Genomic DNA, 72089 nt, shown 5'->3' on the forward strand with positions numbered 1-72089 from the left:
TCTATTTTTGAATATGTGTTTCAAGCGTTACATTACACTGAAATTAGGTCTGTCACTCTGTCACAAGGATGGTGTCATCAGTGATGTCATGAGTGATGTCACTGACCATGTCATGAGTGATGTAATATGTGACGTCATCAGCAGTGCATTACAGGCGCGCAAGTTATAGTGAGTCCAACTAACTATAACGTGGGAATTTCAATGGTTTTATGTCAGTAAAATTTCCAGCTAACTATAAATGGTGTGAAATCTATGGTTTTGTCAGTGAATTTAATAGGTTTTTTAAATGCTAATTCCTAACTATAACTGGTGTGAAACCTATGGTTTTTTTAGTGAATTTCAAAGGTTTTTTAAATGCTAATTCCTAACTATAACTGGTGTGAAACCTATGGTTTTTTCAGTGAATTTCAAAGGTTTTTTTAATGCTAATTCCTAACTATATAAGACCTGAAAGCCCACCAGGAATCTCCAGTATGCGCCAGGGGACTGCATTGCAGAGAGGTGTAATGAAGCCACAACCCTTTTTACACCTCTCTGCAACGCAGCCCCCGTGCATGTTTGAAGAGGGGGAACTAATTCCCCTTGCATACTGGGGGCCCCTGGGGGCCAATTAGCCCACCTGGAACCTCCAGTATGCGCCAGGGGCTGCATTGCAGAGGTGTAATGAGACTATGCCCCTTGTTACACCTCTCTGCAACGCAGCCCACTGCCGCGTTTGCAGAGGGGGAACTAATTCCCCTTGCATACTGGGGGTCCCTGGGGTCAACTGGTCCACCAGGAGCCTCCAGTATGCGCGAGGGAGCTGCATTGCAGAGAAGTGTAATGAGGCCACACCCTTGTTACACCTCTCTGCAATGCAGGCCACTGGCGCGTTTGTAGAGGGGGGACTAATTCCCCTTGCATACTGGGGGTCCCTGGATCATATCTGCCCAAACACCGATATTCCGAACGATTGTAAATTACTTTTACTACTCTCTACTACTCACTCTACTATTCACTCTACTACTCTCTACTACTCACTCTCTGCTACTCTCTCTACTGCTCTCTACTACTCTCTACTACTCACTCTCTACTCTCTATTACTCACTCTCTACTCTCTACCTCTCTACCTCTCTCTTCTTCTCTCTCTACTAATCTCTACCTCTCTACCGCTACCTCTCTACCTCTCTACCTCTACACCTCTACCTCTCTACCTCTCTCTACACGCACACATATACACATATATGCATATATATATATATGCATATGCATTTATATATATGTATGTGTATGTATAAAAAAAACAACAAAACATTTTTTTTTTAAACAGCTACTTTTAAAACTGTCATTCTTTTTCCCCATGGTACGCTCCCCGGTACGCTTACCGGTGCGCGTACCGGGCGCTCACCCCGCGAAAATCAAAATAAAAAAACATTTTTTTTTTGCTCCGTGGGGCCCTTTTATGGCCCCCACATCAAACCTAGGGGGTCAAGGGGGGTCTACTCTGCCCCCTTATGGTCATTTCCCTCTTTGTTTTGGCCACCTCTCGTGTCTCGATCCTACCGAGACACAAGATGGCGGCCGCTCCGGACTGTTTAGAATGTTTACAGACACCCCAGAGCCAATCAGCTTTCTGCGCGCAAGTCGCGGTAAGCGCCCGGTGCGCGTACCGGTGCGCTTACCGGAGCGCTGCTATAGATATATATATTTTTTTGAACCTTAATTACTCAAAATCCACTGGAGCACATATCTTGAGACATAGCAAAGGCACATCGGGCTACCAGTCCCTACAATTTTGCCAAGTTTGGTGGAAATCCATTCAGCCGTTCGGGCTAAAAGTGAAATCGACCGCCCTATGGAAATTAACATGGGGAAAACGCGTTTTGGGACCCCCCTTTTATCTCGGCCCCCGCTTGACGAATCCCCCCCAAACTTTCAGGGAAGGACCGGAACGCCGCGAGGCCATTTTGAGGAAATTTTCAGGCAGATTCGTCAACCGGCGCCAAAGTTATTCCAAATAGAATTTTCAGATTTAACATTGAAAAAAATCCTAACTATAACTACCTACTGGCGACCGCCAGTAGGTAATATATATATATATATATATATATATATATATATATATATATATATATATATATATTAATAACTTTCAATCCCCGGCTCTCACCAAGAACGCCATAACCCCGCCACCAACAACGGCGGCCCGAGCAGTACATTGCAGGCGCGCAAGTTATAGTGAGTCCAACTAACTATAACGTGGGAATTTCAATTGTTTTATGTCAGTAAAATTTCCAGCTAACTATAACTGGTGAATTTAATAGGTTTTTTAAATGCTAATTCCTAACTATAACTGGTGTGAAACCTATGGTTTTTTCAGTGAATTTCATAGGTTTTTTAAATGCTAATTCCTAACTATATATAGGGCCTCAAACCTATGTTTTTTTCAGTGAATTTCAAAGTTTTTTTAATAGCAAATTTCTAATGCTATCAAATATAATATTTTTTATAATTAATCCTATATTGTATATTTATGTAATACTATTTTTTATATGTAATGTATATATATATATATATTTTTTTTTTTTTGCCCTGGAGCGCTCCCGGTGCGCGTACCAGTGAACCTCCCGTTAGCGCTATTGCCGCGAACTAAAACATCATCGTGACGTATCGCGTAGCCGCGTCCGCGTGATACGCATGGCGTAAGCGCACCCGGAAGCACCAGAGCGCATACGATCGCGCTACGTAAGCGCCCCGGGGCGCGTAGCGTAAGCGTGTCGGGTCATGTGACCTAAAAATAACACTTTTTATTGGTTCAGGACAGTTTTGTTTTCCAAATGATGAAAGCCCCCATCTTTTTTCCTCATTCTCACTTTGTACTTTGAGTCAAGAAGACCTGTTTGCACACCTATTTGTACCTTTTTGAACTGAGAAATGGCTACAGTAGCAGCAGCAGCAGGAGCATCTCAACCACCACCACCACCACCACAAGGACCACCATAACACCACAGTGGTGGAGATGAAGAAGAGGAGGAGGAGGAGGAGAGGCGGTTCCTGCCTGAAGATACTACCCCCTATAAGCCAAAGGAGCACATTGTCTGGGAGTTTTTTAAAATCCAAAGGGGCCTCAAGAAAGTTAATGCGCCAAAGGTTACTTGTCTGATCTGTGGCACTGTACTTTCCAGGGGGAACCCTGCCAAAAAGTATTCTTTTGGCAACAACACCATGATTCGCCACATGGAACGCCAGCACCCAAACAACTATGCTGCGGCAGTGGTCAAAGAACTGACCAGAAACCCTCCCCAATTTTCTCCAAGCACCTCCCAAAGTAAAAAACCCACTCCATCGGGTCCAGAGACAAGGGAGATGGTCCCAAACATCCAAACCCAGTTTGGTGATTTTAAAATAGTTTGAAAATTTTGCGGGACTACAATATGCTATGGAGAGCTAAGTATTAAACTCATCAACCGTGCTGGAGACAACCACAACTGTAAAAAGAAACCTTAATTTTTTCCTGTTTTTTTTGCTCCAGTTGAGCCGTTTACAATTCCCTGTTTTTTGTTTGTCCCCATAAAAATTACAAAAAAAATATAAAATTGTTCATAAAAGCCAAAAAAAGTAAAAAATGTTCCAAAAAACAATTAAAAAAAATATAAAAGAACAAAAAGAATTTAAAAAACTGTTCTTTTTAGAACTACCTCCAATTTATAAAAAAGTGCTACATTTTTAAAAAATCTGTCATTCTTTTTTCCCCATGGTACGCTCCTCGGTACGCTCTGCGGTGCGCGTACCGGGCGCTCCCCCCGCGCAAATCGAAATATATATATTTTTTTTTTTGCCCCGCGGGCCCTTTTATGGCCCCCACATCAAACCTAGGGGGTCAGGGGGGGTCTACCCTGAACCTTTTTGGTCATTTCCCCCTTCGTTTTTGCCACCTCTTGTGTCTCGATCCTAATGAGACACAAGATGGCGGCCGCTCCGGACTGTTTGGAATGTTGACAGACACCCGAGAGCCAATCAGCTTCCCGCTCGCGAACTCGTGTAGCGCGCTGGAGCGCGCCACGGTGCTCGTACCCCCCCCACCCCCTAGCACTGCGGCGGAATTGCCGCCGCAGTGAAGGGGTTAAAGAAAGCCACACGCGTTTCTTCTGTTCGGAGTGGAGCGAAGGCGGTCGCCAGTAGGCAGTTATAGTTAGGATTATTTTTTATAGGAAAACCTCAACATTCTATTGGGAATAACTTTGGCGCAGGTTGAGGAATCTGCCTGAAAATTTTCTCAAATTTGCCTCGCGGCGCTCCGCTCATTCCCTTAAAGTTTGGGGGGGATTCGTCAAGCGGGGGCTGAGATAAAAGGGGGGTCCCAAAACATGTTTTCCCCATGTTAATTTCCATAGGGCGGTCAAACTCACATTTAGCCCGAACGGCCGAATGGATTTCCACCAAACTTGGCAAAATTGTAGGGACTGGTAGCCCGATGTGCCTTTGCTATGTCTCAAGATATGTGCTCCAGTGGATTTTGAGTAATTTAGGTTCAAAAAAATTATATATATCTATAAGCGCACCCCGGTACGCGCACCGAGGTGCGCTCCAGCGCGCTACGCGAGTTCGCGAGTTCACGAGCGGAAAGCTGATTGGCTCTCGGGAGTCTGTCAACATTCCAAACAGTCCGGAGCGGCCGCCATCTTGTGTCTCGGTAGGATCGAGACACAAGAGGTGGCAAAAACAAAGGGGAAATGACTGAAAGGGGGCAGGGTAGACCCCCCCTGACCCCCTAGGTTTGATGTGGGGGCCATAAAAGGGCCCCGCGGGGCAAAAAAAAAAAATTCAATTTGCGCGGGGGGAGCGCCCGGTATGCGCACCGCGGAGCGTACCGGGGAGCGTACCATGGGGAAAAAAGAATGACAGAGTTTTTTAAAAATGTCGCATTTATTTATAAATTGGAGGTAGTTCTAAAAAGAACAGTTTTTTATTCTTTTTGTTTTTTTTATATTTTTTTTATTGTTTTTGGGAATTTTTTTTACTTTTTTTGGCTTTCATGAACAATTTTATATTTTTTTTGTAATTTTTATGGGGACAAACAAAAAACGGAATTGTAAACGGCTCAACTGGAGCAAAAAATAACAGGAAAAAATGAAGGTTTCTTTTTACAGTTGTGTTTGTCTCCAGCACGGTTGATGAGTTTAATACTTTGCTCTCCATAGCAAATTGTAGTCCCTCAAAATTTGCAAACTATTTTAAAATCACCAAACTGGGTTTGGATGTTTGGGACCATCTCCCTTGTCTCTGGACCCGATGGAGTGGGTTGTTTACTTTGGGAGGTGCTTGGAGAAGATTGGGGAGGGTTTCTGGTCAGTTCTTTGACCTCTGCCACAGCATAGTTGTTTGAGTGCCGGCGTTGCATGTGGCGAATCATGGTGTTGTTGCCAAAAGAATACTTTTTGGCAGGGTTCCCCCTGGAAAGTACAGTGCCACAGATCAGACAAGTAACCTTTGGCGCATTAACTTTCTTGAGGCTCCTTGGGATTTTAAAAAACTCCCAGACAATGTGCTCCTTTAGCTTATAGGGTGTAGTATCTTCAGGCAGGAACCGCCTCTCCTCCTCCTCCTCTTCTTCATCTCCACCACTGTGGTGTTGTGGTGGTCCTTGTGGTGGTGGTGGTGGTTGAGATGCTTCTGCTGCTGCTGCTGCTGCTACTGTAGCCATTTCTCAGTACAAAAAGGTACAAATAGGTGTGCACACAGGTCTTCTTGACTCAAAGTACAAAGTGAGAATGAGGAAAAAAGGTGGGGGCTTTCATCATTTGGAAACAGTCCGGAGCGGCCGCCATCTTGTGTCTCGGTAGGATCGAGACACAAAAGGTGGCAAAAACAAAGGGGGAAATGACCAAAAGGGGGCAGGGTAGACCCCCCCTGACTCCCTAGGTTTGATGTGGGGGCCATAAAAGGGCCCCAAGGGGCACAAAAATATATATATATTTTTCGATTTGCGCGGGGGAGCGCCCGGTATGTGCACCGGGGAGCGTACCGGGGAGCGTACCATAAGTAATAAAGAATGACAGATTTTTTTTAAAAATGAAGCATTTTTTTATAAATTAGAGGTAGTTCTAAAAAGAAATGTTTTTTTAATTCTTTTTGTTGTTTTATATTTTTTTTTGTTTTTTTGAACATTTTTGACTTTTTTTGGCTTTATGTACAGTTTTATATTTTTTTTGTAATTTTTATGGGGAGAATCAAAAAACAGGGAGCAAAAAAAATCAGGAAAAAAAAGAAGGTTTTTTCTGCAGATATGGTTATCTCCTGCACGGTTGATTAGGTTTATACTTTTTTCGCCATATGTAATTGTAGTCCCACAGTAGATACAAACAATTTTAAAACATCCAAACTTGGTTTGGATGTTTGGGACCATCTCCCTTGCCTCTGGACCCGATGGAGTGGGTTATTTGCTTGTTGAGGTTCTGGAAGAAGATTGGGGAAGGTTTCTGGACAGTTCTCTCACCTCTGCCGCAGAATAGTTGTTAGGATGCTTGCGTTGCATGTGGCGAATTATGGTGGGAATACCAAAAGAATATTTTTTTGTAGGGTCCTCCTGGAAAGTTCACAGCCACAGATCAGACAAGTCACTTTTGCTGCATTGACTTTCTTCTGGCCTCTTGGAAATTTAAAAAACTCCCACACAATGTGCTCTCTCGGTTTGTAAGGGGGATTGTCTTCAGGAAGGAACGTCCTCTCCTCCTCCTCCTCCTCCTCCTCCTCCTCTTCTTCACCACCAATGTGGTGTTGTGGTGGTCCTTGTGGTGGTGGTGGTGGTGGTGCAGATGCTCCTGCTGCTGCTGCTACTGTAGCCATTTCTCACTGAATGAAAACAGGTCTTCCTCACTCAAAGAACAAAGTGAGAATGAGGAAAAAAGTTGGGGGCTTTCATCATTAGGAAAAAAAAACTGTCCTGAACCAATGAAAAGTGTTATTTTCAGGTCACACGACCAGGGCTTTCATCATTTGGAAACCAAAACTGTCCTGAACCAATAAAAAGTGTTATTTTTAGGTCACATGACCCGACGCGCTTACGCTACGCGCCCAGGGGCGCGTCGCATAAGCGCGTCGGATGGTTACGTAGCGCGATCGTATGCGCTCGAGTGCTTCCGGGTGCGCTTACGCCGTGCGTATCACGCGGACGCGGCTACGCGATACGTCACGATGATGTTTTCGTTCGCGGCAAAAGGGCTAACAGGATGCTCACCGGTACACGCCCTGGGGCGCGCAGCAAGACTGCGCTTACCGGTGCGCTCACCGGGACACGCACCGGGAGCGCTCCAGGGCAAAAAAAACAAAAACATGAACAATATACATTAAAAAAATAGTATTACATAAATATACAATATAGGATTCATTATAAAAAATATTACATTTCATACCTATAGAAATTTGCTATTAAAAAACCTTTGAAGTTCACTGAAAAAAACATAGGTTTGAGGCCCTATATTTAGTTAGGAATTAGCATTTAAAAAACCAATGAAATTCACTGAAAAAAACATAGGTTTCACACCAGTTATAGTTAGGAATTAGCATTTAAAAAACCTATTAAATTCACTGAAAAAACCATAGGTTTCACACCAGTTATAGTTAGCTGGAAATTTTACTGACATAAAACCATTGAAATTCCCACTTTATAGTTAGTTGGACTCACTATAACTTGCGCGCCTGCAATGCACTGCTGATGACGTCACATATTACATCACTCATGATATGGTCAGAGAAAAATCCTAACTTTAAGACTTTCGATATTCACAGAAGGCATTTAGGGGTCCTAAAGTTAGGACTCCTAACTTCTGTGAATACCGAAATGAGTAAGTGCCTTCTGTGAATACCAAAATGAGTAAGTGCCTTTTGTGAATACCAAAACGGTAGTAAGTTTAGGATTTTGTCTTAAGTTAGTTCTGTGAATCTGGCCCAGTGTGTTTTTTCAATGTTTACAGACAACAAGTTATAAAGTGCCGCTGTACGCACCCCTCCTCCTGTATTTTCTCTGTTGTGGATGAGAGAGGTGAGCCACACTTTTCAAGTTACACATTAAAATAATTTTTGATTATATTTGATTCACTCATGTTGCTAGCCGCTTCAGAGATTGCACCCACTCATGTAATGGGCTGGGGTGGAGAGCTTCACATTGCGGTAGTGTAGTGACAGGGCCACTCTGGCATCGAATACTTATGTGTCATATGTTACGCAGACTCTTTGTAAAGACTTTCAATCCTTGTAGAATTGTCTACAAAAAATGACGTCCTACACCTATTCAAGGAAATATGGAGTTGGTTTTGAAACTCCTTTCAGAGGTAATGTTCGACAGCTTACGGATGGCACCTTCTGCGGCAGGGTCAGCAGTATCAGGACATCATCTGCTTTGGATGAAATCTTGGAAGTTGGATCCAGATCAAAGGTTCTTAAAACAAGTTTCAAGGTTTTATTAGAGGTTGAGGGCCTGATCACGATCTTGGCGGATGGGATAATCTGCCACAAATGTGACGGATATCCTGCCTTCCGTTTTATAAATTCCATAGGTTATAATGGAATTGTAATTTGGCGGACGGGATGTACGTCACATTTGTGACGGAGTAACCTTGTCCACCAAGATCATAATTAGGGCTCCCGGTTATATGGTATTTATTTTTTGGCCATTTTCATCTGTATTTATCCATATTTACTTTTTGCTAATTTCATCTGTATTTCTCCATATTTATTTATGGTTTTATGGAAAAATGAAGCAGAAATTAGTATATTTCCACATTTATTTAACTGGTAAATATGCACTCATACTTGAATGCCGACCATGTTTCAATGCTGTAAACACCTGAAAAAGATAAATCAATGCACTTAAAAGGAAATATGCAAATTTCAAAATCAACCTTGTCCATATATACTTCTGTTACAGCCTCTTTAAGTCTTAGGCCTGTCAGACAGTATTTAGAATTACTCAAAAAGCAACCCAATTTCCGTTTTTATCCACACTTAAAAATAAATACAGACAAGAAAATAGATGTTTTTTGTCTGTATTGATCTGTAAGAATCAGTAAAAACGGAAAACAGGGAGCCTTAATCATAATCAGTCCTTTAGATCTTACAATACGATCCACATTATTCAAAATTAAATCAATTTATACAACTTTAAAAAGAACAAAAAAAAGGATACATTTTACAACATATTAATTTCATTAACTGTGCGATTTATCATCTCCATTGCGGCTTTAGCTGTTGAAATGCTGTCTTTTTTAAAAAGTGTTTTTAAAAATCTCTGTTGATACATTTTGAAAGCAGGACAGGCAAATATAACATGTTCAATGGTCTGTATATCATTATAACATAAGATGCATATTCTCTCCTCCCAAACTGCATTCTGCCATCCGTCACATGTTGTTACCTGTAAACATTTCAGCCTTCATAACAATATGCATCTTTGCACCCTATGTTCCAGGTTCCAATTCAAAAACACTTGAGGGACGGCTGCCTGACATGATTGAATAAAACAATGGAAACAAGATTTTGCTCTATATATTTCTATATCATTTTCCATGAAGCAATTTTTATGGTTGGGTTTAAATGATTTTAAGGTGAAAATAGATCATACCATGGATAGCTAATCTAGTCAAAGAAAAAGGCTTAAGTGCAGTTAAAATATTAGTTAAAAATGACCAAGCCTTTGTAGTACGAATGAAACATTCCGAAGCCATAAGAATCCTTAACGACTTTTCTTTAGCATGTAGTATACAATAGTACCATTGTAAAATAACCGCTAGTACTCTTATAAAGGGCTTGCCAATCCTAATTCTAACATTAGGGCTTCTATTGAGACCATAGAAATTGAAAGTGCAAATGGTGCAAAGAATCTTCTCCTTCACCCTATGCATAAAGTGCCATTGATTGATGTATATTGTCTGTATAGCGTATACAAGAGTTGGTGAAATCTTCATTTTATATACTGTTAAGAGATTATTAAAGTGACAGTGGCCTGTTGCTACGGAAAGTGCTTTTCATTCGTTTCCATGGGAAAACACATATGTGCAATATGTTAGCTGTCAGTCACGTTTGTCAGTATATTTCTTCCTAGATAAGGGTAAGATTTTACTACTTCTATGGTAGAATTATTATGTGACCACTTATACTTTATATTAATCCGACACCCCTTTGGGCAAAATCTCATGACCTTAGTTTTATTTATATTCATCTTCAGGAACTGAGCATCTGAATAAGATGACAACGTTTTAAGATATTTTAGAAGACCTGTCGGAGTCAGGTCTAGAAGGACAAATTTGTCTGCATTAAGAAGCGTACCTAAAGGATAAGAGCCTACTTTTGGGGCATCACCTGCTACCTTATTTAACATATCGGCAAGATCTGCCATATATAATGAAAAAAGGAGGGGCACCAAGAGGCATCCCTGTTTCAAGCCATTTCTGATAGGGATTTATTTCTGATAGGGATTTTTGGAATCATACATCGCCTACCTCAAACAATATGACACCAGATGGTGGTGTGAAGAGCAATGATGAGTTTTAGGAGACCCCCCCCCCCCTCGGCATTCCAGTGGCACTAAAAATCCTCCAAAGGGTCTGCCTGTCTGCGTGATCAAAAGCAGCTGAGTGATCAATATAGGCCACATAGACAGGCATCCCTCTCTGTTTCACATATGTCTCCAGTATACAATGTATTACAGTTATATTATCCTGAGTCGAGTGACCGGCTCTAAACTCTACCTGCTCCAGTGGTATAATCCTTAATACAAAAATTACCCTTTACTGGCCCTAAACAATCTTGGTTTTGAGTTAGATGAAATGGTGTGAAAGGGGCAGAACAGAAGAATATTCTCTAACCCTATAAGCTGTTTTCTGGAAACAAGTCATTTATCCAAAAAAAAGGGAATCAGAACTTTGAAGACAAAGGTCTTTTTTGGGGACAGGGCTGTGGTTGAGGGTGTGTTTGGTAACACGTTCTGAACTACCACTCCACAAGGACAAGAACAAAATCAAAATTCACAACATGGAAGTGGGGGTAAGATTACAACAGTTGTTCAATTCTGGAAGCAATGAATAACAAACTTGTGGGTCTTGAACGTAATCAGAAAGGGATACTACACTCCTTTCACACAGAGATCTCACACGGGGCATTTCGTACCTACACCCTTGCCATGAGAAGAATCAAAAAGGCAGGCAACGCTGGTGGGAGTTCAAGCTTTTCTAGAAAAGGACAATATCAGTTGTTTCAGAGTACAGGAAAGAAATGGGGTTTTACTCAGTTCTATTCCTATTACCGAAAGCAGACGAGAGACTGTCCGGTCTTGAACCTAGAAGCACTAGACAAGTTTATACTCATAAAATCCTTCAAAATGATTTCACTCCAAAACAACATTCCTTGATCTTGAAAGGGAACTTTATGGCAACGCTGGATTTCAGGATGCCATTTTTCATGTCCTAATTAATGCGTACAGCCAACAGCTCTTTACTGCAGGAAGAGAACAGCATAATTTCCAAACTCAGTCATTTGGGTTGCAACATCATCAAGGGTCTTCACAAAGGTATTGGCAGCAGAAGTAGAGCACAGGAACTTACAAAGAATTAATATCTTTCCACACCTTGACGATTGGTTATGTGCTTCCTCATTTTGTTTAGGAGCAAACTAATATGGAAGTGGTGACAGAGTGCTAGAGGAGTTGGGCTTCTTCCTAAGCCTCCAGAAGTCCCATCTGCATCTGGCACAACTCAAGCTACTCATCGGTGCCCAGTTTGACACCCAACAGAGTCACATATTTCAACCTCAGAAAATAACAGAATAACAGAGATCCAATACAAACTATTGTACTTATTCAGTCAATCCACGGTGGCTGCAAGGACTTGGTTAAAAGTTCAGGGGTTGATGGCAGAGCCACCAGGTGGTAACTTTGGGCAAGCTACCATGTGAGACCTCTAGTAAATCATATCCTGCAATGCTGGTCTCTAAGTTCCCAAGATTATCGACACCAGGTCCCAGTTACACCCCAGATACAGCAACATTTTAATTGGTGGTTGAAAAGCAACAATCAATCAGCAGATGTTCTGCTACTCTTTCAGCCACCACCCCTCCAGTTCCCAGAGTTGCTGTTAGTTAAGTATCATCATATCAGGCTAACAGCTTGGAGACTGAGAGGACAGGGTAGGAGAGCATGAACTGCACCACATAGGTAGACCTGGATATCCAAGTATCAAGGAGCCTTCCATGTGAGCATCAAACAAACATATTTGGGGTTCATCTCAAAAGTGGTGCTCTTCTCATGCCCTAGACCCTATGTCATTAGATTCCTTTCTAGCATTAGAGTTTTTTGGGGATGGTTTCTTGCAGGGCTTATCTTCATCTACCCAGTCATCCCAGATGGGTGCCATTCAGGCTCTTAAAATAGGGATGAATGGTCGAAGGTGTACCCACTCGTCTTTAGACGTTTACAAAGCTATAAAGCTAAGAAACTAGCGATTCCAGCTCCTAGGCCCACATAGATGTCTCAATAGTGTTAAGGGGTCTTCAACAGACACTTTGGAAAGAGGCTGGGTAAATTGGGCGTGTTAGTGAAATCCTACTGTTACCTCAGGAGATTATTTCCCGATCAGATCGTTCTCAGGTTGGATCCAAAGTGTATAATAAAGATCCCTAAGGCCTTCCATACATCTCAGGAGATTTTTCTCCCATTTCTGCAGTTGGGCACATATTTGCCAGTTCCTTCATTTTTAGATGGCAGAAGAGGCCTTACAATATATTCAGATTGTGCTAAGGATTTTAGATTATCAAGTGGTATGTTTGTTTCTTATGGGGCATGGAACAAAGGTAAAAAAGTAACAACTCAGACTATTAGTAGATAGATTCACCAAGCAATATCTCAATTTCAATCTCATAAGGCAATGGGAGAGAAAACTCACTCTAGTGTCCAGTGTAGTTTAACTACATGAATTGCTGCATCTTGGGCGGGGCAGGGGAACTCTTCCTTCAAGATATATGTAGGGCGGCTGCCTGGTCATGGCATGAAGACTTTGTACAGCGTTACAAGTTGGAATTTTCAAGTTACGCAGATTGTAATTTTCACACTAAAGTATTGTTGTTAGTAATCAAGTAATTTTTGATTAAATGAATGTCAATTAACATCGCTTGTTTGTCCGTGCAAGTGCTTAAACTTGGGAAATGCTCACTTATTAAGTACAGGGATGAAGAGGACTAGATGAGGGGGTAATGAAACAATTACTTTACAGTGATCTTCATTACCCCGATTCGTGGTACTCCTCGTCCCAGTACACAAATTGTAGACCTCCCAAAAATTGGACTTCTCTACATGAGGAGAGATGTTGGAGGGGTTCTTTATAGCGCTGCGTGTTATCTATAAACATAGAGAAAGCACACAATGAGCTGGATCTTTGATCCTGTAGCATGGGAGTCTCTGTCTGAAGGGAAGACGCCTCTCAGAGTAAGTCCCAAAAAGAGGAGGACCACAAATCGGTCTAATGAAAGTATGTAATTGTTTCATTAAAGCGCTTAACATACAGCAACGCAAAGGATTATTATATTCTGGCATACTGTGAGTACTGTCAATTTTATAGTTTAGGAATTAACTGGAAAAAAATTCAAAAATAGGATAGAGGTAACATACAATATGAATGGAACACAGCTTAATTCTGGCTCATTGGGAACATCTGCATCTTCAGCAAGCACTTGAATGAAAGGACGTTTGGTAATGTTCATAGTAAAGGTGGGAAGGCGTTCCAGAAGATTATTGCAGCAACAAATAAAAGGGCGTTTCAGTGATTAACTAAGAGTTTTGAATGCAGGGTGTTTCCAACTCTAAAGTGTCTTTACTTTTGAAGCCCAACAACACATCGAATAAGGTTAGTACAGCTCACCGGATATAGTCGATTTATGACTTTGCCTAACTTTCAATCAATTAGAAGTGTTTATTTTGAGACCATTCTGAACCAGTCACAAATGGCGGAGTAACTCACATCTATATTGGCTGCTCTGTGATGGTGAATATCACTGTTTGCCCTGCAAAAGGTAGGCGGGGCAGTGGGGCACCAGAAACCCTACTATGGGATTTCCACATCCGGTTGTATCCTACGACACCGCCATTCCTAGTATTTTCCAACTATTTTCCCGTCTGCGGGTCCGTGTCCTGGAAACGGGGGATCTATCAGTGGTCCGCACCCACAATCCCTCATCCCCCCTTAAACAGCCAGGCACGCAGTCAAACGTCTACCTTTTGAAGTGTTCACACGGATAAGGCATTCTTTATAACTGTGTAAAACGAAGCTCAGGAAATACATCCTGACTGAAGTCTTTCGAGAATTATTAATCACACTGCCTACCTCGGAAACAGAGCCACGTCCTTGATGAATGGGATTTTCTTTAAGGAAATAAAATGGAAACAAGTGAATCTTAAATTATGCGCAGCTCAGCGGTGATGGATGTTAATGCCTGTTCCTGTGCTTCTCGGATAAATTAAGCTGTTGAAAAAGCATTTAACACAGGCTAAATAACCAAAATGGATATGAAATACTACAGTTAATGCATCGTTAAATAATCTGGAGCAACTCAACTGATTTATTAAGGTAATATGGTTGTTCCCTCTGTGTTTAAAAGGGTGGGATGATGGTTTGTACCACAAGAGTGTGCTTACAAAAAAAGTTATTGCAACATTAGTTATTTTCACTGCTATGTAAACTTATCCTCACAGTGTAGATCGACATCAGGTAAAGTCAAGGCTCCTGGTGCTCAGGGGATGAGTTATCAGTAGAGCAGCAGGTGCAGGGGTACCTGGACCCTGAGCTGTCAGGGCCTCCTGGCACCCCAATTTTGACTTTATTTTACTAGCAAATTACTATGGTGGTAGCGGAGTGCCAGCTTTCTCTCTTGCATTGGGGCTTGGGGTACCCTTGCTATGCCATTGCTGGCTCTTGGTGGTTATTCTGGTAATTGCCAGATATGTAAAATGTTGAGGCACTAGGGCCCCATGCACTAATAAGAAGTATGCATACACAGTTACATGGTTTCTGGATCTGGCCCAGGGCATGTGCGCCCGCCCCCTTTTATTAGCAGGGTTGCAAGTCCTGTGACACCTGTGATGGATGTTGTGTGGGATGGTAGTGTAATCCAGCCCTCGATGCATGGCTAGTACAAACCAACGTCTCGGAACACTAAACAGTGACCAGCTGGTCATTGCATCTCTCCCAAACTTTATTAAAAATGGAAGAGCAAGTCCAACCTATGGGAGAGAACGAAACAACAACCGAAAACTCCACAGAGTCTATTCATCTGCTTTCCGGACAGGATGAGTGTACAATTGCAGATGTGAGCATCAGTACTAATTGCCACAGCTCAGCATTGCACTGTAGATCCTGTACTTCCTGGACTCAATGCGTGGAAGTCTATATCCAATGTTTATGACACGGTTTACTGTGAAATTGCATGTGGAGCAATAGTGAAGTCTATGGATGTTATGTTTTCAAAAAACATCCTGGCTCCATGAACATCAAGCCTCCTATGACGGATTACATCCTGGTCCTTGTTGACAAGTCTTCCTCAGATGCCGCAGTGCTTCAAATTGCCTGATGGTGGAGTCATTTCTGACTTCCTTCTCTCACCAGGATTCCCCTCCGATACCAGGATTCCCCTCTCACGGGAATCCCATGAGGTCCTCTTCACCAGGCTTCCACGGTACGGTGTTGGGGTGGAGTTTGCCGTGTCGCTCCAATGCCATACTATAGGCCCCTGGAGGAATCGCTATGAGTTCCACCTTCAATTCACTCGATCTGCTTTGAGGGTGGTTGTTTCCAGATCAGATTACTCCTGCCATCTAGACTCTGGTGCACCAGCATTGACAGGACAGTATTTGGAGGAACCAGCTTCCGACAATACATCTTCTTGCTTCCTGGGACCTGCAGGGGGAGCTGCTGCAGACGCCTTTCTAATGTTGGGATTTTATCTCTTACCAGTAATCCCTGAGGCCCTTGTCCATGGATTGCCATGATCTGGTGTGAATTGGTTGGATCCTCTTCTAGACGCCATGACCAAGGTCACTCAGTACGTCCGAGCAGGACCACAATCCAGTCTCATGTGCAACCCCAAAGGTGGATGGTACAAATGGTCCAGCTTGCTCTCTTCCACTGGCTTCAGATTTTCTTAGTGTAACTGAAGGCTACTAGGCAGGCAGCCTCTTATGGTGTCAGAGACACACCACTGACCTCTGGGTGTTACACAGGTACAGTTCTTCACACAAGATGTCCAACAGCCCCCGATTTATTCTTGGAGATGCACTTGAACTCAACAATGCTCACAGTATGTGGTATGCCAGGTGTCTATCACACAATCCTCTTTTCTTTTTTATTTGGACTCCTTATGAAGGGGTCCCATGCCACACTTCTTCATTTTCCTCTTCTTTCACTTCACGATGCGGTCTGGTCCCATCTTGTCTTACTTTTCTTCTTTTCTGACCAAGCCTCTCCATGTGACCTGCACATTGGTCTCCCAGGCCATCTCCTACCCCTAGGACAATGCTTACTCCTCGTCCAGGGACCAGACCTCTTGTAGTGACCTTCCCCATTTCATGACCTCTCCTAGGTTTTCTTCCTGTGACTTCTCACAAGTCTTCTTCACCGACCTCTCACACGTCATCTTCTCCGACCTCTCGCAGGTCATCTTCTCCGAACTCTTGCAGGTCATCTTCTCCAACTTCTCACTGGTCACCTTCTCTGACCTCTCACAGGTCTCCCTTCTGTCCTCTTGTAGGTCTTTTTTACATCCTCTCGCAGGTCTCTTCTCAGGCCTCTCGCAGGTCTCTTCTTCAACCTCTCGCAGGTCACTTCTCTTGAGGATGCACTCCTTGCCCATCAAGGCTGTGCCGACATGGCACTCTCTTCTGCCTCCTCTCAGATAAGCTTTGCAGGGTCTGTCACACGCTGTGACAACAAGGGCCGTCTTCCTCGCAGGACTTTCACTCTTTGGCTCATGCCCATACTATGAGCTTCTCTGGTTTATTCTTTGGTGCACTTCTGTCTTTGCACCCTCTGTCCTCGATGCTCTAAGTCTGGCACCTCGAGCGCGCAGTCTTTTCTCTTGCAGTGGTGTAGCTCAGCACTTCTTGTGGGGAGCAGGTCTCTCAGTACTGGGGTTTACAGCCTCTCCCAGACGGTTCACGCCCCTGGGGCTGTTACCTCTTCATTTCTGGGCCCCAGTGTGCCTCTTCGTGCTGCAGGCCATTTCCTCTGTCCCCAGGGGTACTCACCTACTGCAGTGACCAGCCATGGCCACAAGGCATCACCACAGTGTCTTCAGAGCCCACCAACAGCTTGTCATGGCAGGGGCATCTGTAGCCACCCTGGGGCTCTTTTGCTCCACGATGTGCACATTTTCCCTCCCCCTTCCAACACTTGTTATCCACCAGGGCAGGTGGCTCTCTCTTTCTCTATACACTGCTGTGCTCTACTTGCTTCCAGTGCAGAGCACTTCCAGTCACTCTCTCTCATCCTGTTAATAGTCAGGGCCTTGCCGTGCTCTTGTGTGCTTCTACATAACTTCTATAGTACTGCACAGAGCTGCACCTCCTTCCCCATTATCAGTAGGCCCGGCAATCTTCCCTGTGTCCATGTACACAGTTGCCCTTTTATATTTCCTTTACTGGCGCAGTACAGCCGAATGGCTACTAGGATGCTCTTCCACTTTAGTTCTCAACCCCGGCAGCTTCCTAACGCTGAGGGCCTCGTGCAACATGACCAGAGCCAGTACACCTGTGGGTCAGACCACGCTGTGCTCCTCTCACCTGTGGCAAACAGCAGCGCATCCTGTCTCAGTTCACCACACAGCTCCAAGGAAGACCAGTCCTTTTTCAAAGGCTAACAGCTCGTCACCCTATCCTTCTCAAGCCAACGGCCGAGCTCCGGTACTTGGCTGTGTACCTTCTCTAGCTGGAACCACAGAGGGTCTTACTGGAGGATGCCTTCCAGGTTCCACAGTGCTAGGCAGGAGACAGTAATTGGGGCAACACTTTCTTGACGGGTGACCAAACTCTTCTGAATATATTTGGTTCTGTAAATTGGGCAGCTCCTCTATGTTACTCCGGTTGACTTGGTCTGCCACTTCTCACACCCCTCATTGTTCTCCCTCATGCGGTGCTTTCCCCCATTCAGGGAATTATACCCGCTGCTGCAGCATTAGGACAATGCATCATTGGCCACACCGAGGCTTACTTCTACTATGCCAGCTTGTGTACCCATCACTGTCCGAATGCCAGCCTTCTCTACGGCAGCCTCCTCGATCCTGCTGGCTGGCAATTGGCAGGATCACTCCACTTGATCTAGGGGCATGATGCTCGCATGGGAAACAGCTGTGTGCCTTTCACACTACTTTCACAGCTTGCATGACACCTACGGGGCTCACCTTATGCCCGATGGTCAGAGGACGCTTCGCTTGATCTGCAGCAGCCTCACTGAGGTTGCAGTCAAGACAGCAGGACCTTAGGCCATCTCCCTCTTTCTTCCTCTCTTCAGGGAACACCACTTGTCAGTGTTCCAGTGCTGGCTCACTGTATCCAGCTGCTGAAGGGCCATGCACAGGCGGGCACCATTCTCCTCACTCACCTATTGCAGCTTGTTGGCAGGGGGCCGTGGATACTGGCTGTGGAGTCTCTAGGCCGCATGCGCATGGTAGTATTGGCGCGGCGGCAGGAAGGAGACTCGGGACACCAGATTCAGTTGACCGCGTGGTCCGGACTAACTCTGGCGGCCACGCCCCCTTTATTAAATATGCGAGCGCGTGACGTCACGCACTCGTGTATGCGCACCCTCTGGTGCGCGGCTAACTAGACCGCTAACCGCAGTCATGAACATTACATTCCTTTTAACCTTTATTAAAACAAAAGGTATATTCAAAAATCACTATCAATCAGAGTAAAAGAAAAACACTGGGCCATCCGGCCGGTTACCAGTCTGATGAATAAGTCGTTTGTGATCAGCTCACCGCAAAGTCCGCTAGCTGGGAAGACGGGGCCGGGTTTCTTCTCAGCCCGTACGTATCCTGCTGCTTCTCCCCGGGAGGGTGCCCTCCGTGGTGTCCCAAGAGGGGATCCTCGGGCACTCCAGGGATCGTCCGGGGACCGGGGACTGCTGACTCTGGGGGTTTCAGTGATCGAGGGGCTCGCTGCCAGGTCTTCGCCCTGAGCCTCGTTTTCCCCTCCTCCTGGGCTGCTCGGTCCTTCAGGCTGGCTGGATGCTTCTTTTTCGGGTTCTTGCTCTTGGGGGCTTGTGGAACTTGGGTGAGCCTTTTTGAAAAAGGAGATGTTGCGTGTAACCGTTTCCATCCCTCGTTGAGCCGTCACCATAGTGCCTATGCGGCGCATGACCGTCCACCGTCGGGGCTCAAATGGGAGTTGGAACTTGCTCCCCGGATACCTGTCCTTCACATAGACAAGGTCTTTTTCTTGGATTGTCGGTTCTTTGGCCCTTCGCCGAAAACTGGGATAGTTATTGGACCGAGTCCTGTTAGACAAAGTTTTCCGTGGATCTACTTTGGTCGGAGCCCAGTTGGGATGGCTAGGGAGAGTGTCTCTGACTATCCGCCCCATTGCAGAGGGACCTGGGGCTGCTTCCGTCATGCAATGTGGTGTGAGCCGATACTCCCTCAGGAAGGTGTAGATTGCTCACTCCAGGGGAGCCTCTTCTGCATGGGCGATTCTGATGACTTTATTCAGTGTGCGCATGAACCTCTCTACTTCCCCGTTGGCTTGAGGCCATCGGGTGGTCACCTTTCTGTGATGGATTCCCCAATCCCTGAGGTATTCTGCGAATTCCTGCCCTTGAAACGGTGGTCCATTGTCCGTCTTGACACTCTCGAAGATGCCATGCGTGGCTATGGTCTTCTCAAATTTTTGCGATGACCTCCTTCGCCGTGAGTGTTGCTACGACCTCCACCTCGGGGTATTTGGTGAAATCATCTATTATGACAAGTACGTATCTTCCATCTGGGAGATGTCCAAAGTCCATGCTGACACGCTCCCATGGTCTCTGCGGGTTGTCTTCTGTGAGGACTGGGGCCGGACGTTCGGGTTGTCCCGCGGCCTGGCACCATTGGCATTCCTTGACCGTCTGTTCCACTCTGGTGTCCATGTCCGGGAACCACACCTTGGCCCGGAGCCTGCTCTTGGTCGTTACTATGCCCTGGTGTCCGCGGTGTGCTAGCTCGACTGCTTGCTGGGTCAGGCTTTCAGGCATCACAATCCGTGGTCCTCTCAGTAAGCACCCCTGGCTGTCAACAGACAGTTCCTCTTTAATTCTCAGGAATGTCTCCAGGGCGCTTCTTGCTTGCGGTGTCCTTTTGTTCATCGATGCTTGGACGATTCTCCAGTCGTTGGCTTATAGTGCACTTATCACCAGCTGGAGTACTTCATTGTTCCGGGTTGCCCCAACGATCATTTCCAGGCTCATCAGTAAGGGTCTTGATCTTTCCAGCATGACTTTCATGTATTCTTCGGTCTCCTCTACGTCCTCTTTTTCCACGTTGGTGGCCGCTGTGGGATGTCTGGAGAGATAGTCTGCTGGGTTTGTCGCGCCCGGTTTGTACTCCACTTGGTAGTCATATTCTTGCAGTTGGAGGATCCATTTTTCTATTCGGGGCGGCGGTTTGGACACCGACCATCTGAAGAGCGGGATCAGAGGCTTGTGGTCTGTCGATACTGTGAACGGGTGCCGTACACATAGACGTGGAAGTGTCTGCAGGCCCAATGGATCGCAATCGCTTCTCTCTCTATCTGGGAGTACCTTTGTTCGGTCTCAGTTGAAGACCGACTGGCATAGGCGATGGGTGCCCAATCATCTTCTCCTTGGCATTGTGTCAGCACGGCTCCCAGGCCGTAAGGGCTGGCTTCCACGGCTATGTTGGTTGGCTTCGCCGGGTCAAAGTACGACAGGGTTTTGTCTGACGACAATGCTGCTTTGGTGTCCCGGAACGCCGTCTCCTGTTCTTCGCCCCACTGCCAGGGGGTGGTGGATTTAGTGAATTCTTGGAGATGCCTGGTGAGGTTTGACAAGTCCGGGATGAATCTCCCACAGAATTTCACCATTCCTAGGAAGCTTCTCACTTCCGATATGTTGGAGGGAGCGGGGGCTTCCTGTACATCTCTCACCTTGTCCGGGTCGGGGGCTATTCCTTGATCCGAGAAGGTGTAACCGAAGAAGCTGATCTTGTTTTGGAGAAATTGGCACTTCTCACGATGCAGGGTCAGGTCAGAGTCCTTGATTCTCCGTAGCACGCCTCTCAACCTTTGGTGATGTTCTTCGATCGAGTTTGCATATATGAGCAGATCATCGCTGACATTCAGGACTCCCGGGAGTCCACTCAGAACCTACCGGATAGTATTCTGGAAGACTTCCGTGGCACTGGAGATGCCGAAATGGAGGCGTCGGTAGCGTCTGAGGCCCACGTGGGTGGAGATAGTGGTTATGTATCGGGAGTCTGGATGGAGAGGCAGCTGGTGATAGCCCGATCAAAGATCCATCTTGGAGAACCACCTTGCTCCATTTAGTTCTCCTAAAATGTCATCGATTGTGGGGGTCAGGTGTCTTTCTCTCTTGACCGCCGCATTGGGTAGGCGCATATCCACACAGATGCGGACCTGGCCAGGTTGCTTGGGCTTGCGCGCCACCACGATTGGGGACACCCATGGGGTAGGCCCACTGACTTTTTCAATGATGCCCTGTCCCTCAAGGGCTTCTAGTTCTTCCTCGACCTTCTTTCTGAGGTGGAAGGCTATCCTCAGGTGTCTGAGGGCGACAGGTTGGATCGACGGATCAATGTGGAGTGACACCTCCTTCCCCTTGAGGCATTCAATGCCTCCGAACGTGTCTTCGAACTGTTCCAGTATCGTGTCTAGCTCTTGTTCCAGTACGGCCATTGCGAACGATATCAGCCTGAGTTCTTCTGCTGCCTGCCCACTAATGAGCATGTCACTGCTTTCTTTGGTGACGTAGATGGTCGTCGGGACTTTCCGGTCTTGATGCGGTAGCTCTGTTTGGAAGCAACCGATCAGGGGGATCCGTGTCTTCTGCCCATATGCAAACACCCGGATTCTGGCTTCGTGCACACTCGGTTTGCTCCACAGCTGGTTATATACATTCGCTGCCATGAGTTCAATGGAGTCTCCGGTGTCAATTGTAGCTCTTACTTCCTGCTGGTATATTCTTATGCAACACTTCGGGAGCCGCCTCTTCTTTCTCTGCGGCTGGTCGATGGCGAACACGTAGTGGACCGGGTAGTTATCAAGTTTGATGAGTAGCACCCTTGTATAATTTGGCCTTGTATCTCCTCTTGCTCGTCGCGAAAACCACAGGTGCTGGCCAGGTCTTTAAGCCTGCCGTGGAATGCGTCAAGCGATTCCTCAGCCTCCTGTTTGGTTTGCCGGAAGATGAATCTTTCATAATCTTTGCTTGCCATTGGTTCAAAATGTGCTTTGAGCGGGATGAGGAGTGTGATGTAGGTCTTTGGCGTCGCTTCCACTAGGGTCTTGTAAATCCTGTGGATGTCTTTCCCTCCCAGGTGTAAGAGTAGCGCTCTGCGGCGTTCCCTTGCCGTGCCTGCCCCCTCAAAGTATATCTGCTGGCGATCTGTCCAGTCCTTCCAACGTGGCGCTAGGGATGCCGGGGCGCCGTCCACCACAAATGGCTCGATGGCGGGAATGGACGCCATATTGGCACGTGGCGCAGTCTGGCTTGTGGCCTGGGTCAACCTTGTCTAGTGGTGTCGCCGCTCTGGCCGGTTGCGGCTCAGACTTTGTCCTGCCCTGTTGCTGGGCTCCTTGCGCTGTGCGTGTGCTGCCTGGCTTGCTTGTCTGGGGCCTTGCAACCCGGCACTGACCTTCTTCCGTAGTTGCGCGTGGGCCACAGGCGACTGCCAGTAGATGCGGCTGCACTGGAGAGACCGCGTGTTCACCCTCTTCTCCTGCGACGGGGCTTCAGCTAAGCCACGTGGGGGCACACCACGCAGTCGGTGACCCAGCCTTCCAGTGAGGCATCAGCGGGAGCCAGCGCGCGTGGCTGCTGCTGTCTGCCGGCTTCCTGCTCAGGGCGGGTTGCTCTTTTAGGGCCTGCCACTCTGACAGGGCCCGATAATCGCCGTGCGCTCCCTCAACATTGGAGCGCAGCAGAGACGCAGTGAACCGGGGCACTGCATGGGTCCTCAGACCCTCGTCACCAGTGTGGAGTCTCTAGGCCGCATGCGCATGGTAGCATTGCCGCGGCGGCAGGAAGGAGACTCGAGACACCAGATTCAGTTGACCGCGTGGTCCGGACTAACTCCGCCGGCCACGCCCCCTTTATTAAATATGCACGCGCGTGAGGTCACACGCTCGCGTATGCGCACCCTCTGGTCATGAACATTACACTGGCTACACTCCCCCACGCCAAACTTCAGAGCATTTGCACACTCACATGTGCGGCTCACCCACACATCACCAATGTAAAGTGTTGGGGCCCTAGGCCCTCATGCACTAATAAGAATGACGCATACACAGTTACATGTATCTGGATCTGGCCCAGGGCACGTGTACTCGGCCCCTTTTATCAACAGGGTCACATGTCCTGCGACCCCTGTCATGGATGGGTGTGGGGTGCTAGTGTAGGCAAGTCCTTCGAGATTGGCTGGTAAAAAACAACATTTAGGAACACCAGAACAGAGACCAGCTGACCACTGCATCATACACATAGTTGTTTGGCACCTTAGCCCTTTCTTCCCATTTTATTGTAATTCTCTGCAGTGGCATAGCATAGCACGATGAGGCAGTGGCGGCTCCTCGAGAAAGCGCTGGAGGGCAGTGGGGCGGGGTGGGGGAGGGGCAGGGTGGGGGGTAGGTAACTCCAGAATTGGGCCGAACGGAGTTGAGTAAAGAAAGAAAGAAATAAAATGAATTACATTGCGCGCTGCATCGCCGATTGGCGTTGCAGCGCGCACAATGTAATTCGTTTTGTTTATGTATTTATTTACTCAACTTTGTTTGGCCAAATTCCGGCATTTACTACCCCCACCATGTCCCTCCCCCGCATCACCGCCTGCAGTACTTCCTCGAGGAGCCGCCACTGCGATGAGGCCCCCTGCAAATTTTGATGAAGGGGCCTTAAAGTTCACTTGATGGTAAACAGACATAATATTGATTCCAAAATATCGTTTGGACAAAATATCGAGTAAAAAATATAGACTAGCCAAAATATCGACCAGACATAATATAGACTACAAAAATATCGAGTAATATCGATATTAATAGACAAAATATCGAATCAAAAATATAGACTAGACATAATATCGACTAGATAGAATATAGACAAAAAAAAATCGAAAATAAGGTAGTTATTAATAATTTTTAATAATTGTGTAATATAAATCTGTAGCGGGTTGTGGGTTTATAGGGGAATAGGGTGGGAAGTAATTTAATTATAATTAATTAATTATGTAAATTAATAATAATTGTTAATTAATTATTAAGTGGTAAATAATTAAAATATAATTGGTAAATAATAATAATTAATTAATAATTAATTTTTAGTAAATTATTTACTGTAGCGGGTTGTGGGTTTATAGGGGAATAGGGTGGGAAGTAATTGTATTATAATTAATTAATTATGTAAATTAATAATAATTGTTAATTCATTATTAATAGGTGATTAATTTAAATATAATTGGTCATTAATTATAAATATTTAATTGATAAATAATTAATATTTAGTAAAATATTTTCTGTAGCGGGTTGTGGGTTTATAGGGGGATAGGGTGGGAAGTAATTTAATAATAATTAATTAATTATGTTAATTAATAATAATTGTTAAATAAATATTAATTGGTAATTAATTAAAATATAATTGGTAATTAATTTTAAATATTTAAATCATAAATATTTAATATTTAGTAAATTATTTTCTGTAGTGGGTTGTGAGTTTATAGGGGATAGGCTGGGAAGTAATTTAATAATAATTAATTAATTATGTAAATTAATTAAAATAGTTAATTGTTAATTAATAGTCATTTTAACTCCTACGCTATCCAGCGCTTTCTCTACTATTGCACCCACTGGAGTGGGAATAGTAATTTTAACCCCTACGCTATCCAACGCTTTCCCTACTGTTGCACCCACTGGAGTGGGAATAGTAATTTTTACCCCTACGCTATCCAACGCTTTCCCTACTGTTGCTCCCACTGGAGTGGGAATAGTAATTTTAACCCTTATGCTGTCCAATGTTTTCCCTACTGTTGCACCCACTGGAGTGGGAATAGTAATTTTAATCCCTCCGCTATCCAATGTTTTCCCTACTGTTGCACTCTTTGGAGTGGGAATAGTAATTTTTACCTCTACGCTATCCAGTGCTTTCCCTACTGTTACACTCAGTGGAGTGGGAATAGTAATTTTAACCCCTCCGCTATCCAATGTTTTCCCTACTGTTGCACGCTTTGGAGTGGGAATAGTAATTTTTACCTCTACGCTATCCAGCGCTTTCCCTACTGTTACACTCACTGGAGTGGGAATAGTAATTTTTACCCCTACGCTATCCAGCGCTTTCTCTACTGTTGCACCCACTGGAGTGGAAATAGTAATTTTAACCCCTACGCTATCCAACACTTTCCCTACTGTTGCACCCACTGGAGTGGGAATAGTAATTTTTACCCCTACGCTATCCAGCGCTTTCCCTACTGTTGCACCCACTGGAGTGGGAATAGTAATTTTTACCCCTACGCTATCCAACGATTTCCCTACTGTTGCACCCACTGGAGTGGGAATAGTAATTTTTACCCCTACGCTATCCAACGTTTTCCCTACTGTTGCACCCACTGGAGTGGGAATAGTAATTTTTACCCCTACGCTATCCAGCGTTTTTCTACTGTTGAATTCACTATAGTTGTTACAATAAATTTTAACCATTTTGCTATGCTACGGTAAAAATATTATATATGTTTAGTTAATAATATGTATTTATATATATATATATATTCATTATTTTTGTTATTTTTTTGTAATTTACATTAATTATTTATTAATATTACATTTATTTAATCATTTTAACCAAATTTATATTAAATATGTTTATTATTATATTAGTTTTAACTTAATTTAAAGACATAAAAAAACGATATTTTGACAGTCTATATTATTTACAGTCGATATTTTAGAGTCGATATTTTTGTACTTAACTGTATAAAGATAGAAACTCGATATTTTGTCCCTCGATATTTTCTCATCGATATTTTTGCAAGTCGATATTAATGGGCTCGATATTATTTCAGTGATCCCACTTGATTTGACCGACTGAGACACAAAGGTTTTGGCTACAGGGGCCACATAAAGGATGCACCTCCTTACTGCAAGAAAGTACGTACAACTCTGGTTCACCCACCATGGTTTTAAAGCAGATGCACGCAAAGGAAAAGACAAGGCAAAACTCTGTCAAGCAAAGAAATATTAAACGCTGTCATAGAATTGCATTGTCAACAACTGTGTTCTAGTTAAAATGTATTGAAATATTATTAGAAGTATTACTTTGTGTAAACGGCACTAGCCATCAACAAGACATTGGCTACGCAAGCAACATTTTTAAGACATCTTTTCAAAGAACAATACTACTCCACAGGACAGAAAACCAAACTATTGACCAATGTAATGTAAATGCTCCTGAATCCTGTCTTGACTCCTGTCCTTGCTGAGAGCTCTGCTGTTTTCTACCTAGGGTCACCCTTCACAAACACATTCATAGGTACATGCATAAAGTATTTAATTTGCCTTAGATGAGGCAAATTTGAAAATGGGAACGAACATTTAGATTAGATCAGCCATTCAGATGGTTTAAAATCTGGACATTAGCTACTGTTACTGACACCATTCTAAGATTTCTGAGGCTACAATGGATAATATATAGAATGAAAACAAAATATGTGAGTCAACAAATCTAGGCACTTAGGGATTGATTCTCAAACCACACTTTGTAGTATGTTTCATAGGGCTACAAAAGGTATTACAAATTGTACTACAAAATGTACCTTTTGCCTACACTTATATGTGCGGCGTTCTCCACCCCAACAGCAGAGTCTCCACATGTGTGGACGATAAATGAAAAACAACACAGTTCCTATGATGAGAAAACAAAAATACAATGTGTTTGTGTGTGCAGATGATCTCCTGACCAGTGCTCCTCTTTTTAACATCAAGAATATCTGTGCGCTTTACTTTTCATCCCTTTGGACCCGGGAAGAATGCAAAATAGCAGTTTCTGCTTTGCATTCTCTATCCTTACATATTGCTTACCTTAAATCACTGAACAAGGCTGAACTATTATGAATTTGACCTACTATAGTGTTTTGGGAAGCTAGAACAGTTTCTAATTGCAGGAAGCTTTGCTTAAATGATATTGTACACCTGTTAAGCTGTAAAACATTTTGTTTGTGCAGTCCTCCTCTTACAGGGAACCAGGTGACTGTGGAGATTTGTATATCTGCTGCCTGTGTTTTAGTCTCAGGAGGATTCTGGTGACTGCTCTTCTCCTTTGGGCAACACACTTCCTCAACATGTTACAATAAATCTGGATTATGGCATTACCTGAGTAAAGTGTTGTTTTTCTTCCACTGATTTTGGTGCCATGTACTCTGAAGACTAGGCACTGACATTTCAAAGGTTGCAGAGCAGATGATTCTACCCTGAACAACCAAGCGCCCACATCTTGAAAAGTAAAGGGACCTTATAAAAAATGCCCGGTTGGTCCTTTTTGGGGGACTTATCTCTGTCTGCAGGCCCGCTCTCTGTGCCCACCTCCTATGACTACAGGGGCTCAAGCTGCCAGAATAATGGGAAAGAGGGTAAGGGATTATAAGAGTAAGGTGTTTTGTAAATGCAAAGAGTGTTACATGAATATTCATTGAATGAACTGCATATCTTGGTTGGTAAATGCTGTTGTCCTCCCATCCTCCCCAAATCCAGCCAGTAGCCTCTCATGTATTTCAGCAACAGCAAACTTTTCACCATTCTAAAAGTATGCTCTGCATTCTTCTCTATCCCTATATATATATATCCAGAAATCCAGTTCCTATTTGCTTTCATGTTCCGGAATGTGCAGCACAGCTTTTTAAGACTCCCCCTGGGCTTTACTGAGTCATCTTCTCTGTTTTCCCAGATTCTGAAAAAGGATTTAGATAAGACCAATATTTACTAGAGGGTCCTCGCTAATACATTATACAGATGATCTTCTTATCATCTCTCACAGTTTGTGAGGAAGATTCACTGATACAGGTTACAGCATTTGCTCTGAAAGGGCACAAAGCATCTAGAGAGACGCCTCAACATTGCCTGCCAAAATGTCATTATGTGGGACACAATATATCTGGACAGATGGGCATCAGTTTGCCCTTAGCATTCAAGCCATTTTTAAAGTTACCCATTCCACCACAGTCTTCCCACTGACAACATTCCTAGGAATGGCAGATTAGTGTCACCAGTGGATTTTGGGATATGCCTGCCGGATCACTGACATAATATAGAATGCCAAAATATAGACTTACCAAAATATAGTCACCAAAATATAGAATGACAAAATATCGAATTCCTATCTACAAATAGGTAAGTACAAAAATATCAAATCCAAAATATAGTCTGTAAAAAATATACTCAGTCAAAATATCGAATTTTTTTAAATGTCTTAAAAGTAATTTAAAATTAATGAAATAATAAATATAATTAACTAAAACATACTTAAAAATACTCAAATAACCTTAAAATTAAGATATAATTAATTTAAGTTATTAATAAAAAATTTACAATATTTTACCGTAGGATAGCAGGAGGGTAACATTTAATATTACCACTCCAGTGAGTGCAACAGTAGGGAAAGCGTTGGCTAGCATAGGGGTAAAAAATACTATTCCCACTCCAGTGAGTGCCAGTAGGGAAAGCGTTGGATAGCGTAGGGGTAAAAAATACTATTCCCACTCCAGAGTGCAACAGTAGGGAAAGCGTTGGATAGCGCAGGGGTAAAAATTACTATTCCCACTCCAGCGAGTGCAACAGTAGGGAAAGCGTTGGATAGAGTAGGGGTAAAAAATACTATTGCCACTCCAGTGAGTGCAACAGTAGGGAAAGCGTTGGATAGCATAAGGGTAAAAATTACTATTCCCACTCCAGAGAGTGCAACAGTAGGGAAAGCGTTGGATAGCGGGAGGGTAAAAAATACTATTCCCACTCCAGTGAGTGCAACAGTAGGGAAAGCGTTGGATAGCGTAGGGGTAAAAAAGTACTATTCCCACTCCAGAGAGTGCAACAGTAGGGAAAGCGTTGGATAGCGTAGGGGTAAAAATGACTATTCCCACTCTAGAGAGTGCAACAGTAGGGAAAGCGTTGGATAGCGGGAGGGTAAAAATTACTATTCCAACTCCAGAGCGTGCAACAGTAGGGAAAGCGTTGGATAGCGTAGGGGTAAGAATTACTATTCCCACTCCAGAGAGTGCAACAGTAGGGAAAGCGTTGTATATTGGAAGGGTAAAAATTACTATTTCCACTCCAGAGAGTACAACAGTAGGGAAAGCATTGGATAGCGTAGGGGTAAAAATTGCTATTCCCACTCCAGAGAGTGCAACAGTAGGGAAAGCGTTGGATAGCGTAGGGGTAAAAAATACTATTCCCACTCCAGAGAGTGCAACAGTAGGGAAAGCGTTGGATAGCGGGAGTGTGAAAATTACTATTCCCACTCCAGATAGTGCACCAGTAGGGAAAGCTTTGGATAGCGTAGGGGTAAAAATTACTATTCCCACTCCAGAGAGTGCAACAGTAGGGAAAGCGTTGGATAGCGTAGGGGTAAAAAATACTATTCCCACTCCAGAGAGTGCAACAGTAGGGAAAGCGTTGGATAGCGGGAGGGTGAAAATTACTATTCCAACTCCAGTGAGTTTAACAGTAGGGGAAGTAATGATTTAATATATTATTAAAAATAAATTAAATATCAATACCAATAAAACATTAATTGAAATTAATAACCAATTTAATATTATGTAATAATTAATTAGAAATACAACTACATATTAGTTATTAAAAATTAATAACCTATTTATATTTATTTAACAACTAATTAATTTTCAATAACAAAAATTAATTAATAATAAAAATTAATACCAATTAAAAATTAACAGTAAATTAATTATCAAAACACAAAAAGTATTTTTTATATGTAATTAATTACAATTACATTACTTCCCACCCTATTCCCCTATAAACCCACATCCAACTACAGAAAATACATTAATACAATTATCATAATTATCAAATATTTAAATAATACAAAATAATTACCAATTAATAAAAATTAATTGCCAATTAATAGAAATAATTACCAATTAAAAATTAATTAACAATAAATTTAAAATCAATACCAATAAATGAAAAAAATTATTTACTTAATTACAATTAAATTACTTCCCACCCTATTCCCCTATAAACCCACAACCCGCTACAGAAAATAAATTTAGAAAATTAACATAATCAACAATTAATCAATTAATACAAATTAATTGGCAATTAATTAAAATTAATTACCAATTGAAAAATAACAATAAATTCAAAATGAATACCAATAAATAAATGAAAATATTTAATTAATTACAATTAAATTACTTCCCACCCTATTCCCCTATAAGCCCACAACCCGCTACAGAATTAAACTACGCAAACATTAAATAACATAAAATTCATTACTTAAAATACATTAAACATACATTACAAAAATTAATGTACACTTTTCACACATATACTAACATACAATACACTTAAAAAAAATTGATATTATAAAAAAATCGATATATTTAATGCCTATATTGTATACTTCGATATTTTGACTTCTATATTTTGAAAATCGATATTACTTACCTTAAATTCGAAATTTTTAACCACTATATTGTGTCCATTCGATATTTTGTCCATTCTATATTTTTACTTCGCTATTATGTCCATTCTATATTTTGGAATCAATATTATGACTGTTTACCATGCCTGCCTCAAAAAACTTATTTTGATCCTCACTAACCTTCATACAGCTGAATCATTACACTAGACAAAATAGACAGAACAGGTTTTCCCTGCACAAAAGCAAGCTATCATGCTCCAGCTTTAGGTCTCCCTAATTACTCGAAACAAACAGTTTACCTTCTACTGTTACGAGAAAGGTAATTCCGCCTTAGGAGTACTAATTTAGATACATGGTGATTGGCACCACCCAGTAATATTGAACCTGTAGGCTCCAGATCACCACCTTGCCTATCTACTGTGGCCACTGCTGCCATCTTGGTGGAACTCCTTGAGACCATAGTCTGGGTTCAACCCTCATTGTAGGTGACCCAGACACAGTAGTGCCACTTTTACTGACCTTTAAAACCCAAAATGTATCTAATGCCTGACTCGCCCAATATGCGATCCTGTTGTTATCTGCAGGTCACATTACTTTAATTAGATATCTGGTAGAGACCCCTGCATCTCTCTTACATAGCCCCCAGGAAGGTGAGCAGCACGATTGCCTCACCATTACAGCCAACTCGGTGATGCCTCACGACAACCTTAAAAACCTTTCATTGCACAATGCCAACCTGGTCCATTATTTGGTTGCCTCTTGTTTACTCAATGACCGTGGTTTTCTGGTAGCTGTTTACTCAGTAAGTGCCCAGTATGTCATTGAAAGTAACCACTTGCCCACTGTCCACTCTGTTCAGGTGGCTGATATGTAGTGTACCCCTATTTTTCCTCCACGTTTTGTCTACTATTTCCTCAACAAACTGCTGACCTCACCTCTTCAATACTTTTTTTATCACAAAGAACATATATTCTTTCACAACCCAAAGCACAGGGATTGCGCAGAGCAAAATAAAAAAAAAAACAATACTTTAGGGCAAACACAAATCCCCCACTCACCAGGAAATGAAGGAACCCCACCACCTTGTTTTTCTTCTATACATGTAAGTCTAGATTTTAATACTAAATGTAGGAGGAAAAGGGGCAGATACTACTAAAGGGGATGAAATTAGGGAATATTAAGGGAGTTTAGGAAAGATCAGGAAGGGGTTTAGGGAGCGGCATAACCCTTCCAGACAAGAGTGAGCCAGTTGCATTACTCTGAGGGTGGAGACATGTAAATTACTCTTTTGTGTGAGTTTACACATGCTATAGTAACTACTACGTGTAAACTTTCTCTAAAGAGTAACTGAACTTTGTGAATCAGGCCATAAAAGAGGGTGCACCAGGAAGAAAGAGGGGCGGGATAGAGAGAATGGAGTATGGTGACTAGCAGAATGGATATGAGACAAGAGTTGCACAGAATAAGAGAAGCCCAGGGTAGATAGCAGTGATGAGGAAACACAGCAGGGCTGAGGAAAATGGGTGGGTTAAAAAGACAGACCAGAGACTGACAGTAGGGGCAAACATGTGGTGCATGGTGTGGATAAAAGTAGGTAGGAGAGAAAAAGTAAGGCTAAGCTGAGGGAAAGGACTTTTTAAGAGAGTGCAAGACTAGGAGATAAATGAGAGGATGTACGTTGTTACAACGCATGTTGTAACAAGGCATGCCTTTACCACGCATGTCTTACAAACGCAAGTCGTTACAACGACTTGCGTTGGAGGGCGTGCATTTAGGAATCTTATAATTTTATATTCCAACACCAGTTCCCGTAACAGTAGGGAAGGAGTTGGAATATAAAATTGCAAGATTCCTTATCCCACAGCGCCATCCAGCGCAAGTCGTAGTAATGACTTGCGTTGTAATAGCTGCGGGGTAAAGGCACTGCGGTGTAAAAACCGCGTTGTAAACGATGTTCTCCCAAATGAGAGGTAAGGAATGAGGAGTATCAGAAATTGTGGGTCTGGGCAGATACTGCAATTTGATGGACAGTGACTGGGACTGGCAGTTTAAGCAGAATGGAACACCAAGAAGTATGTGAAAAAAGAAATATCTAGTGTTCCACAATTTCTTATCCTTTTTTAAATTTTATTTATTTATGATGACTAGGAGTTTAAGTTATGGAGGGTGCAAACATGTCCATGTGAGATTAAGGGATAATTAAAATGTTGTATTGTGGAGATTCTGGGTTAATAACATACCCTAATTTTTTTCTATGTGGTTATGTGGAGTTTGATCAGATTTGTCATCATATTGTGGTATGATATACTTTTTGGGACCTAGGCTACTGTAGGCTTTCAATGTATTGTGTGATGTATTTTTTACAGTCTGACAGCTTGAGTGCTTGTTTACTATACATATGTTTTATGATTTTTGGTGCTTGTGGGTGGCCTTGCACTCATGACAATTCATTTTAATTTGTCTGCATATGCCTGTTGGTGGCTAGGGTAGGGGTGGCTTCAGCAGTCCAGTCACAATTATCCAGACATTTTCCTTTGACATTCTCCATGCACTTGCCCACCACTTTAATTTAGTTGTATTTGTGTGAGATGTATGATTAATTGTTTTTCTTCAACTATTAAAATTATTTTTCAAAGGATCCCATTTCATTGTACTGTTTGTGTTTGAGGACATTTTTAACAGTTTCTTTTAATTCTTTCCCATTGTTTACATTTTGCTGTGCTGGTAACTGTATTGTTGCTGATTTATTGTACTATGCCCATTTGAAAGGCCCAGTTGCATTTTGGGTGAATATTTGTTCAATTCTTCCCATTCAATCCTGCAAGTCTTTTTTGGAAAAGGGGGAGAAAGGGTCTCCCGCCATGTTCTCTTTGTTTTCCATGCCTCCTTCTTTGCTGGTCGTGCGGAGACAGCCATTTCATGGATGCAGTGTGTGGGTGTGTCATAGGTGGCCATTTTGCCTTTGTTCTTCATGCAGCCTTCCTTGCTGGCCAATGCTATGTGTTGAACCAAAACTTTTTTGTGGAGCCAGTGTGTGTTTCTTGTTGTTAATCATTATTTTTACTTTAAAAATGCATTTTTCTAGGAGCATTGATATTAGATGAAGGCCATATTATTATTGTTCATTTATTTCCCTATTATTTATTTATGCTGCTTGTGGCTGATTGCAGCAGACTATTGTTGTTTTTAATAGCTTATTCGATTTCTGCCTGTGTCCCATATGCTGTGCAGATACCAGACAATATTGTTAATTTATTTAATAAAGTTTTGTCTGCCTCCCAGAGACAACAGGTATTTTATAATAATGTATTCAATTTAGTCTGTCTACCTCTACCTCCCATACAGACCCCATGGAACCTGGAGGGGCATTCACTATTTATTAATTCATGTAAGTGAATTGTCCTGCCCTGCCTACCTCCCTTAGAGGCTCCATGGGCCATGGACGGATTCCAGGTATTTTTTTGTATTAATTCATTTGATTGTTCTCTGCCCTGGACTCCAAAATGGGCACCATGAGACATGGTGGGACACAATGAATTTTTATATCAATTAATTCATCGTTTGCACCCCGACTTCACATAAGGGCTCCATGGACCCTGGTAGGACCAGGCATTTTTAAACTCATTTATTCTATTTTTTCCCCGATCCCACCTCCCATGGGGCCCCATGGCCCGTTGGAGGGGTATCAAGTATTTGTATTTCTATTTAATAAATGTTAATAATATCGTTATAATAATGGTTACTTATGACATGTATTGGATTGACAAGAATTACCAAGTCTCACTATCTTCCTTCTTATAGTTCATTGCCTGCAGCTGAATGAGAGTATGCTTAATGACTGAGGTAGGATGGAGCTGGAAGGAGGATCACCCCTGGGTCAACAACAGCACCACCATAACTACCCCCAAAACCAAAATAGATGTCTCTCAGAACTACAGTGGGTGAGATCACTGAATCTGAAATCCAATTGTACCAGTAGCAAGCAGAATCGTTACAGGAAACTCAACAGCAACCACAGTCAGTTACACCTGATTTTCCAGAGATAGGAGCATAGTTAGCAGTTGATTTTGCTGCTGAGCAAGATGCTGTTGTAACTGCCTAAAAAAGTAAGAGCACTCATCTAACTTTTCCAAGTACCACTTCTGATGATCTTGAAATGGGTTGGTCCTCGACTGAGACCATCCATAAGAAAAAAGGGAAAAGAAAATGTCCTATAGGCCTTGAAAGTGATGAAGCTGATAAACCAGTGATTGTGTTTGTTATGGCACAGAGCAAGAACAGAGCACCTCTTTGCAACCTGCTGTAAGACATGTAGTGCCGCCACCACCGCCACCACCACCACCACCTGTCTACATCTTTTTGATATCCTAAAACCCTGCACCACCGGCATCCCCTCCTACAGACACTGCCCACCCTAGGGAAAGGCCAAAACAACCACCTAGCTCCCTGCATCAAACTCTACAGTCATTAACTCAGCAAGAAATCTTTGATCTCCAATTTGGGACTCCTTTACACTTAGGCAACATGAGGAGCACAGCACAGGTTGCTCACTTTGCCACAAAACATTACATTGTGCTAAGCTCAGGTGGAAATTACAGTACCAAGACCCAACTGGCCCATTTCAAGACTGAACATGCAATTGTGTGAGAAGAGGGACCTCAGAAGCATAGCTGCTTGTAAGAGAGAAGAAGTTGAACTGACAGAAGTTGTTGATAAGAAAGAATATGTTGTCATGCTAAGCAGCCATTAACTATCATTTGTAGTCCACAGCGATCATCCACTGCATCTTGGGCATGGCAAAAGGAAAAGAGCTATAGAGTCACCCCAAAGTAACCTAGCAGCCTACCTGCTACCCATAGATCACCTGGGAATTATCCTCCTAAAGTAAACAATCAAAACGACCGTCTATCAAGATTTTCTTCATCAAAGAGTCGCAGTATACCACAGAACCCATTAAAATGTCCATTTATACAATGGGAAGCTGACCAAATTGTTAGCTCTTAACCTCCTGTATTTTTCTTTAGTGGAAGCAGAGGGGCTTTTGGAATTTATGGAGACCCTCTGTTCAAAATGGAAGGTTCCAAATGGGACCTTATCTACCACTCCAGCTGTGCTAGTGCCACACTGTCCTGTGCTGGAATTAGGTGGTGAGGCAATGAAGGAGAGTGCTGTCCAGTCCATCTACCTAATGACAGACACATGTAACAGTGTACAAGAGACAAGCTACATGAGCATCACTTCACACTGGGTCTCCTTCAAGGGGTTTGAGCCAGGGCCGGACTGGCTACCAGGCATTTTGGCATGCTGCCAAGCTGGGGGCTAAGTTCACTGCGGTGCGGGCTAATTTAGTTGATGGAGACCTGCGTGTGCTTCGAAATAAACAAAGCAAAATGAATTTCGTTCAGCACACGCAGGTCCTCATCAATAAAATCAGCCCCAAGCTTGGCAGCATGCCAAAACGCCCGGTAGCCAGACCGGCCCTGGTTTGAGCCAAGGCTCACCTTTGGTCTCACCATTGAGGATGCTTTTCAATGCGTTCAAAGGTATGCAACAGTTGCAATGTTTTCCCTAGAGAAATCACATGCAGCTGCCAATAACTTGGAAGACATTAATACCAAAAGTTATGAATGGTTTTAATTGAGAGAGTTCAGCATTGATTTGATACTCCTGACAATGGCAAATTTATTGTGAAAGCCATAGCTGATGAAGGATTCTTACTAGTCTATGTTCGGCACATTATTTTAACCTAATTGTGTAGGAGTTCCTCAAAATAGAAAAAACAACATACCAGTCACCTATTTCAGCCATTCTTTCAAAGCTCGCAAGCTGTTGAGAATCATCCAGTGTGCTAATAGAGGCCCTGTAAAAGCCCTCTTGCAGGAAGTGCCAAACCACTGGAATTCTACCATCTAAATGGTGCATAGCCTCTTTGAGCAGTACACGTCTATCAATGATTTCATCTTACAAACAGAGCAGATGCAACAGCCAAAGCCATGATGATGGACGTTAACAATTGGGGTGTAGTGGAGTGCCTGATTTAAGCATTTTGAGATTTTGAGACAGGAAGTCTGTTAGGAGTACAATTCCAAAAGCAAAGAAATATTGCTGTTGTGCATGCTGCAGGTACATTTGCAAAAGGTGGATAATATTCACCAATGGTAATAAAGAAGCATTTCCTTTGATCAACAGTTTAATCTTTCACATAAACACAAATCAAAGGCTGTAAAAAAGAAATTGTGTCCTCTGAAGAGTAAATCTAAGCCACAATATTGAATCCACACTCCAAAAAAGTGCTGGCCACTTTCATTCCTTTTTTCCACAATGGATGTCTCTATTTAATTGAATCATCAGGAAAGTCGATGACCTAGAAGGTAAACAATTACAAAGTCAATGTCACAGCAGAACTGAAGTGTTACCTTCAACCTATGGAGAGGACAGTGGTGGTCCAGAATCCAGAAGAATGTCACAATTACAGAAGCTACACCCACCAGTGGTGCATATGCTACTAATTATACAGCATGAACAACTTAATTTCCAACATTGCCAATGGTTTGATTTATGGATTCAGCAGGACTTAAATGAACTGTGCAGGCAACACAAACATGAGTGTCAACCACAATGGCACTGAGAAGATGTTATCAGACTATTTGGATGACCCAACAGATGTCTACCTGGATCAAGAACCATTGACCTATGGACGTGGGAAAAGGAATGAATGGGCCTAGCACAGCAGTCTGGAAATATAGTATCTAGCATGTCCTGTCACCAGTGTATCTTTGGAGTGCGTATTCAGTGTACTTGGGGTAGCTGTCATGGTGAGAAGAAACAGTCTCCTGCCTCAAGACACGGAGAGAATGATGATGATTAAAATGAATAAACATTTCATACTGATCAATTAAATGGCTCCAGAAGACATAATCAGAGATGAAGAAAGTTCCTCATATGTCACAAGTGTGGCAAGTGTTCATCCTCCGGACAACCTCCATGAATTTGAGGATAGGCCCTACTTTCCAGATTAAAAGAGAATCAATAACACAACAGAAATACCTGGTATAGAAAAAAGAAACAAAAAGTCCCAGAAAACAGGTTTAGTTTTAGATTTGGTGAGCAGCTAATAAAATATACTGAAATTCACCAGTCTGTGCAACACAAATACACAAATATGGAGAATGTAGCCATTTGGCCTTGTCACTGAGTGGTGAGCAGTGACAAAAAAAAGGAAACCAATTAAACTTTATTTACAATTGTAAACTTTGTAGTGCGCAAACAATGGTATATAAGTCAAGAAAGGACACCTCGGAACACATTTTCTGAAAAATAAAACAGGATACCTGCCTCCCATGCCTAACACTGCATTTCCAGGCTCAGCTGTAAGTCAAGATGCAAAGAAGCAAACTGCAAAGCGTATTTATGTTTCTTCCATGGGAAAAAAAGAGAAGCAAGGGCAGGTAGATGAACACCACATTTTGAACACACAACTTGCATCAATGAATGCCAAATAGTAACTCATGCTATGGAAGTGACAGGCTTAGCTCATATAAACTTGGTATTTCTTGCTTGGGTGATCATTTGATTGTGGTTGAATGCTGGAAGTATATCTTTTTTTAGCATTGATTACATTACCTAACTAAGACTAAAAGTCTATTTACCTTCTTGTCTAAGGGTTTGTCTTTTTTCGGAAGAAATACAATTTACAAGTGTCAACAGCAACATGTGCAAGAAGGACCAATGCCTACCTACTTTTGAGAGAAACAAGAGGATTCAAGGAGGCCTACATATGTGGTCTGGAAATGGAAAGGGGTGAGTTATTTGTAATAATTCAGACTAGGGACACGAGTGGCAAATCCTATGTGAATGCCTTTTTTTAATATATATTTTTATTGAGCAGATAGTCAGATAATTAACAAGCGATATGCCTTTAAACCTTGTTGCACAAAAATGAACAGTACCTGTACCACTAATCAAAATCACAACACAGAATTAATCATCAAAAATCTTTAAACAATCATAAAAGCAGTCAAGAGAAGGGGAGAATTCACTAGTGCTTCATTATAAACCTATACTAACTTTTGAAAGTAATTTTGGTCCTCTCTATCTATAACTAAAATATGACAATTTCTCAACAACTCAGAATGGAAAGCACGCATTATAAACTAAGAAAAACAATTCTCGAGTTAAAGTGTCAGTGTGCAGAATGCATTTAAAGACCATTCCAAATAAAATGTCATAGCTCCCCCATTATAGTTGCATCAAGACCTGTAAATTGCACCATGGATGCAAATGAAAAAGCTAAATGTAATTCTCCACAAAAATCTATATTCTGCACCATCTTTGGAAAAGTTAATCTAATCATTTAGTATGAACACATCCAGCCTATTGCACCTAGGAACTTGCCATTAGCTGGGTTGGTCTACGACTATTACATAAAATACTCCTATCAAGCATACTTTAATGTCATTCATAAATCATACAAAAAATAATAGGAGTATTCAAGCAATAAACGTGCTTTGTAGAAGATAGCAGCATTTTTATACAATGAAAGTGCAAGAGTAGTAAAGTGCCTGAAATGAACCCTCCAAAGTGTCATCACAGTTAAAATACTAAGGCGATATTTCATGCTGAAGACATCTGAAAATATTATTGAATAGGGACACTAACAGGAGCATCAATAAAAAATATACATTCCATTCTAATAAAGTTAGCAGCCTCCCCACCCACACAATATACCTGCACCATCCTAAAAATGTATGCTGTATATTTCATTCAGAGATGCTCAAATACCCCAGAGGTTCAGCCTCAAATCTGACCCCTTCTTAGCTATCAACTATAGAATTATGGGGTGCCTAGCTCCTACCATGGACTAGGGCATCCAACAGTGCCCATATCACAATGTATATTTTGTTGTTGCTTACCCCCTATGGCATATGCTTCTTCAAAAGTGCTCTAACCAAATCTTAATCATTGGAACCATAATGGTCCACCGGTATTGTAGTATCAAAGATCTAGCTACTGATGAAGATGTTGCAGTAAAATTGCAGGAGGTTAAACTAGATGCCCCAAAATGAACTAGAGTTGCTTCAGGCTTGATTGCAACTTGAGGACAATCACTCAAAACTTGAAAAACCTCCTCCCAAAATTGAAACAGTTTGGGGCATGAAATAAAATATGTGGCCTATCTCCTTTATCATTTTGAGCACACCTAAAGCACTGATTTGGGATGGAAGGAAACATATGTATGCATTGTTAGAGGAGTATAGTATGCCAACCTCATCGTTAAAAATCCCATTCTCTTGAAGTTAGCTGCTCTGAGAGAATTATAACCTAGCATAGAAATGTGCTCCCATTCTCTGCTTGACACCCGACTTCCAACATCCCGCTCTGTTTTACTCAGATATTCCCCAACCAGAGGAGAGTCCAAATGTTTCCGAAGAGCCCTGTAACAGTTCCCTATCTATGTCAATTGAGCTTTGTGCCATAGTTTTAGCAGAGCCTCAGTAGACTGGCTCATTTCTTGCAACTGGCTAGACATAATTTCTCTACTCTGCACAAAAATATGCTAGAATTTATGCCACTAGGTACCTAGGCATTCTTGGGCTTCCTCCCAGGTTAGAGTTCTACCACCAACATAGAGATCACCCAAAACTTGATATGCTTGGAATTCCACAGCCTACACACATTTTTTGAGATAGGAAGTCCTAGTGCCTGGCAATCCAGCAACCTTAAAAACGGTGGCAAGACGGGACTTGTCTGGCTCTAAAGAAGCTGGTTACAGCCCATTGAATTTCCCCTAGCACCTCGTATCTTATTATTTTTGGCCATCTAAAAACAGGACAATTGCATTCTGACTAGGGGTGGGCAGTGAACTCCGCTCCGCTGGCAGAGCTTGCACAGCTTTCCCCAATCTCCACTCTACTGGGAGCATGATGTTCGGCAAAAACTCCGCTTCCTGCATAGCATAGGGGAGTTTAATACCAGCACCGCTTCCTGTGCACCCTTATTTTACTGTAATGTTTCCACCATTGTCCAATTGATCCAGAGCAGGAGCATGTCTCTGCCTTTTCCCACTTACATAGTATTCATCATGGAGAAAAACACCCACTGATGAATGGTGTGCTTTCTAAGCATTCAATAGATGCATGAATGCCTTTTGCACACATTATTCAAGAGGCCCTCCGGTGTTTAGGAACATTGGATATTTTAGGTATACTTGGCTTCATTTTACTTGTTTGGCTGGTATTAATAGCACACAAACAGAGATGGTTTAAACATGCCATCAGCTGGATGCATGATAGACCTGTCAGTTAATTCACATAATTCATGTGAAGATGACCAATCTCACTAACTACGCTTTTATTTGCTGTATGTAAAGTAGCATCTCGTCCTGACTAGAGAATAATGAAGCTCCACAAGAAAACAGCGGAGGCACGGCTCTTATGCAGCCCTCCCAGAAGTAACTCATGCCCCTTACCCAAAGCACAGCGGAAGCCTGAGGTCAGGGCTCCCACATACCCAGTGCAGGGCAGCATGCCCCCCACACTCTCTGAGGAAAGCCTTGCCCTCTACCTTGAAGGAAACAGTGAAGCTCCAAACCTCACAATGCACACCTGGCTGCTACACACCATGGGGCAACCTCTACCCTTCATCCATAGAGCAGGAGATGAGGAGTGCTGCAAATCTGTTTACATGGGCTAAAGGTGACCAACATTAAACATGGACTTTCCACTAGCTTGTTGTGCAAACATTCAAATTCATACATAATGAAGTGAATTTGGCCAAAATTGAACATAACTATGCAGTGACTTTGAGTGACATGTTGATGAACACAGGGACCCAGCAAATCTCTTTTTATCAGCGCCTCTCCACTCCCTCCCCTGTTCCCACCGCTCTTCCCTTACTCCTGCCCGGGCTTTGTCTCTTCCCGGCTCTCCTTCACTCCCTTCCATCTTGTTGCCCTGCTTTGCGGAGGGCTGGGGCAGACGGGCTGCAAGGGGAAGCAGAAGCTGCTGACTGCACCAGGGGCTGACTAGATGCCTAGACATGAGTTTGGACTGGTGAACCTACTGGAGGCAGCCATGTTCTTGGAATGGCAGGCTCATCAGCAAGCACAACTGGTAAAGAGGGTAGTGTCAGTGGTGGTAGGGATCTGGCTTGGGTGCAGCATCTGTCGACCCTCAGGTCTAGACAGATCCACCCGCATATGCCAGGAATGCAGGCTGCAAGGTTCTGACTGCAGACACTGCAGCAGTGCGCTGGTGAGGTATGCTTATTGCTTTCACTGTGTGTCTCATAAGGGTTCATACTCATTTCTAGGGCAAAGCAGAACTCCATGGAATTCTACAGAGTTTATATGCAACTCAGCGGAATTCCGCATAGTGCAACATCGCAATCTCTGCCCACCCCTACTTCAGTCTCCTGCACCATTATTTCCAAGAAGAAAATATTTAACACAACCAACTGACCATAATGTCCAACGATTCAGCTCGATGGTGCAAGAAAAAGTTAGGCAAGGCCAGCCCATTCTGTTCTTTATTGAGCTGGAGAATTGAATATCTAACCCTCGAGCTTTAACCCTTCCATAGGAACTTGACTATAACAGAGTCTAACTCCTTAAAAACAGCCTTATTAATTTTATCTGCAAGAGTTGCAAATAAAAACAAGAACAGAGGCAAAATGTACATTTTTATTAATGTAACTCTCCCAATTATTGCGAGAGGGAAGAGCAAACATCTAGTCTGGAGACATTTCACCTTTGCCAACATCTTTATATAGTTAATCTTTGTAGGAAACTGGCTCTGTATATACAATACTAAAATGAGGTATAGTGTGCACAGAGTCCAGTGGATCCCCAGAGACTTTACTGAGGCTCAAGTGGATAATACTAATGGTCTCTTTTGTTGTAGTGTGGGTGCGCAGTTATGCTTATCAGAGGGCAGTGCTAAGCATTTGTTGTACACACACAGGCAACAGATGATACACACAGTCAATGACGATATCTGAGACCATCTGTTATTAAAAATAATATTTTTAGTATATTTATTTTATAGAAACAGAGATACTGTGTTGTAGGTACGTACATTTTCCAATAGGATTACTTTTCATGATAAAAAGTGGACAAAGTGCAATATCCAGAAATATAATATTATCCTATGAGAGGAAACACAACCCAAAAAATTGCAGGTAAGCAAATGGCTTAAAATCTTACAGCCTGATTCATCAAGCCGAAATCGGCTCGCAAAAGGTCAGATTCTGAGAATCTGGCCCTTTGCGAGCGCTATTTTTGCATTTGGGATTCAACATCCCAAATCCAAAAATCGGTAATTGCTAATTCGCTAAATTGCGAGGAATTACATTTAAGGAATCTCTATTTGAGATTCCTTAAATGCAATTCATCAACCATTTTTAAATTTCTAATTCGCAATTTCGGGCCGCTATTTACCGAGAGGTCAGACCTCTCGGTAAATAGCAAAAACTTAGAAAAATGCTTTTAAAAGCATTTTTCTACGTTGCATGTTGCACAAACACATGTCCTTTGGACATGTGTGTGCGCAACACCTGTTTCAATTTGCATTTAAGGGGTGCTACAGGGTGTCCTTTGGACACCCCTGGCACCCTTTAAATCGCTATCTTATTTGCGAGTAGCAAATTGCTAATCGCAAATAAGGAATAATCCCCATTCATTCCTATGGGCGGCCTGGTGCAGAGTGGCAACACAGCGTTGGGAGCCCAATGCAAACCAATGGAAAACCTTGGTTTTGGAAAAAGGCTGCAGGCTCGGCCAGTAGACCGGCCGAGAAAACCCTACATATGCACAGGCAAGTTGGGATGCTCTGGAGCACTTGTACACCATCGCTTTATCTCCCCAGGTACCAGGGGCTCTGGGTACAGGTGTGTCCTTTTGAATCAATAATGGATTACCGGGGCAGGTCACGTTAGTGGGGGTTAGTCATGCAGAGGCTCCAGGCGCTGATGTGGAGTCGAGCAGGGGTCAAGCCACAATGGACTTTTGCTCAGAATTGCTGGGGAACCTTTGCTGGACTGGTGGGCCACTTGGACTCAGGCCGTGGGCGTCGCTTGTGGAGGTGGGCCCAGTAGGCAGTTTTACGGTTCTTCAGGGTGGAGCTCTTAGTTTTAAAAGATGGTTTCTTCTGAATAGATCTACTGTCCACTGGAGATTTGGAGTCTTTATGCAAGGCAGGCAGTCCCAGGTTTCTGGAGGTTGCTGGTCTGTGGGACGAGTCATGGGACTTTGAAATGTTTGGAATTCGCAGACAGACTGGCAGGCTGGCACCAAAGCAGTTTCTCGAGTTCCTTATTGTGCAGGGGTCGACTCTTCTTTGCCCTTTTCTTTGTTGGTCATTTGGAATCTGAGGATTAAGGTTTAGTGGTGCCACTAAATACTCAATTTAGGGGTTTTACAGGGATTAGAAGGAAGTAGCCAATGGGCTACTTACCTTTAGGGTGACTCGACCCTTTGTATGTCCACTCCCTTTGGGGAGGGGGCACATCCCTAACCCTATTGGCTAGTCTCCTCCAAACCAATATGGCGGATTTTGGAGAGAGCCGTTCACCTCAGTGCAGGGCAACTTAGGGGTGGTCCTGGCCAAGAGTGGACACTCCTCCTCTGCTTACTAATCTTCCAATCTGACCTGCTGCTAAAAGTGGGACTTGGTCGGGGCGGGCACCTCCACTAGCTGGAGAGGCCCTGGTCAGCATAAAAAAAACATGGGAAGCCTTTGAGGCTCACCGCCTTTCTACGCTGTTCCTGCTTCAGGGTACGTGTGAAGCTCCTCCACCCACAGCAGGCTTTGTTTCTGACCCATGTAAGTTAAAGGATCCCACCTCAGGGGGTCCGAAACATGCCTAGAGGTAGCATGCTGGTGGGCATCAGTCAGGCACAAACTAGCGATTTAGCAGGTTTTCAGAAGGCACCTTTGAGGTACTCTTTGTGTGCATTTCTTAATAAATTGAACACTGGCATCAGTGTGGATTTATTAAGGTGAGAGGTTTGGTGCAAAGCATCTTGGAATTCAGTGAAGCCATCATGGAGCTGTGGAGCTTGTAATGACAAGCTCCCAGCCCATGCACTCAGTATGGATTCACTGTGTACTTATAGGGGCATATGTATGGGAAAGTTGCAGAGTGCGGGTTAAATCCAACATTGCTCCATCACTTTAGAAATGCAGGGATGCGCCATATTTATTTTCGGTGGGATCAGCAGATCAGTATGACATTATTTTTTAAAAAGAAGCGCAGGCTCCCATGCTTTGTTCTTTCCGGCACACATGCCACCTCCAAGGGCTTGTTAATGCCCTTGCGACCATCACTTCACTAGGCCTTCTTTAATACTTAATGTGGGGCGGCCCGTTAAGCCTCTCCCACTGCCACCATCTCCCTGGGGCTTCTTAAATTTTAGTATTGGGGCCTCTCAGACCCCTCCAGCCCCAGAGACCACCACCCTTCCGGGGCTGTTCTTAAAAGAATGCAGTGGGCCATATGGATCCCCCGCAACCCCGGGGGCTGACCCCTCCCTCTGGCTTTTATTTTGAAGAAAAGTGGGGGGGGGGGGGCGGACATCCCCCACAGCCCCAGGCACCTGCCACCTCATGGAGAAAATGAAAAAAATGGAGGGGGCCACGTGCCCCCGGAATCAAAAATGGCCCTGGGGACTGCCACCCCTAGGGCAGGCTCATTCAATGTCCCAGGCTGCCTACGCCGGGATATTGCAGTTTGCTTTGGCCTGGCAGGATCATCACCACTCCCACCAAGCCATAGCAAATGCTGCTCCACTTTCAGCAAGCAAGAGCATTAAAAATGGTCTCAATCACTGAAAGCAGAGCAGAATTGCTCTTGTGCAAAGGAAGCAGCATGTTCAGCTGCTCCCTCTGTCCAAAAGAAATTCTGGCTCCTGCAGGATGCGGAGAGCTGGCAGGGAATGTGGAGGCTTTCAAGCTGCCTCGCGGTCCCCAACAAAGTGTCTGGATGCCCTGGGTAGGACCAGGACACCCAGACTAGAGGCCTGGTCCTGGGCCCCCTGGGGCCAAAATCCCCCCCTCCTGTTATTTATTAAAAAAGAATAAAACGAAAGTCCTGGTGTTATATCCTGCTCTTCCTCTCTCTTTGTCCCTCCTTAGTGTTAGTGTCTGCTTGTCTATGTCATGTCTCTGTGATGTCATCCAGGATTCTACCTGTTGCTGTTCAAGGGATTTATCAGTTACCTGGAGGCTGAGCAGGAAGTTATCTGCTCCCAGTGGGTTTTCTTACCATATTACATTCCTACTTGAATGCTGTACCTGACTATCTAATCCCAAGAATAAATATACTACATGAACATTACAACAAGGACTCTTCATCTTTATTTTACTGAATTTAACACCTGGCCCCCTGGGATGGGATCCCCGGGGACTAACTCGACCCTGGGAGGGGGGTGACACCGCACCCTGTCCATTCCAAAAGTGCCTGGCCCCGGTGGATGGGATCCAGGCTGAAATCGTCCCAGGGAAGGAGGGCTAACCAGCCCCCCTCTCTAAATAAATATTTAAAAAAACACAGAGCAACTGGCCGGAAGCCCTTCCCCTTTCTCTACCAATCTGCAAACACACCTCCTGGCGTTCTGCTGGTTGGGTCTGAAGTCCCCTTGGCTGCTTAGGGTCCTTCAGGGCCAGCAAGTCCTCGTGTTACCTCCAGTAAATCCCAAACAGTGAGATTGCTGAGGTTGTTGGAGACCACTCCATTTTCCACCACTCTGCAAACATTTCTCCTGGTGCACTACTTGTTGGGGGAAGAAGTTCCCTTCCTTCCTAAGGGTCGTTGGGGGCCAGAAACCCCTGGCTCCAAAGTGTCCTTGGGGGAGAAAATACTACTCCTTTTACCTGAAATAAGTCCCAACCTGCGGGATTAATGAAAGGTTTTAGTAGTCACACCCTCTTACTCCACCATTCAGCAAATACACCTCCTGGTGCACTACAGGTTGGGGGATGAAGTCCACTTGGCTGCTGTGGGTCCTTAATGGCCAGCTACCCCTCCTGTTATCTCCATTAACTCCCACAAAGAGGTTGTTAGAAGCCTTTTCCAACCACTTTGCAAACGGGTCTCCTGACGCACTGTTGGTTTGAAGATGAAGTCCCCTTGGTTGATGAGGGTCCTTGGGGGGCCAGGAACCCCTTCTGTTACCTCCAGTAAGTCTCAGACAGCGAGATTGCTGAGAGCTGTTCAGAGGCCCACCCCCTTACTCCACCACACTGCAAACATGACTACTAGTTAAAACACCATAGAAATTCACTACAGGAACGTTATAGTTAAGAATTAACATTTAAAAAACCTTTGAAATTCCCTGAAATAAAACAAAGGTTACAGGGACAATATAGTTCAGAAATGAAATTAAAAAAAACTAGACATTCATTGAAAAAACAAAGGTTACAAGGTTGTTATTGTTAGGCTCAGGTTTCACTTGTACGAAACCAGTAAAATTTTGCAGTTATAGTTATCTGAGCTAACTATAACTCCCTCCCCCGCAATGTACTGCTTATGACCTCACATATTACATCACTCATAACATGGTCAGAAGATGACTGATGACATCTCAAATGACATCACTGATTTACTATTCCCACTCCAGCCTATGCAGGGATATATGATGTTACAACGCGGACTGTAACAACGCATACCGTTACAACACATCTTTTACAACGCGAATACTGTTACAACTCATGTATTTACAACGCATTTTTTTACAACGCAGGTACCTTTACAACGCAGACCATTACAACGTAAGTATTGGTAAGTATATATTAATATTAATATTATAATCGTAAATTAATTTTCAAAAATATAATTTAATGTAATTTAATTTAATTTAATTTCAATTAATTAATTTAATTTAAAATTAATTTTACTTTATTTTTACCCTGTACCCCTGTACCCCCAAAAACTCAAAACTGACCCTCAACCCCAAAAATAAATTAAAGTAATTTAATTTAATTTAATTTCAAATAATTAATTTAATTAAATATTATAATAATTTAAAATTAATTTTACTTTATTTTTACCCTGTACCCCTGTACCCCAAAAACTCAAAACTGACCCAAAACCCCAAAAATAATTTAATGTAATTTAATTTATTTCAATTAATTAATTTAATTTAAAATTAATTAAAATTTATTTTTACCCTGTACCCCAAAAACTAAAAACTGACCCTGAACCCTAAAAATACCCCTTTACCCAAAAACTGAAAACTGACCCTGAACCCTAAAAATACCCCTTTACCCAAAAACTGAAAACTGACCCTGAACTCTAAAAATACCCCTTTACCCAAAAACTAAAAACTGACCCTAAACCCTAAAAATACCCCTTTACCCAAAAACTGAAAACTGACCCTGAACCCTAAAAATACCCCTTTACCCAAAAACTAAAAACTGACCCTGAACCCTAAAAATACCCCTTTACCCAAAAACTGAAAACTGACCCTGAACCCTAAAAATACCCCTTTACCCAAAAACTAAAAACTGACCCTAAACCCTAAAAATACCCCTTTACCCAAAAACTAAAAACTGACCCTAAACCCTAAAAATACCCCTTTACCCAAAAACTAAAAACTGACCCTGAACCCTAAAAATACCCCTTTACCCAAAAACTAAAAACTGACCCTGAACCCTAAAAATACCCCTTTTCCCAAAAACTTAAAACTGACCCTGAACCCTAAAAATACCCCTTTACCCTAAAACCCAAAACTGACCCTAAACCCTAAAAATACCCCTTTACCCCAAACATATAACATTTAAAATATAATTATATACTTACCAATACTTACGTTGTAATGGTATGCGTTGTAAAGGTACCTGCGTTGTAAAAAAATGCGTTGTAAAAACATGAGTTGTAACAGTATCTGCGTTGTAATAGATGCGTTGTAACAGTATTGCGTTGTAAAAATGCGTTGTAACAGGTGTATACCCTATGCAGCAGTAGGGAAAGCATTGACGTTCTTAAGGGTTACATTTACCATACCCACTCCAGTCTGTGCAACATTAGGGAAAGCATTTGACTTCAGAGGGGTTATAATTATTATTCCCACCTGAGTCTGTGCTACAGTAGGAAAAGTGTTGAACTTCAGAGGGGGTAGATTTACTATTCCTACTCAAGTCTGTGCATCTGTAGGAAAAGTACTTCACTTCAAACACAATACATATTTGAATAACCCTAAAAATGTATAACAAAAATATAAAACTCTTAACATAAACAATATTAACTTACATAAAAAATATATTACAAATAAAAAACAATTAAACAATTTACTTAATGAATTAACACTTTAATAATTAATTATAAATTAAAACATCATTTTTCTTTAATTAATACTTAACTTCCCACCCTATAGTCCTAGAAACCTAGCAACCCACACCTAAAATATACCTAATATAAATAGGTATAACACAATTTACATAATTAGTAATCAATTACATAATTAATGAACCATTAATTGTTCATTATTAACTACTTAATAAACTTCCCACCATATACCCCTAGAAACCTAGCAAACGACACCTAAAAAAAACTAAAATATGATCAATATGGCATAATTTCCAAAATTAATATCAATCACATACTTACATAAAAAATATTAATTAATTGTTAAGTCATTATTTCTCAATTTTCTTCCCACCCTATCCCTCTGCAAAGCCAACAGCCCGCTGCAACACTATAAATTACTATTAGCAACTAAATTTAAAAATCGAAATCACTTATAATTACAAACTAAGAACCATTTCTAACAATTATACAAACAATAATAAGGCATACAATTTATTGGGAAATGTTCTTCTCTGCAGGGTCACCCCCAATTTTTTTGCGTTCCTCCTCCACTTTTTTCTGAATTTGGTTTTGTTCGCTCTAGACTCTGAGCACTTTACCACTATTAACATGTGCTAAAGTGCATGTGCTCTCTCCCTAAAATATGGTAACATTGGCTCATACCCAATTGGCATATTTAATTTACTTGCAAGTCCCTAGTATAGTGCACCTCATGTGCCCAGGGCCTGTAAATTAAATGCAATTAGTGGACCTGCAGCACGTATTGTGCCCTCTAAAGATGTCTCAGACCTGCCATTAAAGGAGCCTGTGTGTGCAGTTTACACTGCCTTTTCAACCTGGCAAAATAAACCTCTTGCCAGGCCCAAACGTTCCCTTTTTATTCATATAAGTCCCCAAGGATAGGCCCTGTACAACTCAGAGGGCAGGCTGTAATGTATTTAAAGGCAGGACATGTACTTCTAAGTTTTACATATCCTGGTAGTAAAAAACTCTCAAATTCATTTTTCACTACTGCAAGACCTATCTTTCAAATAGGATAACATCAAAATTACCTTATTCCATTGTCTAAGTATAATTCCCAATTGTGAATAGATAAACTCTCCAAGTTTGGCGTCTCTGAAATCATAATTTAAAATCCAAACTCATGGTGAAGTTGGATTTTTTTTCTTTTCTTACTTTAGCCTTTTGGTGCCTGTAGGGTGACAGTTGGGCTTTGTGTTTAGCCCCTAGACAACCACACACAATGAGAGCTTAGGTGTGACTTGATGGACATCCTAGCAGGATAAGAGTGAGGAGTTGGACCCAGTCTCATTTCCACCTGAATAGGCTGTGTCCTGCCCCCCACACAAAAGGCTACATACCTCTCTGTAGTGAGTCTGGAGCCAGAGCAGGAAGGGAGGACCTCTTTGCACTTCAAGGGTCTGTTTTCGAAGTCTCCCCCACTTCAAAGGCACAATTGGGTATAAGTACTGGACCTCATACATCACCACTTCAGTACACTTCTGGACCTCTGAAGATTCTGCTAGGAAGAAGGACTGCTATGCTGTCGAAGGACTTTCTCTCTGATGGACTGCTGTGCCGGACACCTGCCTTGCTGTGCTGCCCTGCTGTTCCCCTGCCGGGGTGAGAAGAACCGGGCATGCATCACTTGAAGCCAGATTGACTCCAAGGGCTTATCTGAGCCGACCCCTTCCCACTGCTGCATGGATCAGGACCGACACATCAGCACCACTATGTGGATCAATACCAATGCATTGTTCGGCTGCGCCCACTTCTTTGATGCCAATGCAACCCAGATCAAGGTACCTGTGTTTAGCGAGTCACACTGGGTCCCTGTATCAGGCCCGCTCCATTGCAATCAGCTGGAACTTTTGACATTGTCCCTATCCACCATGACTAGATATCCCAAGTACCTGCTTATTGCTTCTAAGTGCTCTTTTACGGATCATTCTTTAAAAATTCATATCTCAAGTTCTACTTATTGGATTTCTATTGTTTTGGTCTAGTTTTATTTATTAAATTAAGTTCTAATTTTCTAACCAGGTGTGAAATCTTTTTGTGTGGTGTGTGAACTGTTTTACTGTCTGCACAAATACTTTACATATTGCTTCAACATTAAGCCTGACTGCTCTGTGCCAACCTACCAGAGGGTGAGCACAGGTTGATTTATGGTTTGCCTGCTTTTTGCCCTCCCTAGGATTGTGGTTGCTGCTTGATTAGAGCTCATACCCCAGTCAACCTACAACCCAATTTGTAAGCCATGTATGTGCTTGCTGAATGCCATGTTTCTCTCTGTAAAGTTATACCGAAGTCGCCCTATCCATCCAATCAATGATACTCTAACCCTCTTCCCCCAAGTTGTGAGATCTATTGTGCTGTTATCTCTTTCCACCATCAGCAGATATCACACTTGGCAAGGAGGTTATACACACAATGTTAAACTGATACTGGGAGAAGTTTTAAAACATGTGCAAATTTGCCCTCACCATCCCCCTTATCCAGGCCAGGAAATGACATTCTAGTGCAGAGATTACAATTATACCGATTGTGGGCCAAGGATAGGTAATGCATACTTTTTACCCACAATCTACTCCACACATTGAATCACCCTACCTGATGATTCTACCAAACCTAACCTCATTCTGTGAATTAAATCTTCATAATGCTAACTTTCGTAAATGACTCCACCATTACACTGTGTAGGTTCATGCAGGTGTTTGTATTGGAATTTAAACTCACTCTGTTTTTTCTGCTTCATGTTGAATAATGAGAATCCTTCTTTGCTTGTTTGCCTGCTCCTGAGTAAGAAGATGTTTGGCTTACCTGTGACATCTTTCTTGATTAACCCTGTTAGGGCTACCACAGTTAGTCCCTTAGGAAAAGAAACCAACCCCTCATCAACCACAGTTCCTGGGTAGAGGTGGCAGACAGTACATTTCTTCTCAGATAAAGACTAGAAGAAGGGAGTGGTTGGATTCGGGGTTGGACAGGACTTCATATTATGCATAATGTAAACACATCTCCTGTATTCCATTGGTTGCTGTAAGTAGTATTCCTTTGTAGGTGCAGAAGTAAAGGCAATATACAGACATTACTACTACTGCCTGATAGGAGAGTAAAGTCTTGAGTGTAGAGGCAAAGGTTAATACATCATCACTTGTTCAACACTGATTGGAAGAGGGTAAACTGGAGACCTTCATTGGGGCTGGCCTGGTGGAAGGGGGCTGAAGTCAAGTAGAAAGTATATCAGAGAGTGGTATATTGGTCAATTTCTCTGTGATGGGGCCCGGTCTACACTGAGCGTTGGTAGGAGAGGCATCCTTTTTTATGGATATTACAGTAACATGCATTTAAAAAATCCATTAGTATGAAAAAACAGTGTTTTTATTTTTCCAAAAAATAAACCCACCTCTTCACCGCAATAGCCCACCCCTCTTGCTAAATCCCTCAAACCCACAAAACTAAAGTATATCAAAATAATTTACCCCTCTCTCATCTGTTCTCACCCACATCACCTGCGACAGGCCCACCCTCTCACTAAAGCCTCCCAAAACCCACCTTAAGACACTAAATCTAATCTATTCTTCCCCTCCACAACTCTTGCCACCCACATTACCTGCAACAGGACCACCCTCTCCTTACTGACGGCCCTCCAAAGTTACAGCTTTTTAAAAAATCTCCCTCTTGTCCTCCTTTAGTTTGTGAATGTATTTGAGGGTATTAAGAAGGAGGACTTCTAGATTTGAAGGGACAGTGGTTGTGACTGCTGTGTGGGATGAGATGGATATGCTTGGCCCCTTGTAGTGGCATGGGTGATGACGCCTTACCCTCGGTTTGAAAAAAGATTGCTGCTGTCTCTTTCTCCTCATCCTCAAGTATGACCAGCCAGCAATATACCACCACAATCGCCTTCATTGTTTTGAGGTGTGGCGTGTGGCTACCTTCTGCCAACACCCATCCTCTTTTGTGGTGGAGGTCAGGGATGGCCCTCCGAGGAGAACAGCAGTATAATTAAAAATTCTCTTTTTCTGCTGCACAAGAAGATAAAAACAAAAAACAAAAAAAATATCTTGTGAAGGGACACTTTATTCAAACAGCACTTAAGTAATGTGTATTTAAAAAACCTGACTAAATTACAAAGTTATTTAAATTGACATTGATTACTTTGGTTACATTTATGCAGCACAATTTATTTTACTATATAATGCAATATTAGTAAAGCTAACCGGGCTAGGCAGCATGATTTTTGGATGTATTGGAATTTAGCAATCATTTCAGTGGCACTACTCTTTCTGTACTCCTGAATCCCAGTCAGAGTTGCACTGCCCATTCAATACCAGTCTCTCACTCCTACTTCAATACCAGTGCAGAAAATATAATTCCTGAGGTAGGGAGCAAGTGAGTGTTGTAGGCTGGGACTTTGGCTAGGTTTAGCCTGGGCTATGGAGAGGCTGTATGGCTATTACAAGGTGTGAGACAGGCCAGTGCAAGAGATGACGTACGAAAAAGACATGTCGGAAGACTTTGATGGAGCATTTGGGGCAATAGCAGTAATGATATGGGATGGGAAGAGGTATTTTGGTATGGGTGGCAGTTGGCACTGGGAAAGGGCAAAATGAACACACCTCTTCTCCTTTCCTTAATTTATAAGGCAAAGGGGCAGAGACAAAAACAGGCTGCTAGCTTAAAAATGATTGGGAATCGAGCTTTTGAAGAAACAAGGAAGGAAAAGAATACCTAACAAATTTAATTTAATTTAAATGCAGAGGAAGAAATTAAAATATGTCCTGCAGATAGAAGTCAGTTTAACTTCCCAGCAAGTCTTTATAACCTGAAAGTAAGGCTCATGCCACCTTCTTTGGCCTTTCAATGTTTTTTAAATTTTTGATTCACGTCTACTGAGTTGTGGGGCTTCTGCTTATAAAGTTTGTACGTCCGTGGGAGGAAATCCAGCGCTTTAAGTGGATATGCAAGAAGGTCCGATATCCTTACATTTAACTTTAAACTATGGCGAGCTCGTGCATTCTTTTAATTAGTTTACTCTGCTGAAGTCCTTTGTCTTAGTTTAACATATAATCTTTTGTAATTGAATCACACCCCAATTACCCAAGAAAGATTTCTTTTTTAGTGATTTAAATTCTTTACAAGTCAGTTTTTTTAAAAAGATGGAACACATTTCACTAATTTAGCTCCCGGAATTCACATATATTCAAAATATCGCCTTTTCCTGTAAAACAGGAGAGAGTAACTCGTGAGGTCGAATATAATTAAGTAATATTCAATTTTAGGTCAAATTGTGGTGGCCACGGACAAACACATTTGTGTCACTACACCATGTTGTCCAAAATTATAACATTTTGTATCAAAGATAAATAAATCAGACCATAATCATTCCTGTACAAAAAAATGTGTTTATAGCTGAACAAAATTCAGTGTTGCTCCATACACATCATAAAATAACTGACAGACATATTAATTTAGCTATCACTTGGCTTACGCAGGTATTTAGACAGAATAACGTAAATAGAAATATTGTGGCCCAAAACAGTGTATGAAGAATATCGAGGACACAAATATCATAAAGATACATTTCTAAGTGTAAGCAAAGTTTTGCTATATATATAATTCCACACATATGTACATTGACAATCTCTATATCTTCAAGGTAAGTAGCAAATCGATACTTACCTATTTTCATTTACCTTCTAGATATTTTGGTTCTTGATATTTTTGACACGCTATTATGTTCATATGATATTTCTGTTGCCGATATTCTGTCAGTGATCCACAGAACATATTTTCCATGTGCAATATATATTACAATTTTATTTTAGTAATTTTTATTGGAAAGTGCTATCAAAATTAAGGGGTCTATTAGGGTGGCAGGTGGATCGCCACCGCCCTACCGGCGGTGGCAATCCGCCCGCCAACACACCCAGCCGGACGGCCTTTTACCCCTGCCGCATTTGCAAGGCAGGGGTACCACAACAGACGGCAAGACCGTCCGCCGCTTTTCCCGCCGGCATTGCCTACCGGGTGGAAAAGGCCTGCAATATGGTGGCTGTGCTTTGCAGGCACCGCCATCCATATTACGATGGTGGCGGTGTAATGCCTTTCCATGGCGGAGACTCCGCCATGGAATAGCATGTGGTGTTTCCATTGGGTGGCCGTTGCGGGCCCCCAGGGGAGTGGAGGGTTGGGAGGGGATGTACTTAGGGGGTACCCATGGTAACCCCCAACATTGGCATCCACAAGGTGGCAGGCACCGCGCAGTGCCTGTCACGTTGTGCATGCCAATGCATAACATGCATATATTGCATTGTGGCAGGTGCTTCCTACAGCACCACCCGCCACAATGCCATATATGCGGGTCGCATCCTAATTGGCAGTGCGGGACCGCCGCACCACTGGTGGCCCGTTCCAGCACCTAGAGTCCGCCCGCCATCCTAATAGACCTCTAAATGGCGTCCGGAACTCTTCTTATTACCATCCACTATTAGGAAGGAGGACGTCAATTGGACCAAAAGCACTTCATGGACAGGGTCAGACTCGCTCGTGAGGAGCAAGAACTGGTAAAATCTACTGTGAGATTGCATTACATTTCATTAACTTCTCCCTCACTCGAGCCATACCTTAGGATTGCAACTAAGCCTTTTCACAGATTTTTATTAACCAAATTTAGATTTAACATGATCCATTTCTCCTTAGGTAGTTACCAATCCTGGTGCAAACCAGAAGAGGGTCCATGTTGTAAATGTGACAATTTTTCCACACAGGACACCATGCATTTCATTATGTTTTGTGGGCTATACTCGGATATAAGGCAAAGATACTTGGCACCAATTTTGAGAGAGGCTGGCTTTGTCCAAGTCAGGCCTGCCCTAGCATACCTACAGGCTTTGAGTAGCATCCGCATTATATTTGGAACGACAAGTTTTTTGGTGGCAGCATATAGAACTAAAACAAAAAAAGCGTCACCTACTGTATTTATACCTCCCAAGTAATTGTTCCATCCACACTGTTTACAGTCCGGGTTTTGTATTGTATTTGTCTTAAATGCCCGTGTATGGTGCTTGTAAACCTAAATTAATGAATTATGTGTTTTTATCTCATGTACATAAATGTTTTATGCCTTTTATGATTTTTTAAAAAATCGAATAAAGTGAATTTGACTGACTGACTGACCCCTAAATGTTCTATAGTATGAAAGATTGTATTATGTTTAAGCTTACATTACCTATAGTGCTTAAAATAATTTGTAAATATTAACATTAACAATAGTATACCTCAGCCAGCTTTGGTGTTTAGCAAATAGGCATTCAGCTACCAAGCTCATTTGCTATTTTCCAACCCTTACAGGACATCTACAAAGAGGTGTCCAAACGCTTGGGGGAATCTTCTGAAGCACACGCTTCTATTACTGCGGGTGAGTCTCACATATATTAACCATTACGGGTACTTTGTTTCTGTGTGTCCTACCATCCATGAGCCTGACACCAGACATTTGTTTTTAAGATGTTTTTAATATATACATATATTTTTTCACTCGTATTAGCCCATGTTGGAGAGGTGCATTTTAGTCTCTCTACTTTGACAGTTGTAGCTCTTGTAGTGAGCTCCCATTGGATGACAACCCCTTCCTTTGTTTATGTCATCCTTTTCAGGTTTCAACAAGACGGGACCCGGCACACACTACTTAATAATAGGGTATGAAAATCTGTTAGTGTAGATAGTTCCACTTGGTCCTGATGAAATGCTTAGTATCACTTTGAACGCAGTAGCATGAAACATGTCGACCACCACCACATAGAGTAGGTTTCTGCTTCCACGGACCCTTAAGCCTGAGAAGCAACCACTCTCCCTGCTTTTAGTGATGTGGGTTACCACATTATAAAAACTTCCCTGTGGACTACCCGAACTCTTTTAAATCACATACACATATCTACACCCTTCACCATTGTTCCCTAGGGCCCTCACACCCACAGCACCATACGGCAGGAACAGAAGATCCTCGCCAAAGAGCCCCTTTATGGGTGCCCGTCGGGTATTGCAACGCCGACCCGACGAGGGGCAAGGCCATATGATGAAGCATGACACCTAGCTTGTTGGGTGTGTGAGGTCTCTAGTTCCGAATAGGAGGATCCCCCTCCTGTGTGCCTTCACTCACTTGCGTTTTGAACTGTCTTACTAGTCTTCTACTTAGGGGAACTGTGTACTTTTCTTCTTGATACTCAGAGGGTTTGCAAGGGTGTGATGGTGTTTTTGGTTGCTGATGAGTTGGTGAACTCCTTGACCATGTTCAACAGTTCTTTGTTGCTGTTGGAGCTGTCATTGATGTGGGTGGCTAGGGCAGTCTTCTTGGAGTTTTTCGGGAGGTGGTGGTAACAGTTGAAGGCCACTTTGAATTTTTTTTGGCCCTTGACAGTATTACTGGTGCACCATCTTCTTTCCTTCTGTCTGCAGTCACGTTGTTAGGTGAACCAGTTTGGGAGTCTAGTTTGTTTCTTGGGATTGGTGGATTTCCTAGGTGTTACTTTGATTGTGCTTGCTGCGATCCAGTTCGCAAAGTTTTCTGCTGCTTGTTCTGTGTCTTCGATGGTGGTGGGTAGGCGGGAGTTGAGAGCATTGGTCCATCGTTGCTCTGATACCATTGACCAGTTGAGCCGTGTTTCACTGGTATTGGAGGTGGGTGTAGGAGGGTTTCAAGATTGTGAAATGGATGCAGTGGTGATTGGTCCAGGTGAGCTCCTCTCTGTGGGTGTAAGTTACTATGCTGCTGGATAAGAAGATGGGGTTGAGTGTGTGTCTTGCTGTATAGGTGGGGTTACTGACAAGCTGCTTGAGCCCAAGGTTAAACATGCTTTCAAGGAGGTCAGCTGTGTTGGCGTTGTTGGATGAAAGTTGAGGTCTCCTAGGAATATGTACAGGTTCAGGTCGATGGAGAAAGGGGAGATGGAGTTGGGGATTGTGTTGCAGAAGGCAGGGTGGGGTCCCAGAAGGGTGGTGGTTTTCTTGTTCGTTCAGAGTAGAAAGTGAGGGGTGCTCCAAGAAGGGAGTGGAGTCGTCAGTGGTGGTTGAGCATTCAAGCTCTCTTTGTAGATTATCTCGTTGTCTTTCAAGGGAGCATGCGTTGATTAGCAGGCAGTTGATATTTTCATAAGTGTTGGTGTCGGCCTTGTTGGTCGGAGTGTATGATGCGGTGTAGGAGATTGGAGAGGCATGGTTAGTATCCTTGGTGATGCAGGGGAAGCTGCATTTCTGACAGGAGAAAGGGCCTTATAAGCTCATTTCATGTAGGACTCATAATAGGTACTTTTCAGTGAGCCACTTGGATTTCCAAAATTTCTCAAAAAGCACTCTTTGTTGTACAGGACGTCTGAGACCTGAAGCCTAACCACATTGCTGCTTCAGTAGAACATTACAAATCCTTATCCTTTTTTTCCATGTCAAAAATGAACATATTCAAGTAGTGTTGGTTTATAAAAAGAATGGTTGTGAGATATATCATAAATTATCAGAATCAGAATGGGAGTTCAAACAATGCTGTTTTAAATGTTGAGCCCTATTTTAGTCTACCAAATAACAAATTATTTGGCTTTCGGGTTAGAGTTGTGGTACAGTTTGGATAAGTGTTAGGGTTAAGTTTGGTTTCTGCATAGGGTTTGGATAAAGCACACTTTTAAGGGATGTGCTACGGTGAGGTTTAGGTTTAAGGTTAGCCTTAGGGATAGGTTTATAATCTGGTGAAGGGTTATCGACCAAATGACAGGTAACATTAGGTCAAGGTTAATACTGATATTGAGATGATTTCAATTTAGTGTCAATTACAGAGTTTCTATAAGAAGTCAGTTAAGTTTTACTTCAATGTACCAGCTTCTGTGTATCAGTAGCTCAATGTTTTGGCAACCAATGCAGTTACTTCTAACAAAAGATGTAATAATCCCAGCGTTCAGTTGTGTTACTGAACTGCTGTGGGTTAATGTCACCTCTTTCTGGTCCATGTAGTTGTTGACATCTGTAATATGTTTGATGTTATGCTATTAGTGGAAGAATTATATATGTATCTTATCAAAACTGGAGCGCAACATTTTTTCGGATACATCAGCAATCGTATATTAGAAGGGGTGTTAACATTTTGGCTGAAAGCGATAAGGCGTTATGGGTTTCCCAGAATTTTAAGATATACCCTTATTTGGTAAATCAGTTCACTCCCAGAAAATTATCCTGAGGAAGCATCCGAGACTTCCTAACAATGCAGCATTTAATATTTCAGGTACAAAAATGGCAACCAGGTCATAAGTCAGGCGCACAGCTGGAGGTAAAACAGTATAAGATGAATCGTAATAGTCGTGAACTCCAAGAGAGAAAGGGACAGGTTGCCACACTATCCCCAGAAAGCCCTGAATGTCAATTCAGAGTTTGTCAAACAACACCACTGGTTACTCCCTGAGCTCCACACCAATAAGAAACAATGCAATCTCTGCAAACATGTATTTAGAACAGTTTCAAGCAAGTGCAGAAGTAATGTCTTTGTAGAGAAAAAATCCACTGAAGTAAAGTGATCCACAAATCCAACTCGTTATGATTGTCCAACGTAATTTAATGGTCGTTTTCCAAAAGTACGTTCTTTCGTAGTCTCTCTCTTTAAATATTCGTTCTTCAAAATAAATCCTTTCACAGCCAACACGTGTTTCGTCAGATGCTAATTAATGCATCAACTGACTTCATCAGGGCTGCAACCCAGAAAGTAAAACGTCATATCAGTAAACCAATCTTGTATTTAATTCTTAGTAACCATCACCAAAATTCAAAAAGTTAAGAGGAAGATAACATCAGGTCAGAGAGACTATTAAGAAACTGGATCACCCTTTGTGTAATTCAATAGAAAACTACCACATTGGAAATAAATCTACACCAAAAATTGAAAGGTGTGCTCCAGTGCAAAATCAAAAGGAGTCCCAAAGTACCATATAACAAACAAATGTCTGAAGGTAAGATGATTACCTTAAATGATATCTAGTCCTTCCCTGGACTATTAATTTTTATATTCAAAGTCAGAAACAAGTCTGAAAATACCTGGACTAGAGGTATACCGGCATGATCAAAATTTATAAACATACAACAAAACAAGTATTCAATGGTCACATATATTTAACCATAACATCTACTATTAAGTTTATACCAAAGAAATCACCTATACCCTAAAGCAACAAGTTATTTAAAGTAAAGCAGCATGATCACAGCTATTAAATACAATAGAAAACCTCCTGTTCGTATAAAGCAATAAGTCATTAAATATATAACCTCACATTATTTCATCCGTATTTTTGACTCATCGATATATCCAATCTTCAAATTCTACACCAATAGTAACTCGTCCTATAACCATACCAGATACACGAGTATATGTACCTCTAAAGACATCAATAATATGTTTGCGTACCTATTCAGTTTATATTTCAGCTGACTGTATGATCAAATGGAATGCCTCCATTGCACATTTGCTCCACCACTGTAATAATATCTTCTCATCCTATTTAAATACCTGTTAACATTACATTACTGTAAGCAAAACATCACAGAGAATTAAATGAATTTTCCAACTAGTATTCTGGTTTACTATCCCATGACTGTAAAAACACAATTTGATATAGATGCTATAGGTCAAATGACTCCAAACTTGCACAAAAGTGGCCATCATGATTAGGAATTCCAAGATGGGGACAAAGATAGACTGCACTGTGAAGATGAAAGAGCACTGCTGCCTGCGAATTGTAATATATACAATGCAACGGTTAATTTTTGCTATATCAACTGATCATTTGGAAATACAGGGCAACTTACTACTACCCATGATGTCACACCCTTAGATGATTTAGTACATAGCGACTTTGAGTGTCTCGCATTAATACATTTTTAAACAGGAATCTTTAATTAATCAAATATAGTTTGTGTGTTGGTAAAAGTTAGATGTTAGACAATTATGTTCGGAATTGTAGAGCATGTCCCCTAAAAGTGGAAGAATTTAATATATAATTCAATAACGATAACTATGTTAATGATTGCCCAGGCCTGTGAGCCTGAAATGGCTTTTTTCAAGTCTGGCTGCTAGGCAGAATTTTAAAGAGCTTTCTATATAGAAAATCAAATCTATTTCAGCAACATAAATATGCAAAAGTGTCCGGGAATTTAGAGAATATAATGAGGATTTTAACATATGTACTGTTTATCTATTTAACAAGTGCACAAAAAAACTGTAGATGCTTTCAATATCACAAGCCCTTTCTTGGTATGTAATTTATTTACTATTCCATTCCTTCTCTTCTTCTTTGAAAATACAATCTTTAAGAAAATAACTCAATATTCTGAAAGTGATGATAAAAGTGAGGTGAATATCATCAACATTTCTCAGTGTTAATTGATGATGAAGAAAAATAAGACATTCAGGCAATTCCGACCGGCAACATTCTGGATTAGGAACCAACCGACCTCAGGTCGGCGGCATTCCGACTGCATTATTTGGATGCAACCGCCCATGGTGCGGTTGAAAACTTCCATTTTTCAATGGGAGCTTGTGCGGTGGGTTGAAATCGCCTGCTGCACAAGCTCCCATTGATAAACGGAAGCTTTTAAACATCCCCGCACTGTGTGGTGTGGCAGGCACCGGGAGGTGCCTGCCACACAGTGCAGGGATGTGGTGCCCCCCAGGGCCACATGCGGAGGGTCAGGGGGGAAGGCCAATGCTGTTTTCTGACAGCCGGAAATGCCGACATGGAAAGGCTGTCGTAAACCAACATCATAATCCTGAGGGAGGAAACGCTGCCCTTAAGGGATTATGAGAAGTTTCCGATAGACCGATGGGCAACATTATCCTGTCAGGTTGTGTCAGTCAGTCCCCTCCTACTGCTGCCTCTGACCGCACACATCATAATGTGTCAGTCAGACCGTAGCAGTAGATGCATTTCGGACCTCAACTGACAAGCCAAACCGCATCGTAATCAGGCCCAAAGACTTCACATAACCATATAATACTTGGGATTCTGTAATCTCTGTATAAAAACCTGTCTGCAATTTCTTTACAGTAGGTGATTTGCGATGCAGCCAGTTACTTATTATAACAAAATTATGTCAAACTCAACTGTAATAACTCATTCCATTTGAGTTCTGATGTCACAATGCCTGCTGCAAGAGCCAACAGCCAAACAGGTAAGGCAAGGCAGGAGCATAAATAAAACAGCTATTAAAGAAAAACAGATCTTTGCTTTTCTTACTTCTGCTTTGTTTTTCTACCTTTCAGAGACAAGCAGATGGAGATATTTATGGCAAAATCTTTAGGTTTTGCATTCCTTCGATAATTATGGAAAAGCTAAAATCCTTCTGCATGTTTCTACACATTCTGAGCTATTGCTGCCTTTTTTAAACTCACTTCTATTTAACTCACAGCAATATCTTTTTGTAACAAATATCTAACAGCTTGTTTCATGTGTTTATTTTTCCTCTGGAGGTTATAACTTTATTCTTTATATTGGCAAACATGCTCTCTCTTTCTTATTAAAAAGCTATGCACCAAGAATTAAAGTGGGTTATTGGAAAGGTGATGCTATGAACATGCATTATATGAGATAAAGTACCCTCTGCCCTATATGAAAAGGATATTGCAAGAGTTCCATACCTTATAAAGGAAATTAGCCTTTGGCCTGTTCCTCTGTGTGTTCATGGAATTCTTTGGGGTCTTGCAATGTCCATATAAGGTACAGCAGGGTGTACTTTATCTCATATATAATGAAGAAAGGCAGCAGCCCAACAGTGGCTTCTGTTTCTTGCCATGCATTGGGCTCTCTGATACAATGTAAAGAGAGAATATGGATTATGAAGTGCAACAGAATTGTTGTATGGGGTGCATGAATACCCTAGGCATACCATTCTACATGTTGGCAAATGTTTTTTTTTTAATCAGCCCCAGTATCATCAATTTCTGCTGAACAGCTCTCAAAGTAGACTCTTTTTTTTGGGATCATATTTGTTTTATTAGTTTCATCAGCATGGCACACAGTATCAATTGGACAATCACAGTATCCTATTTTGCTCCTTCCTCCCTCCCCTCCCTTGCTCCAATCACCCTTACCCAGGGAGGCTGCAATGTGTCCATGCAAGCTGGTGCGGAGAATATGTTCCTGAACATTGGAATTAACAACTCCCCTGCCCAGACATCCCTGACCCCCTCCCCCATCCCAACTCCCCCCCAACTGACACCCCCCTCTATTCCCCCGCTCTGGTGTGTTCCGCTGCCTATCTACGTAACGTTGTGTAGGAGTGGCGTCTGGGGCCTCAACCTTTGGCCTCTGGTTTTTTGTGGAATTCATCCACCAGGCGGAGGACCCTAAGATATTTCGGGCATGTTAGCTTCGTGAATTCTTGGTATAACAGTGAGAATAGTGGTTGCCATGTCTCCCTGAAGGAGTTAGTAGCTTGAGTAAGCGAGGCCTGTATTCTTTCCATGCCCATAATGTACCATAGTCTGTGGAGCCACCCTGTGTGCGTGGGCTTTCGTGGGGTACCCCATAGTGAAAGGATGTGTTGTTTCACTGCCCCCAACGCCAGACCCATTTGCCTCCCTCTTACTGATTTGAGTGGGAACGTGATTTTGTTCGGAATGCCCAAGACCATGTAAGCGGGAAAGCGAGGGATTTCCGTTTCAAAGTGCTGGTCTATATCCCGGAGCACTGCCTTCCAATATTCTTGCACTTCCGCACATTCCCATACCAGGTGCAGCATGGTCCCAATTTGGCTGCAGCCCCTCCAGCAAGCGGGATCACGACGCGGGTTACCCTGGTGGAGCCTCGCCGGAGTCAAGTGCCAATAATATGCCACCTTAACTGCCGATTCCCGGCTGGCCACGTTTCTGGCTGTGTGATGGGCTCTGTAATAAATATCCTGCCATTCCTTATCTGTGAGTGTGCGCCCTAATTTTTGCTCCCACCGTCTCTGACCCGCGGATCGTGTTGTGAGAGGAGGTGGGGCCAATAGTTTGTACAATTCCGTGATGGCCCGAGTGTCAGTGGTTTTTGTGACGAGTCATTTCTCGTATGCTGTGAGGTGTCGGCCTACTTGAGGTACTACGTCCTTATTCGTGAAAGTAGACTCTTTTGAACATCATGAAAAGCCCTTCTTGATTGATGTTGTCCTAGATAACTAACATTTGTTGAAATTTGCTTCAATAAAATTGGAGATATTTCACATCTGCTTTTAAGAAGTGAACATTATCTTCTACACTGCGTATAAGAAAAGTAAGTTGGACAAAGAAACAATGTCTACTCCCCCACTTCTGTCTGCTATTTGTCTTCGTCTCTTTGATCTGAATACTTTGTATAATGCTATGTTATAGCACCATACACCATTAGTATGGGAAAGTATTGCTCTAGATGCCTTTATTGGTAGTTTCTGTGTTTCCCTTAATCGGTTATATATTGTTGTTTGGTTGCGTCAGATTAGGTGCTCATTTACTAAAGCTGTTTTTGTTAAAAACCTAATGTACAAATGGTTTATGTTGACTAGATCAATAGGAAAGTAAATTATCCAGATAAGGAACTTTCTAATGTATAATGTGTATGGACACTTGAACCAAAAGACTTTGCTGCTTTTCGCTAAGCTTAGTAGTTAGTTATCTGTTAACTGGCCCTGCAGTTGTTTGTTAGTGACCAGGTATAAAACAATGCATGAAAGGGGTGGCATGTTTAAACTAACTGTATCTAAATGGTTCTAAGAAGTATATTGGTAAGGTGTAGAAAGAGCACTCTTGGGTACATAGTGCTTTGACAGTTATATGCCTTTGGTGTTGTATTGTTTGCAGGGAAGAGTGTAGGCATTCTGGTCTGCCTTTAATAAACATACCTAAATATGCAAAATGAATAACTCAGCCATTCATCAAATAAAGGCCAGTACATTCATCAAGTGAGTTAATGATCTGACATTTTCAAATAATACCTTGTCCACCAAGACCTTTAAAGATGCTAAAGGGTCCCTGTATTTATGAATATGCAAACGCATTATAATAAATCAATCAACTCCTGCACTCTCCTACCGATTTAGCAATATTACACGTATACAGTGTGCCTAACCAGAAGAGTATTTTAATGGACATTTCATTTATAATTGCACAAGACTGTTAGACAGTTTTAGAAATGCATGAATAAGCAACAGTGTCAAAAGTTCATTCATGTTTTTTTTGTTTAAATAACAAGAATTGCCAATGTACATAATGTAAATAGCGCTGCTGCAATAATGTTTAGTAATGTGTGATAGAGTGTGTAATATTCCCAGAACTACTGACTAATAAAAGCCTGTTTCAGTTTTGCATGGCAGCGATGGCATATATCACTAAAGAGAGGTCAAGTGGTAATCAATTGCACCGGGTCTCTATTCCCCCTTTCTCTTTATCCTGTATCGTCAGCAAGTCTTGACGTGTGCACCATGAAGAATACACTGTGATGCCCTAGAGGTAGCTAGCTACCAGTATAGCGATCGGGTCCATTAAATAAAAGCTACAGTGAATTGTGAACACCCCATTGACCATATTATCAAAAGTTCCCCGGGACACAATGGGCGTGTCTTATAAGATGAGCCACAGATATTTTAGCACCCCCTTCTGTAATACAGATGACTGTCATTGTATGTGTGTCAGCATAACCACATGGGTGCAAGGCCGGACTGACAGTAGCAGGCATCAGGTGTTTCCCCTGGAGGCTGGAAGGGTGGGGGCCGGTTTTGCATAGGTGGGGGGAGGTTTTGTTACTGGGGGATGGTTTTGCAAAGATGCTGTAATTTTAGCCCCCAGTAACAAAAGCAGCAGTGCTTCACTCCTCCACCATATGACCCGCTACCCTACCGCTGGAGGGCTAGTTGGGTAAAATTGCCAGGGATGCTTTGGGTTCCCAGTCCAGCCCCGCATGGGTGTGCCCCCATGCAATAAGGAAACACTTTGCCTCTGTGCCCATGTCAAATTACAGATGTGGCTACAGAGGTGAAGAAGCTGTAATTGTAGGCCACTTACTGTGTGCCATCTTGAGGTTACACCATTAGTGCACCCCCTGAGGATGTCCCCAGGGCCGGACTGGCTACCGGGCAGTTTGGAATGCTGCTGAGCTGGGGGCTGATTTAGTTCATGGAGACCTGCGTGTACTAAACGAAATTCGTTTTGCTTTCATTATTTCGAAGCACATGCAGGTCTCCATTAACAAAATCAGCCCCCACTGCAGTGAAATCAGCCCCCAGCTCGGCAGCATTCCAAACTGCCCGGTAGTCAGTCCGGCCCTGGATGTCCCTTGAAAGTGGGTTAAGGGATCCATGGATTCCCCCCAAACAGTGCCCTGGGACCAGCTCTTCATTTGTAACAAAAAATTGTGCCAGAGCCCTTCTCGCCTTCTCGGATGACCACTGTAGTCTACACCACCCATTGCCCCTGCTAGTGCCACCACACTCCTACAAGTGTGACTATCGGAATATTTCAGGCCACACAACACTATAATAATGACATGAGAGGTTGGTATTAATCATGTCAATGTATATTGACTTAATAAATACTGTCATTGTGCTCCTTTCAAAATGAACCCTTTTGCTGCTAAGCCACCCCCCCTTGCAAAGCCTTTCTTTGGCTATTTGGGGTAGTTGCGCTTAGGCCCCTGTAACTTTAAGACCACATATGGAATCCATGCTAAATTTGTGCCCTTTTTTGCAACAACATAGGAATTTTATAGGCACCCAGGGTTTGAGGATTCCCCAGGAGAGGACCCAGAAATTAGCTAAAATACAGCTAAATTATTTTATTTTGGAAACATTTGCAAAAAGTGCTGCAGAAGAAAGCAACTGGTTTTCCCCCTGCAAATTATATCAAAAAAGGGGTTGTGGTGCTGAAATAATCATCTTACCAGCTTTCAGGGACAAGCAGACTTTTGTCAGAAGACCAAAATATTTTACACATTTTTGGCATTTTACTGGGACGTTGCCTATTTTTGCTACTTTTTGTGCTTTCAACCTCCTTCCAGTTAGTGGTAGAAATGGGTAGGAAAGCAATAATGGATCCTGGAAAGCTATACATTTATGAAAAGTAGACATATCTCTAAATTCAGAAAGGGGTCATTTGTGTAGATCCTTCAAAGTTTTTTATAGAAACTAACAGTGGAAAATCAGAAAAATTGAAAATGAGTTAAAAAAAAACAGCCATTTGTGCCAACGTTTTCATCTGTAACTTCTTCTAAGTATGACAGATGTTTGAGAGCAATATGCCGTTACATTTGATGGACCCTTCTGGTTGTGGGGATATACAGGATTTGTAGGTTCACCAAGAACCTGAGGAACTCAGAGCCAAAAATGGAGCAACGTCCTGCAGTGGTTTTTCAATGTGTACCGGGTATATAGCAAATAATTTGGTAAAATATAAATAGTAAAACATAAGTATCAAAGGCACCAATGTATTTCCGAAATGGGAGAAAAATATAGAGGTGAGAACCAGTAACTATTTCACATCTTCTAAATTATGGTTACCCATACAAGTCTGTGAATTGTAGGACATTTGACTTCTTTTTTACATATTGTCTTACATTAGGAAGGAGAAATGCATGGAAAGTCAATAGGTAATAACAGTTGCTCTAAAATTCTGAGTTCCCCTCAGTCTCTGTCAGGATTTGCAAACAATATCGCGCCTGCCCAATGTTAAGAACTACGTCTCCCAGAATTCCCTGTACTTTCTTGTGAGATAAAAGAGGGGGCGTGGCCTTTAGTCATTGCACGTAATTTGTTATTGCTGGGGTATTCCTGGATGAAGGTTGTGTCGCTGCATCCAGAGCGACTTCTGAGGAACTTACAGGTAGAAGTTTCCACAGGCGGTGGGAACGGAGTTCAGCCGGTAGCTGAAAGGAACCGTTGGGGCGGACTGTGATCGGAACAGTTGCGCTCATTATCGGCGTCTCGTTTTTGCTCGGAGCAGGAAGGGAGGATCCTCGGTTGTATGTTACAGCAGGCCAGCTGTGACAGTTCTCGATCAGTTTCCTCTCAGCACGGAGTGACACGGTAAGCTACGCCAGTATTTTTTGATTTACCGCGGACACTGGGTGGAAGTGGCTAACTCAGTTCAGAGTCCGATTGAATCCCGGAACCAAGCCTCCCGCGGTTAGCACTCTGATACTCAGGGACATAATAAAGGACTTGGACATTTGCAAACTATTGTCGGGATTGTTTTTCCCGAGAGGGATGCTGGTCAGAAGTATCTAAGAACACAGGGAGTAGCACTTAAATACCAGAGCGGAGGATAGTGGGGTAGCGCCCTATATTCTACCGTATTTGGAGATTTGGAACTTTGCTAGATGTACCTGGATGGTAGTGGATATCATATTTGACTACAGGGCGGATGATAGTAGTAGGAAGCTACATCATACCGTGTACAGAGCGTGGCAGCCCGTTGTGATTAATTTTTGGTGAAACAGTTCGTTTTCTTTGGAGCACCTTGATGTGGGGGAAACATTTATCATTTCTGAGTAAATACTTATTTCGGAGTGGAATACAAGGGAAATTTTCGATATCACTCTTCAAACAAACCAGGAGGGTATGTGTACTATAGGTGTGGTCTTCATCATACCTATTCCAGTGAATGTTTTTCCATAGTAATAACATGTGTTTTTATTTCATATAGGGAGCAGATTATTCGTGATTGTATTTGGTGCTCATCAAAGATAGGAGCAGATCTGTTTGAGGAGACAGGTGAATATAGAACTAAGGGAGGGTAGCGAGAAAGAAATGAGAGTAGGATTACTGTTTGTGTTGTAATCGTGTGTATTTTTTCTTGTTTCAGCAATCCCTTCCCAGCTGTCCCCTTCCTTCCCTTCCTGGTTTTTTGTTTTACTATCTTTATTTCCCTCGCTTGATCACGCGAACACTGTGTGTGCAAAAGAGGGTGTTGGTGCGGTCAGGAGGTGGATTACATATTGCTTGAATCGGATCCTGCGGAGAGTGGCCCTGACAGTCTCCAAATAAAAATGGTACCTCACTTGTGTGGGTAGGCCTAGTGCCCGCGACAGGAAACGGCCCAAAATACAACGTGGACACACCACATTTTAGAATCAATAATTTTTATTATGCGGCAAGGACATCTCAGAACACAGCCCAGCTGCCTACATCAACCTGCCGGCAGGGTGGATACACAGATCAAAGACACAGCATCTGGGTCTACACCCCGGAGGTCGACGCCGCGTAAATGGAGAAACTCCACCGCCCCACCTGATTCATAGCCACCATTTTATAAGGAAAAACAGAAGGAAACAGGAAAAACAAGCCCTCCCTAGCCCTGAACCTGTTTGAGACCCCCCTCCCCCCCACCTCCCAGACCCACCCCACTCCGCATCAACTTTTCTACACCTTAAGTATCCCCACGGATCCATCCACTCAGTCCGACTGCATGCAATGGTCTTTCAAGTGCCTGGTGTGGCCCCCACGGGTTCCATGGGTATAGGTTGTAAGATTTGCAAGTACTTCGGACATGTCACTTCCCGCAGGTCTTTGGACAGGAGTTGTAGAAAAGGACCCCAGAGCCTAGCATACTCCAAGCCCTTCCCATCTATACCCAAGGAGAGGCGCTCCATTGCAAGGGTATGCCACAATCGTTGAATCCAAACTTGAGAATCAGGTATCGCCGGGAAACCCTATTGAGCCAAAAGGATCTGTCGCGCAGCTAGCAAAGCCAATGCAATCTGTTGGCCCCTGAGAGAGCGCAAAGGGAAAGATTTAGCATGTGGTAATCCCAGCAGCATATGTTCAGGTAACCGAGGAAGTGTAATCTGAAAAGCAGAATCTAGCTCGTCAAGGACTCTAGCCCAATAGCGTTCCAGCTTCGGGCATCGCCATAACAAATGGGTCAAGGTCCCGGATATCCCACAACCCCTCCAGCAGAGGCCTGACTTCGCTTTGTCCCACATCTTAATGCGCGCAGGGGTGTTGTACCAATAGGTCGCTGTTTTGTAGGCCGATTCAGTCCCAGTAGTGTTAGATGTCGTGTGGTGCGCTCTATAGAACACATGTTCCCATTGTTTGGTCGACAGAGGACGCCCTAACTCCACCTCCCAGTGGACCTGCGCTTTGGTACGTTGCTTCCGCGGGCAGCGTAGAATCATCGCATAAAGCTCTGAGATAAGACTCCGGTCATCTTTTTTGCATACCAGCCAACGTTCAAAGGTTGTGAGTGGCCGCAACATGAATGCTATATTGGCCGGATGGGCACCCAATGTGCCACTTGTGCATGATAGAACGCGTCCTCCTTGTGCAACTGAAAGTATTCCGAGCGCAATGTGGGAAACGGAATCAGCCCGTCCAGATCGAAGAGCGAACCCACCCGTTTGCAACCCTCCTCTCGCCAGCGATGGAAGACCGGTGATGCACAACCCGGCGGAAAGTCAGGGTTATCTACTATGGGTGTCATTGGGGAGGGGAAGGACATCCATCCCTTACGCAGCACCAACTGATCCCAAGCTTTGAGTGTCAGCGAACTCACCAGGGAGGAATACAACCCCCAAGCCCTACACTTGCGCGGTAGCCATAGCCCCGCCAAATATTACATCCAGTCACCGACTGGTTCATAAAGTCCTAGTGCTTACTGGACAAAGGCCTATTCCATTCGACTATGTACCTGAGGCAGGATGCCTGGAAGTATGCAGCAAGCAGCGGAAAACCCAGCCCACCAGCGGCCTTCGGATTAGTAGTCATTGCAAATGCAAAGCGAGGCCTCTTGTGATTCCATAAGAACTTATTGAGGAGGCCCTGAAGTCTCCGCAGCATGCCCGGCGGTGGGCTCGGAGGCAGCATCTGAAAAAGATAAAGAATGCGGGGCAGCACCGTCATTTTGATAGCGGCCAACCTCCCGAACCAGGCTAACTTAAGGCGGGACCAGTCGGCCAGGGTCTTACTGACCTGTTCAGCCAATATTGAATAATTCAAGGAGAGGGTCTTGGGAAGGGTCGGGCCAGCCATATACCTAAGTACGTGATATCCGAAGGGGAAGTCTCTCTGCAGATCCACCACATCGGCGTCCGGAACCGAGATATTGAGAATTTGTGATTTTGAAAAATTGACTTTAAATCCTGCTGCATTTTGGAAGGCCAAAAGTTCAGCAGACAAACAATGCAGAGAAGGGTGGGGGTTAGTTAGAGCCAAGATGACGTCGTCCGCATACAGACTAACTTTATGGACATCAGCCCCGAAACAGATCCCCGAAATATCAGCGTGGGAGCGCATGCATTGGGCGAAAGGCTCCATATAGAATGCAAAGAGCAGCGGGGATAGGGGGCACCCCTGCTGCATCCCTCTAGTGGTAGAGAAGGCAGCAGACCGACACCCATTCACCACACCATCGCTGTAGGAGCCGCATAGAGGCACTGAATCCACCGCCGGAAGTTATCGTCTATCCCAAAAGCCCGTAGTACCGCGAACATGTAGCCTCATTCGACGCGGTCGAATGCTTTCTCCACGTCGATCGAAAGCAGGAAGGCTTGTGATCCGGAGCAGTGTACCAGGTCCAGTAGGTGGAGCAACCTCTTAGTGTTATCACCCCCCTGTCTAGTTGGTATAAACCCCGCTTGATCAGAGTCGATCACTCCATCCATCAAAGGGATAAGCCTCGCAGCCAACATCCCCGCAAATAACTTAGCGTCAATGTTGATGAGTGAAATCGGCCTATAAGAGCTGCATTCCGTAGGATCCTTCCCTGGTTTGGGAATGACCGTTATGGCCGCTTCAGTCATGGAGGGAGTGAACACTCCGGTGTCGAGGAAAGAATTGAAGAGGTGAGTCAGGATTGGAGCCAGCTCCTTACAATACGTCTTGTAAAAGGTAGCTGAGAACCCATCCGGCCCGAGTGATTTTTCC

Source organism: Lissotriton vulgaris, chromosome 3_1 (assembly GCF_964263255.1).
Source record: "Lissotriton vulgaris chromosome 3_1, aLisVul1.2, whole genome shotgun sequence".
NCBI lineage: Eukaryota > Metazoa > Chordata > Amphibia > Caudata > Salamandridae > Lissotriton > Lissotriton vulgaris.